At 38.6% G+C, this 52,940-nt stretch overlaps 1 protein-coding gene across 4 annotated transcripts; it reads right to left on the reverse strand.

Moving 5' to 3' along the window:
• On the reverse strand, positions 10,232-44,208 carry UAP1 (UDP-N-acetylglucosamine pyrophosphorylase 1). 4 transcript variants are annotated; one of them, XM_005663152.3, is made up of 11 exons: positions 43,957-44,146; positions 40,097-40,433; positions 29,564-29,768; positions 26,938-27,113; positions 25,245-25,417; positions 20,191-20,384; positions 18,691-18,831; positions 17,691-17,879; positions 16,533-16,580; positions 11,997-12,063; positions 10,232-10,809 (listed from the first exon to the last, which is right to left on the reverse strand). In XM_005663152.3, the coding sequence occupies exons 2-11, from the start codon at positions 40,374-40,376 to the stop codon at positions 10,717-10,719; spliced, it is 1,566 nt and encodes a 521-aa protein (XP_005663209.1). In that variant the 5' UTR covers positions 40,377-40,433; positions 43,957-44,146; the 3' UTR covers positions 10,232-10,716. The 4 variants fall into 4 exon arrangements, with proteins under 4 accessions (XP_005663209.1, XP_005663206.1, XP_001928678.3 ...); XM_005663149.3 differs by having other exon boundaries at positions 16,533-16,583; positions 43,957-44,145; XM_001928643.6 differs by lacking the exon at positions 16,533-16,580 and having other exon boundaries at positions 43,957-44,208.

Genomic DNA, 52,940 nt, shown 5'->3' on the forward strand with positions numbered 1-52,940 from the left:
TCTGTTTTCATAGTTTCACTCAGAAGTGTTTTGTGGTTTCCAATCTTTCACATATTAGATATTTCACATATATCCAGAAGTATTTCATGCACTTTGACATTACTTTAAATGATAATTGATTTTTTGTTTAAATAAACTTTTAATTTTAGAAGTGTTAGATTTATAGATTAAGAGGATATCAGAAGACAGTTCCTAGGTACCCCATGCCCAGTGTCCTCTATTATTATCTTACATTAGTATGACACATTTGTCATAATTAATGAACCAGCATTGATACATTATTATTAACTCAAGTCCATGCTTTATTCAAATTTACTCAGTTTTTTCCTAAAGGCCTTTTCCTGTTCTAGGTGTTCCCATCCAGGATACTACATTATATTTAGCTGTCCTCTCTCCTTAGGTTCCTCTTGGCTGTGACAATTTCTCAGACTTTCCTTGTTTTTGATGACCTTGACAGTTTTGAGGCTTACTAGTTAGGTATTTTGTAGACTGTCCTTCAATTGGGAATTGGCTGATATTTTTATCATGGTTAGACTGAAGTTATGAATTTTGGAGAGGAAGACTTTAGAGATACATTCCTCTCTCATCACATCCTATCAGTGTTACACACTATTAAACTAATCATATTGACATTAACCTTGATGATCTGGCTTGAAATGGTGTTTGTCAGCATCTGCCACCGTAACGTTGCTCTTTTTTTTTTTTCCTTGTCATACTGTACTCTTTGGAAGAAAGTCACTATGCACAGTCCACACTTGAGGATAAAGTTGGCTATTCTAGGCCTTTTGTCTTTTCACATGAACTTTAGAATCCGTTTGTCAATATCTACTAAATAGCTAGCTGAGATGTTGACTGGGATCACGTTGAATCTACAGATCAAGTTGGGGAAACTAACATCTTAAATTTCAATGTCTGTTGCTGGGAAACAGAAATACTATTAATTTTTATATATTGATCTTGTATCCTACAACCTTGCTAAACCAACTTATTAATTCTAATAACTTTCATATAGATCCTAAAGGATATTCTAGGTAGATGATCACCCCATCTGCAAAGAAAGGCAGGTTTACTTTTTCCTTTCCAATCTGGATGCCTTCTATATATCTCTCTTGCCTTACTACACTGGCTAAAACTTCCACACAACATTGAAGTGGCAACGATGAACATACTGCCTTGTCCCTGATTTTTAGGGAGAAAGCACACAATCTTTCACTGTTGTGATATTAAATTATAGATTCTACATAGATTTTTCATATTTACCCCTTATATCCCTAGTGCAGTAAGACATTTCATCAGGAAAGGATGTTGAATTTTGTGAAATGCATTTTAATTTGTCATTTACACTGAGTAACTTGCAAATATTAAACCAATCATGCATTCCCAGGATATACTCCATTTTGTTATAATACATTATCTGTTTTATGTATTGGATTTGATTTGCTAAAATATTGTTCAGTTTTATACCTATATTCATGGCAGCCAGGCTGTAAGATGACCCCCAATGATCTGCCTCCCTTGAGCAGTCCTCTCCTGTATTATTCCACAATAATTGACCAATATAGTGTAAGTATTGCTGTGTCACTCCTGAGAATAGCTTACAGAAGACACTGTGGCTTCCATCTTGCTTGCTCTCTCTCACTTGGATCACTCATGCTGAGGAAAGCTAGCTTCCATGTTATAAGCATTCCTATAGAGAGGTCCACACAGCAAAAGAATTGAGGCCTCTTGCCAGTGGCCATATGAGTGAGTTTAACATCAGATTCTCCAGCCCTAGTCAAGCCTTCAGATGACTTCCACCTTGGATGATAGATTGATTACAACCTGATGAGAAAACCTAAGCCAGAATCATCTAGCTAAGCCACTCTCTGAATTCCAAATCCTCAGAAACTAAGAAAATACATGTTTTGTTATGAAGCAATAAAAATAACAGACATTAAATTACATGGAACAGTTTGACCTTTTCTGGCCTTGTTTTTAAGCTTTGTTAGGCTGCAGAAGAACTCAATCTAAGCAAGACCTTTCTTAGTACTTTACTCAATACCCTGTGAATAACGAGGATTTCCATTCCAGGTACTGTTCTTTCTGTTCTTTCAGATGGTTCTTTCCTCAGCCTCAAGTGGCCTCTCTGTTCACAGGTGTACTAATGATGCTCACCTGAATACTCAAAGGAGTACCTCTGCAGATTTCGTTTTCTTTGTGCAGCTCTCTCCTACATAGTATGCTGCCCTATGAATTCCAGCTACTTTGGCTTTCCCAAACTCTCAGGTCCATATCCTCAACTTTCCTGGTTCCTCCTTCCTATGCTATGGCCTATAAATTCTCTCCAGACAGCTAGCTGGGACAGTCATTACTTCATTTGTTTCCTGTCTCCCAGGGATCACTGACCTTCACGGCCTGATGTCCAATGACGTCAGGACTATTGCTTCATTTATTTACTCTGGTGTTTCACATAGGAAGGCAAACCAGGTTAGTCTTTCTTAAGTTCCAGAAAAACAGAACAAATAGGATGTGTGTATATAAAGAAATATTATTTTAAGGAATTAGTTCATGCAATTATTGAGACTGACAAGTCCAAAATCTGTAGGGTAGACTGGAAGCCTGGAGAGCCAAAGAAGAGACAATCTTGCCCTTCAAGTTAAAAGGCCATCTGCTGGCAGACTTCCTTTTTGCTCAGGGGGGGTCAATCTTTGTTCTATTAAGGATGGTCAACCAGATGGGACTAGGCCCACCTACACAATGAAGGGCAATCTGCTTTACTCAAAGCTCAACAATTTAAAGGTTACTCTTACCCAAAAACACCCTCACAGAAACATCCAGAATAACGTTTGACCAAATATCTAGGCACCATGGCCCAAACAAGTTGACACATAAAATTAACCCTCATAGTAGTTTAAGGAAATAAATAATTACATTGAGTGTGAGGAACCTAGATAAAAAGACACAAATATAAAGTCAAAAAGTACCTGATTTTTAAAAATTGAATTTATGAGTATAACTCATGGCGTATTTTTCTTTTTCACAAAAAGCCAAAATGTATATTTTCTAACCCAGTTCCCTAAAAGGGTCTAGAACCTCTAGTAATGAATATTACATGTGCCTAGATTAAAGTATCGAAATACCATTTCTTATTAAAAGGAACCAAAGCATTTTGGAGCCATAGCTTCCTTTGGCAAGCTGGACTACTTTCTCACTACTGGGCACCCTTTTAAGGGCTTGTGATCTCATCTGAAGGTGACTTCATAGGAATTACCCAAATTTAACTGTACTGGGTGAGTCACAGCTCCTGGGAGCATGCAGAGAGGAGTATGGGTGCCACAACTCCCAGAAACTCACTCCTGGCACAGACCTTGACTCTATCATTATTTACACTCTCATCTCAGAGAGAACTGGATCTTCCTAGAATGTGGTCTAGGCCCTTTTTGGCGCAAGAGTGCAGGCTTGATTCCACAAGTGAATTTAGATTTAGATTTAGGAACCTAAATCTTCATTGCAAGAAAATCTCCCCTAAATAAAGTCAGAAAAGTGAATGTGTCAGAATAAATGTGTTAGTAAATATATTTTATGAAACAACTATACAGGTATACAAAAATAATCTGTCTAGAGTAAGGCTGGACATATTTAAGTTGGTTCTAAGACCTCTTGTGATACCAGAAAGCAAAGAAGGTATGAAAGAATACTGGAGTTAGATCAGAAGAACACAGGAGACAATTCGAAGGGGCTCAGTGGCCAACAGTAATGACAAATGACTAATGTATGAAAACACATCAAGAATAATTTTTTTAAATCCATGAATGCATACTAATACTCAGAATTAGAGAGGACTTCATGATCACCTTTGGAGTGATGCTAGAACATAACTCATTATCTGGAAACTTATAAAAAGGAAAAGAATCAAGCATTCTACTGCTTTTAACTGGATGACAGGTTTTCTTTACAAATAATTCTTGCTAATAAATACAAAATAAAAAATAAAAAAAATTCCATTTTTCAACCCCTAAGAGAAATAATGGCTCTAGGAAACAATCATCAATAGCTGCTAAGAGATAAAATGAAAGGTTCATGGGGAACTTTATAATGACTGGATCAAGTCGACAATACCTAAATTAAAAATACTGATCAACCTTAACATCCCAAAGAAACAGTTATGTGTCTTCTAATGAAATTCAATAGGGAGTATATGCAGAACTATCTATGAAGTATTTTTTATCAAAAGAAAGATCATCAATCTGATCAAACCTCATATTCAACTACAGCTTTCTGAAAATGTAAAAGTAAGAGGAAAATGTTAAAGGACATGATGAAAATGAAATCCCAAATTTACAAAATGACACTGGAGAAATAAGAAGTTGTTTTCCAACAAATAAATTAAAAAAAAAAAAAAGAGGGAGGATGACCTGGATAGAATTAAAAACATTTAAGAGACATAACAGCCAAAATGTAATAAATTAACTGAATCAGAACCTGATTTCAAATAAATAAATATTTTTAAAAAATATATGTGATACTTGGGTAAATTTGAACACTGGCTGGATATCAGATGATGTCTTAGTCTGTGTAGGCTGCTACAACAAACATGCCATAGACTGTGTGAATTATAAACAACAGAAATTCATTTTTCGCATTTTTGGAGGCTGGGAAGTCCAAGTTCAAGGCGCTGGCAGACTTGGTGTCTGGTGAGTTTCCGCTTAACTGGTTCATAGATGAATGGCTCTCTTTTCCCTGCCTCCTCACAGGATGGAATGGGCAAGGGGTCTCTTTGATAACGGCATTAATCCTATTCACAAGGAGTCAACCCACATAACCAAATCTCCTCTGAAAGGCCTTATCTCCTAATCTTATCACACTGAGGGTTAGATTTCAACATAAGAATTCTGGGAGGACACAAACAGCCAGTCTACACCAGATGATATTAGAGAATTATTAATAAGATTTCTAAGGTGTGTGGTTTTACATAAATATAAAATAGAATTTTATCTCTTAGATATAATCTGAAATATCCAACATGTAGAATTAATTTTAAAATAGTTCCCTGGAGATTTGGGAGGTGAGAATTAAATGAATCAGGATTAGCCAATGTTAATTGCTAAAAACTAAATAACAGAGGGTTATTATTCTGCTCTTCACTATTGTATATGTTTGAAAATTTAAATTACAAAATTAATTAAAAGAGGAGTTCCCATTCTGGCTCAGCAGGTTGTGAACCCAACTAGTATCCATGAGAATGTGGTTTCAATCCCTGGCCTCGCTCAGTGGGTTAAGGATCTGGCCTTGCCACAAGCTGTAGGTCTTAGACATGGCTTGGATCCTGCGTTACTATGGCTGTGGTGTAGGCTGGTAGCTGAAGCTCTGATTCAACCCCTAGCTCAGGAACTTCCATGTGCCACAAGTGTGGCCCTAAAAAGCAAAAAAGAAAAAAAAAATTTAACAGAAAGAGTGGGTCTCAGGATTCAGACTCTGGGTTCAATTTCTAGCTTTGTTCTTTACTTGATATATAATCAAACAATCAACCTCTAAGCCTCAGTTTCCTTATGGACTGAACAGTAAGAGTTCTCACCTCATAGGAAAGTAATAAGGAATAGACAGGTCAATGTACATAACGTGCTTAATGCACTGCCTGGCACATGGTTAAGCACCATAACATGCTGGGCATAGTTACTGGTACTTAACTAATGGCTTTGTTTATTCATGAGATTTAATCTACCTTCTGTCAGATTTCAGATCTTCTAGAAGTATAGAAGTTAGGAGAAATTTTAAACTTTAAAAGGATATCAAGTCTCATTTCAATCTTATTCATATCACCTATGTTATATGTTTTACGATATAAAATACAAACATTATGAGTTCTACAGATCATTTTGGCAAAAAGAAAAAAAAAAAAGCTCTGCCCACTAGAAGACAATTTGCAAAGGAACATTTCCTGAGAAGCAGAATCACTGAGATAGAAGTAAAAGAACTGATGTGGAAATAATGAGTCACGATGCTATAATGATAGACTTTTTGTTCTTACATGGTCTTAACTGTGTTCAGACTTTGAAAATACTATGTCTACATAAACATATTTGGTGTCACCACTGAGTCACTGAGATTTTGGCAAGCCTATTAGGACTCTTATCTTTTTTTTTTTTTTTTTTTTTTTTTTGTCTTTTTAGGGCCTCACTTGCAGCATATGGAGGTTTCCAGGCTAGGGGGTATAATCGGAGCTGTAGCCACCGGCTTACACCACAGCCACAGCAGCTCAGCCATAGCAGCTCTGGATCTGAACCGCATCTGCAACCTACACCACAGCTCATGCAACGCCAGATCCTTAACCCACTGAGCAAGGCCAAGGATTAAATCCACGTCCTCATGGATGCTAGATGGGTTCATTAACCACCGAGCCATGACAGGAACTCCAGGACTCTTATCTTTAAGAGAACATAAGAAACTACTGAATTCATCCATTACATCAGACAACTCACAATAAGCCTCTTGCAGAAAGGCTTTCACTCCAGGTGTACCACTTTGAATTCACACAGTATACTGTTTCATACAGCCACCTGAATGAGACATTATCATATTTCGCAAAGAAGCTCCCAGTAATGCTCAAGCTCAGAGAGAAGAGCATGTGAAGACCGTGCTCTCTCACACTATAATGGCACACTGTCAACATTCCATTACCTCAAGGTACATTTACAACACCCACCCCCAGCCCCGCAACTTTACCATGGCCAATTTTAACTCCAAGTTCTCTCAAAGCTGTACCTAACTGGTAAATGTGAATATCCATGGTTTATTTATCCTTTGAGCCTTCATAAAAGGTAAAACACCTTAAAAAATTACGAAGAATGCATTATCCAAAAATTTATGAAGTAGGAAAAAAACCTACCAATAATGCCATCATCTTAACACATCATTTTACTTTTTACTTCTCATTCAGCCTGAAACATAATGTATTTTTAATTATTCATTAACTTTCTTTTGTCCCCTACCATCCCATGTTTTAGGAAATGCTGAGTCCAAGAGGGATAAAATTTACAAAGAACCCTATTTAAGGCGCTTCATTTCTAGCAGTCTGAGGTATTTGCAAAGTGGAATCATCTCCTAAATGCTTGTTTCCTGGCCCTATCTCACCCATCCTGTTTGTGCTACTCTTCTCAGGTGAACTCTTCCTCACTCTGCCCCCCTTGTCTAATTTTTCAAAGCTAAAACACATTCAAACTTTTTCTCCTCTCACCATTGGTTGTTTATTTGTAAACTAAGTCTACATCTCCAAGGCAGATATTCTCACTTCCAGCTGACCTCTATAATCATCAAATGCTTTTTATAAATTTATTACCTAGGCCTTCCACCAGACTGAGAATCATATTCTCCAGGATTGGAGTATGTTTTTCTTAAATGTCTCCAAGTGACTCAGAGAAAATACAGGGTTTGGAAACCACTGTTCTAGCGATTGCAATTGTCCTGGTCAGGTCTTGCTAGTTCCATCTTTCAGTCTTTTACCAGTACATTCCCCTAGTGTTTTAAAGAATAAAGTTCACAAAAAAGGTTATCTATTTGGTTTCTGGTTTAACTCTTCTTGCTCTAGGAACACTGACCTCTCTGTTTCTCCCAATTCATGTTCTCCTTTCGGTAGCATCTCTGAACTTTCAATGAGCCACCCCAAATTCTCTTTCAGCAGTGCTTCTCAAATTTTAAGTGTGCATCAGAACCACCCGGAGGGCTTCTTCAACTACCCACAAATGTGCAGTGCAGCAATCTTGAGAATGTGCATTTTTAATAAGTTTCCAGGTAATACTGATCTACCTGATCAGGGGACCATACTTCAAAAATCCCTGTCACAGATGTTAACTCATAACTTAGCCATAACCCGACAACTTAATGCAGTTAAGTGACTATGACTCCTTCTTTAAATATGGTTCTTCTGAATCACAATGCACATTTGCATTTTAAGGTAGCTAAATTCTATAATTCAGAGTTAACTTATTTGAGGGCTAGTAAGGAGCAAAATAGGGATCTGATTACTAAAACTTCATAATCTTTCATAATACAAGGCTGAAGTACATTTTCTTGTTCGAACATAAATCTCTGACCCCAATTTGAGAAGGGCACAGCTCGATTTTCAAAGTGATGGAGGCTTTTGAGGATTTCTGCTACACCAAACTCCAGGTCATAATGGTGACCTTTAACTGTTACTGAACTCTTCATTCCTTACATTTTAGTACTAAATTATCTTTCCATTGGGTTAAGTTGGTTGATTCATCTCTTTGAGTAGAATGCAAGCTTTGTAAGGAGAAGAAGACCTTATGTTATACCTTTTATCCCCTAATAGTCCTGGACATGTGATAGGCACTCAACCTTTATCGGCTGACTCATACATGCATCAATTCCCAACATGCTTGTCCCAAATCAGGGCTCTAAAGAGAACCATAAATTGCAAAAGTATCCATCTCAGCTAGAGAAAAAAACAATTTCCAAGCCAACTGAATTAGCTGTGCTTTAGTCACTCTCCTGGGTTATGCGTGATTTTTCCTTGCCTCTTTTTACCTGGATAACTGAGATCTGACTGCACCATGATGAATCATCAAGAAGAAATGCTAGAGATAGTAAGTTAGGGACAGAAATGAAATCACAGATTACCAGTAACAACCAAACTTGCAGGAATAGGACGGCTAGAAATTCAAAATAGAATTATTTTTTGTTCATCTTTCTATAGATGTCACTCATAATTCTATTTACATCAAAACTGGATCAACTTTGAGAAGCAAGAGGAAAACAGAGCAACAAAAATCAAATATTCAAATAACGCACTCTATTGGGCTTATACATTCATTTGTGACTATCAGCAAAGTTATTAACACATAGCAAGGGTGATTTTGACCAAACTCAGTGATTATTAACTCTTACATAAATTCTACTAAGCTATTGCCAAGTGATTCTAGCTCATATTTTAATAAATATTTTACCCAGTTCTCTATTTGCTTAATTAGAACACTTATTTGAATAGGACTCATGGGAGTACATAATGCCATCACCTTATAATTTCATGGCTCAGAGGCTCTCAAACTCTTAGCCCTTCATATACCCAGTGTTCCCCAGCCACCACCCCTACTCAAGAAAACCACTACTACAATGCCATGCTGCCAGTCCTCCCCTTCCCTGGCATTATTCATATGATCTTAAAAATAGGGAGAGAGGAAATAGCAGACGAAAGTTCAGAAAAAAGAAATGAAGCATACCATTCAGGTGCTAAAGACTCTGAAGTTCTGTCCTCACAATCCATTGTGGAGTTTGTTCTGATGAACTCAAACCTCATATCCTTTTGAAAAATAGAATGGATAACAACAGCAAAATTGGGCTGTTATTAAATAAAACAGAAAATATTCGAGATACATGACTTAAGCTTTAGCACACACAAAAAAAATTTAGATAGGTAGAAATATCATAGTCTTTTAACAAAAAGTGATCCTGAAATGTTGTACTTCTAGAGAACAAAAACCCACTCATGACATTCTATTTTGTGACAACTTGACAGTGGAAAATAAAATTCAATACTCTTTTCTCTAGACACAATTTTTATAATTTTTCATTTACCTAGATGTCAATTTGTATGCTTTTGGTCAATATGTAAATGCTGTATAAAATGAATTTATAAAGCTCAATATTTTCATGCAAGCTACATTTTAGACAGAGAGAACCCTTACTAATGACTAATGATCTATGGCCCATATTCAAAGGACCACCCTTGTCTTTTTAATCCTCAAGCTGAAAACAACAACAAAAACTGGAATAGTGATTAACCATTAATAAATAGTGATTAATTTGCCTGGGGATATGCAGGAACTATATTCTTTTGAAATCCCAAGTATGACCAAATGTTTGTGCAAAAGAGAATAAACCAATGATATGAAAAAGGTTTTTCAACCTTGAAAGTTTGGAGGTCGACCTGTGCATTCTAGGATGAGTAGAAATATTCCTGGTCTCTATTCACTGTCAGTACCACCATACCACCCTCTCAGTTATGACAACAAAACATGTCTCTAGACATTGCCAAATGTCCCTTGGAGGAGGGCAAAACCATGATGGCCACTATTATAAAGTAATAGAAGGATAAAGTCCAAAGGTAGATATTCATTTAAAAACTGGAAGATTGCAGAGTTACAGAAGTATCGGTTTGGCTTTCTGCATTATCTCAAAGTCTCTCAAAGTTTCTTATTCTCCCAATGGAATAACTTCTTCAAGGCACAAATGACACTCCAGAGACAAGAGGAAAAGTTTATTTAACTGTCCAATTATTTTCTTAAAAAAATTTAATTTTTGATAAAATAAAACAAATTTTTAGTACCATAGAAACCTTTCAACATGTACAATGACATATTATTACTATGTACAACTTCAAAAACAAATGCTTCCGGCTTCAAGTAAAGTGATGGTGAACATCTAGCAATACTTAAGCTGTAGGAAATTTCCTAGATGGTCGATGTTTTCCTTGGGTTGGAAAAAAAAATTATACAATTGAAAAATATAAATAAGACCTTCAATCAGCTGAGAATCATGAAAACACCTTCTGAAGTTCAGTCATCTGGATCTTGGGGAATATGTAGTAGTTACAAGAGTTCAATAACCAAAATGAAAGCCTGTGGATATTCAAATGAGTATTCCAGGAGAGGTCCTGTAGGTTCACAGTTGGTCTATCAAAAATAAAAGCTATTCTTATTGTGGTGGAACTTGTTATCTGGCTCATATACCATTCTTCACCAGCTCATGGACTCCATTCTCATCAATGATTAAAGGTGCATGGAATTCTTTATCTGCCACATAACTTTCTAGTCCCTAAAAGAAGGGGTGAAGTGAAACACAGTTAGAAAATTGGTGGATGCCAGTCATGGAATGCTGGACTTGGTGGCTATAACAATGATATAAAGCACGAATGCAGTAAGTTGGGCTGAGATAGAGAATTTAAAAGTCACTAAAAAGTCTACCTAGTATACTTTTTTTTGGCCACACCTGTGGCATGCATAAGTTCCCAGGCCAGGGGTCAAACCTGCCCCACAACAATAACCAGAGCCATAGATAGCAATGACAACGCCAGATCCTTAACCCACTAGGCCATCGGTAAACTCCTATTTAGTATACTTCTTAAACTGGGCTTAATGACCTATTTATGGAAGCATAAAACAAACAACAAAAAGGGGGAAAATCATTCTGATTATAAGGTAATTTTCGAAGTTAAGATGATAGTCATTCTTCCCACGATCATCGCCCAAAAGAGATAATATTCTAAGTAAGGTGGCTGCTTCTGAGGGTAGAACTAAGCAATCTGATAAGGATCTCCAGAAAAAAATATTATGTATTAGAATAAAGGGATCCCCTGCATCCCCCGGTCTTAATAGTGAAAGTACTCAGCATCTGAACAAAAGAGACTCATTAAAAGGAAAAGCTACATGGCACTAAAAAGAGCCAGATGATTTACCTAAAAAAAACAAGGCTTATTTTTTAAAAGCCTGTGCATTTCAATGTATAGTTAAAATGGACTAAACATTAAACATTCTGCTCATGGCAACGATGAGACAGACACAAAGCCTATTCTCAAAGAAAATTCTCAAAGAGAAGGATTCTCATTCCCAGGATGAGCTCCTTGGGGGGAGGGCCATCAGAAAATGTTGTATTTCTTTTTTTTTTTTTTTAGCACTGCACTTGCAGCATATGGAAATTTCCAGGCTAGGGGTCAAATCAGAGTTGCAGCTGCTGGCCTACACCACAGCCACAGCAATGCCAGATCTGAGCCACATTTGTGACCTACACCACAGCTCACAGCAATGCTGGATCCTTAACCCACTGAGCAAGGCCAGGGATTGAACCCTCATCCTCATGGACAACAGTCGGATTTGTTTCCACTGAGCCACAACAGGAACTCCCAGAAAATGCTGTATCTTCTTTAAGGACAACTCTACTTCAACATAAAACAATATCACAATCCTGCTTTTAAAAGAATAGGGAAAAGAGCAAAGCAAACTTACTTCTCCAGCATAGGAGATAAGAGGAGAGATTTCACATTGGATTGGTACATCATTGGCATCCTTCAAGCTAAGAAAAAAATCAGACATGTTAAAGATTCTGCTTCCCATGTTACTTGCCTGAGTGACAATACAGACCATAACTTTTTTCTGAAAAGCCTGCAGATTCCAAAATTCCCCTAAACAAATACGACAGAACATATCCTCATGATCACTAAACTCCCTGAGAATTAACACAAAATCATAATGGTGCAAGAAGACACTATTTGGGGTATGTACCAGTAATTACCAGTAGCTCTTCAAGATACTTCGCCAACACTGATACACTTACCCCCGATGTACATGTAATTTTTTATCATTTGCAAAGTTTAATTTGATAAAGAAGAGACTATTCATTGAGTATATGCTATGTTCCAGGCCCACTGCTAGACACTTTGAATCCTTTGCATTTCATTTTAGTCTTTACTATAACCTTGCACACTGATAAATATGCTAAAGCTGTACTCTCCGGTACAGTGGCCACTAGCCATGTATGGTTATTTAAACTTAGATTAAAAATAAAAGTTAATTAAAATTTAAAAATTCAGAGGCTCAGTCATAATAACCACATTTCAGGTGTTCGGTAGCCACGAACGGCTAATGACTACCAAATCGGATAGCACAGATAGAGAACATTTTCTTCACTGCAGAAAATTCTACTGGACTAAAAGGTCAGTTATTTCCCAGCACATGTTCTTCGGTACAGCTCAAATCTCCTAGATTAGTCGAGCTGATTTATTCAATGCTTCAAGGTGCTTCTCTTGTTACTTGACTGAAGGAAGTCCCTTTTTTGAGAGCTAAGGCAGAAGGCACTTAAGTGAAGGCAAGGCTGAAGTCACCACGTGCTTCCTCGATGTCACGTTCTAACATTTACAGCCACTTGGCATTCTCAGTTTCTAAATTATGTAACACAAAAGTCAATAAACAGTGCTTTTGATATGTTTGAAGTCACTAGCCTCTAGGCTTTTCATCATTTCAAGCACAATTCTCCAAAGAAGACATACAGATGGCCAGAAGATACATGAAAAGATGCTCAACATCACTAATTATTAGAGAATTGCAAATCAAAACTGCTATGAGGTGCCACCCTACACCAGCGAGAATGGCCATCATCAAAAAGTCTACAAACAATAAATGCTGGAGAGGGTGTGGAGAAAAGGGAATCCTCTTACACTGTTGGTGGGAATGTAAATTGATTAAACCACTATGGAAAATAGTATGGAGGTTCCTCAAAAAACTAAAAATAGAACTACCATATGATCTAGCAATCCCATTCCCAGGCATCATCTGGAGAAAACCATAATTTGAAAAGATATATGCACCCCAATGTTCACTGCAGCCCTATTTACAATAGCAGAGACATGGAAGAAACCTAAATGTCCATCAGCAGAGGAATGGATAAAGAGATATGGTATGTATATACAATGAAATATTACTCAGCTATGAAAAAGAATGAAGTAATGTCATTTGGACCTGGATGGACCTAGAGTTTATCATATTAAGTGGAGTTAGTCAGACAGCAAGAGACAAACATCACTTACATGCAGAATCTAAGAAAAGGATACACATGAACCTATTTGCAGAACAGAAACAGACTCACAGACTTTGAAAACAAACTTATACGGTTCCCAAAAGGGACAGGTGATGGAGGAAGGGATGGCTCAGGGTTTTGGGACTGGCATATGCACAGTGAGGTTTATGGAATGACTGGCCAACAGGGACCTGCTATATATAGCACAGGGAACTCTACCCAATATTCTGTGATAACCTATATGGGAAAAGAATCTGAAAGAGAATGGATGTGTGTACATGGATAGCTGAATCACTCTGTTGCACAGTAAAAATTATCACAACATTGTAAATCAACTAAACTTCAATAAAATTTTAAAAAATAAAAAAATAAAAATTTCAAAATTTTAAGAAAAAGAATTTTACCAATAAGATACATGGCACACAGAAATCTAGTCTTTCATAGCCTCAACCTTAGCTCTCCTTTGTTTTACCAAACATGTAGTCTGAAGCTTTGGTGGAGTCAATGAAATCAGAGGGTTTCTGAGGTGACCCACACCCACTCTTTCTCTAAACAGAACCATTTAGCCAGGCTTCAAGGCACTCTATGCCATCCTCCAACTCACTGGTCCTGCTACTTCTCACTCAAACCAGGCGAGTCACACGCACTTTTGATTATTCCAAGTCATTCTCAACTACGGTCCCTTTAACTATCCAAATCACATCCAAGATTCAACTCAAGCCTCAACCTTCCTTTGATGACTGCATTTCATAGTGATTGCCTTCATTCATTTATTCGTACAAAAAAATAAATTAGACGTGTGATAAGTATAATGATTATTTACACCACACATTTAACAAACACATACTGCCTGATTACTTAACTTTTATGTACATGCATCTTGAGTCTTCTAGTAGGCTGTAAGAAATGACTCATTTCTCTTGTGTAAATTACCTCAGCATCTGGGATACTAACAGTACTTACAGGTCTGTGTGTGGGCCTACAGGTGTTTATTGGCTGAATGAATGAATAAATGAACTATAAGGGTAGATAAATGACAGACTAGTTCAGGTAAAAGACAAATTAAAAGACAGAGCACATATCTCTCCAGCCAGAGTTGTAGACTCCATCAAAAAGAGCTTAAGAGATCTGGTCCAGACCCTCTGGAGCAGCCTGGAGTCATATAAAACCAAATGGGAAAACTGAGGACACATTCCATTGGTAAGATGTCTAGAACCCAGTCCCACCTGAACCTCTAAAGGATTTGATGTGACAGGACCAGAAGATTTTTTAAACCTAAGAAAGACATAGCTGACCTGAATATAACTTCCCTCCTAATACCACAAAGATACACCCAAGAAACAGAAAGTTGGGTGCTTGAGAGGAGGAAAGACAGACGCTTCCATCAACAAATATAAAATCTCAGAAGATAGGCAAATCAGCCCAAAATGGTGCCATCCCCCAATTCTTTAGTCAAGCACCCTTTTAGTAGTTAATACTGTTGTGTAGGTATAAAGGTGAAAAATGAAAATACTGTCATTTTGTCAAAATTCAGCATCTTGGTTCCATTCTTTCAGAATAATTCCAAGCTGTTTCTTCTTTTACAATAAATATCTCCTTTTCATCTCTAATTTTGTAATAAACTTTTTTTTCTGTTCTCTAAGGTCATTCTTTAATGCTGAGAATCTCAACAGAACTTATATCTAAGTCCATGATCTCATCTGGGGCCAAACTTTGATTTCAGTTTAATTATTCTACAAATCATGGCTAAAATGAAATAAATGGGATAAGGGGAGTGTGAAATAAAAGAATCTAAACAACAACTAAATAATGTTTAAAACTTTTGTATCCTAACTGAGACAGCTGGATGTTGTTTTCAATTGTATAATTAAGAAACTATTTCATTTTTACAGGTTGAAATATGTGGTTCAATGAGAAATTCAAAGTCAAAAATATATTTTTTAAATTGTATACACAGCTTGCTTCCACATATTAAAAACAATGGATGGGACAGAAAATGATGACAGGCTCTGCATCCCAGCTGCCTGGATGAGGGGCAAAAGTCACCAGGGCTCCTATAAGAGACTGGCCAGCTCTGGGAATCGACCTCCCTGTCTCCAGGGCCACATCCCAGGAATACGGACACCACAGGAACGTATGTCCACAGTTCAAAGATGAGTGACTCAGGCAGGAAAAAACAGACAGATGAAACTGACATCACGGCTACTTCTCTTTCTGTGATAACTCCCAGCTCCAGATCCTTGGCTCTGTAAACATTTTTCCAAATTATCTTAAAAACTTAAAATTCAAGCTACATCTAACAACTCTTAAAGTGTAACAAGAATATCAAGCTGTCCCTTTAGCTATAAAGAAAATGGCGTTTTCAAACCCAAACAAGAGTGGATACACGTTACTTCTAGCTAGAAATTATCTACCACTGAGACAAAAGATTTTAGAAGCAGGATAATAACCAACTAAAATCAACAGAGACCAAAAATGGAGCTATTACTAAGAGAAAAGATCAGAAGAACAGTTTCTCCATATTCAGAGCCATCAAATATGTCAGGAGAAGGTGGCCTTTATACCGAGAGCACATATCCAGTTCAATAAGACACATCTGCAGAATTCTTTTTAGCGAGCTTATGCTTAGGCTAAAAAAGGTAAGCTGGAATCCAAATTTGCTCTCCCTGACCTGTAACCTGCTTTAGATTTTATCTTTTCCTTTTAAACTTGTCACTATGGGTTCAAATACCTATGGTCAGATTCTTTGGTCAAGCATGCTTCCCCATTTCCAGCATGCACTGAGATTCTGAGTTAGTGTCATCCAGACAGATAACTGCCACCAAGCAGCACACCCCACCAAAGCGTCAACCATCCACCCCTGCCCCCAAGACCACCAAAAGGCAGAGAGCACTAAACTACAATGGCTGTTAGTATGGAGGGAAGCACAGCCCCACCACCATGCACTGCAGGCAGGCTGGTATATTTACTTGTGATTGACATCAGCTGTGATGGTCTCTGACTTTCCATTGGTAGCACTGCTATGTAGGAATAAATAAGCATTAATGGGGATGGAAACAAACCAAACAATAAAAGTGAAGTGGAACTGCAAAATATACTTGACTACAAAGCATGGATTTATGGTAAATTATAAACTTGGCAAAGGAGACCTGTGGGGGTAAAAAACAACAACGACAACAAAAAAAAAAAAAAAAAAAAAAACCCTCAGTGGTCAAAGATGAAGCATGAGGACAATCTGACATGCCATGGAGCAAGCTTGTTGACAAGACAGAGCCTGAAGGTGGCCTTGAACTGGGAGACAGTCTACCACTCCTCCTTCTTATAAAAACACAGTTATGGACAAGTAAGTTCCAATGCCCAATATTCTAGCATTTACCAAGGCATTCTAGTGCTTTTGTGCATGCGGACAGCCATTTTATTCTTTAAGAATATAAATTATATGGGAGAATATTTTTTATGAAAGTACAGAAACATTTTATGAAAGTACAGTACAATGAATGTCTTATCATAAAGTATAAGATTGAGCTTAAAAGAGCTTTATCTCAGATTTGAATAGCTCTAAGGATCTTTTTTTTTCTTTTAATTCTAAAATCCCCCAAACATTTCCACAGTTCAAAAAATATAAGTAGCATGCACATCCATTCCTGGCAGCTCTCTCAGCAGTCTGGAAGAGCCACAGTGAACTGAAGTAAGCCTATGTCTTGTAAGCATCCTGTGGGTAGAAGGTCTTTGTTGGGGGGTGGTTAGGGCCTCGCATATAGTACTGAAGTGAGACCACAGATACACGGGCAGCAGCAGCCAATCCTGTGGTACGGTGGACACTGATGGGTTTAACCGTGTGGTACACCAAAAGAATCACCTTCTGACTTTACTCAGTAGGAGTCGGCTCATTGACACAGCGGCGAGGCATCCAAAAAAACCAAGAGCTTTAGAAGATTCCTCTTTAAGGGGAAGTAAGGCTTTTCTTTGTAAAGGGCAAAGTCTTCATTACGTCACATCAGGAACTGCCCACATCAACCTTTTGCTTTTTTAAAAGTTCTAGGAATACATCAGAGATAGAAGAGAAAGAAGTCCAAGAGGAGGAGCCCAGGAGGCAACCACACAACAGAGAAATGATAGTGACCTACCGGGGAATTGCTGGGAGGCGAGAGCCATTTTCATCTATGAAGTGGCCGCCGGCGTTGAGGACCCAGCAATGGTGGAGGGACATCAAAGCATGCCTTGCAGTAGTAGGGTTGTCTTTCCCATTCTGACTGTCTGCATTCTTCAGTGGGGAAAATTCATCTTCCCGTAATACTTCATACACCACAAACTTCCTAGAGTGGAATCATACAAACACTGTTTTATTATGAAACAAAACTGCATACATAGCTTCTGGCCTTGCTCTACACAGTTAAGCCCTTGGTCTTCAATATTAGGTTCTCTTAATCCAATTTCAAGTGAATGCTGAAAGAAATGATGTTTATTCCTGGATGAAATAAAGTGAAAGTTCTCTTCCCCATGCAAAATAAAAAATCACTTCCACCCCTAGCAATAAAATACTTCATCTTAAGTCAGAAAGATTAGAAACCCTAATGCAGAAAGATCTTATGAGTATCTACTCTGGGAGGAAAAAAAAAAAAAAAAAAAAACAGGCAAAAAGAATGATTCAGAAATGTATATGGGAAGATGAATCTTTTGCCTTTTCATATTGGCCAAATTATGAGACACAAATCTCAGCATCAGTGTGATCTTTAATAGAGGGCTACATAAGCTAAACAGTGTTCACTGAAACACTGACTCATAGGTCAGTAAGACATCCTAAACACAAATGGGCTCATTCTCCATCTCAACGGTTTTGGTCTCTCAGTCAAAATAAATGACTTTAACAATTTTTCAGGAGAGACAGATAATAAACTAATTGAAATTAAAAAAAAAAATACTCACAGGCAACTCAAACCATATTCTTGGATTGGTGGTTTCATACTAGAGAATGACAATGAATCTAGACTATATACTCACCATCGAAATGCCATACCTGACATATAAGCTGTCAACTGTTTTCTGAAAACAGTGTCCTGCCTAGGAGAGTAAAAGGCAACATTTTAAGATATATACTTAATCTTACTGATGCTATTTGAAACATACTTTGCAAACTGGAAGATGTCAAAGACAAATTTTTCCATCTTTATTCCATTTGGTTTGTCTGGCTTAATTAACTGCCCCAAGGAATCCACATATGGAATTTTCTTTTGGGCTACATGGTGCTGCAACTGAGGTTCATAAATGCTAAATAGGAAAAAAAAAAAGACATAATCACTTTCCAAATTTAAAATGAATGTCAGAGAATCTGATAATCACACTCAGAAGCAAATGTATCAACAACAAATACTAAGATTTTCAAACAGAAGAGCATTATTACATTTCAGTTCACATTTAAATATTAAATGAATAGATATTCCTATTCATTTACCTAAATTTTTAAAAAATCAAATAATAATCTCCACAATAAAAAAATGTATACACACACACAGCTCACACCGACTCTGCCATAATTTCCATGTCTTTTATAAAATGTTCCACTATTAGCCCCAACTTTCCCAACAGAGATCCCTTCAAGTGCTGGATGGAAAGATGAGTATTTATAGTTACTACGGATGAATTAATAACACAGCTACAAAAAGCATAGTGGAATGGGAAATATTTTGGAACTGGAGTTGAAATTCTGAAGTAAAGCTGATAACTTTTTAAAAAGCAGTCATCTTGAATATTTTTTACAATCAAATGAAGAATCAGATACTGAGAATATCCTTCATTTAAAAATCTGGTGAGATAAAATAGCTCTTATCTTATCCTTAGTTGGCACTACTATGCTGATTTCCATCCTTGTCTCAAGTTCTTTTTTCCTCACTATCTAATGCACTAGTTCCTAAATGCTAGTCTGAGAACCAGTTAAATTAAATTATGTGGGCAGCTTTTTAAAAACACAGATGTTGGGCATTCCCGTTGTGGCTCAGTAGAAATGAATCTGACATGTATCCATGAGGATGGGGATTCAATCCCTGGCCTCAGTGAGTTGGGGATCCAGTGTTGCCATGAGCTGTGGTGTAGGTCGCAGACATGGCTTGGATCTGGCATTGCTGTGGCCGGCAGCTGCAGCTTCAATTCAACCCCTAGCCTGGGAACCTCCATATGCTGTGGGTGTGGCCCTAAAAAGACTAAATAAATAAATAAATCAAAACACAAATGTCTGCATCTACCTCCAGAAATTCCAACTCAGTAGATGTAGGGTAGACATTTGTAATTTTTAATGTTGCCAGTTGTGGTAAAGAGGGGGTGTTTCCTTTCTCATTCTTTGCTTCCCCACAACCTAGGACAGCTGGAGGGAGGTAAGGGAGAGAAGAAAAAGGAAAACTGCTTTGGACTCTAGTTAATGCACTGGGGAGATGGGGCTGCTACAAATTTGCACCCGATGATATATCTTACTAAAAGCAACTGCAATATCAGGTAAACTTCCACTTGATAAAGGTGATCCTCAGAAAGATGAATTATGTAAGAATGGACTTGAAGTTTCTTCCTATTTCTCATGAGACTTAGCTTCTGATGAATAATAAATAAACATTTGAAAAGCCCCCATCCTGCCCATACTTGACAACGTCTCTCAGAAATGGTACGGTGAAGAAATGGTTGGCAATGTTCCCTGCGTTGAACAGCAGTCGTCCATCAGAGCTTCGTTTTTGAGCTGTTGCCAGAGAAATCTCACTGTATTCTACCACTTGATAGACTCCATCCACGCGGCAAACCACTCCAACTGGTTCTGTAGGATTCGTCTTCTCCACCACCTGACCACCAAAGAGAGACAACAGTAATGAAAGAAATTTAATCAAGTGCTCCCTTGGAGATCTGTCATTTTTCTAAGACCACATTTACAACTTTGCTTAAAGTATTAAGTCAAGAGGAACCTTTAACTTTAGATAATCATCTACCCATCTTTGTATCTGACAGACTCCTTTTCAATGGGAAAGAGGTAAATTATCTCCCTCCTATTTATCATCTAACTAAACCATAGAGATTCCATCATACACACAGGGCCCAGAAGAAAGCACACGAAACTGGGAATAACTAAATGAGGAGTCTACCTCCCCCCAAATATATTTTATTTTTTAATTTATCCTTAACCACACTCAATTACTTTGAGAATAAATGAAATGAAATTTCCCTGAGATTCACAAGACAAAAGGAGTCTTTCTGCCTCCATTTTATATTGCCCAAGTCATTACTTCATTTGAAAATGATGTTTCTTTCATTTTCATTCATGAATACAACAAATTCCTTGTTTTTCAGGGACTTGGCTAGGAGGTAGGGAGCTTAGAATAGGCAAGTCATGGGATTCTCACTCCTACTTCAAGCAGAGAAGCCCACACATATTTATCTGTTTTGCAAACTAGATTTTGTTTGAAAAAATCTGAAAACCAGTGATTGGATGATATATCAGTGACTCCAGGCTGTTCAGGGAGCTGAGAGAAGAGCATGTAATCAAAATCAGAAGGAAAACAGAAGAGCATGTAATTTTTTTAAAAAACCTCACAGGTGATTTTGACACCCCTCCCCCACCCTAATCATATACCACCAACCTAAACTAAGTGTTTAGAATAAAATAATGAAAGAACTGTATGCAATGCACTCATAAAAATCAAGCCTCAGATGATATGAATATCCAGCAGAAGAATCAATTAAAAGATTCACAGATGTTTTTGCTGTGTTTGATTAATAATTTAGCGTGCCTCAGAGTATTTTGAAAAATCTGTCCCCATTTTGAAGTCTATCCAAAGTATACATAGAATTATATCAATAAAGTTGAAACTTTTCTGCAGCAATTGATTCCTTAAAATAAATACAGCAGGAGCAGTCCCTTCCAAACAACTAAAGCCACTGTTGAGCACTACGTTTACACAGCAATTAGAGATATAGGTACTGTGTGTAGCTCAGTGAGGCTGGGCTACTGGATACGCAGGCCTGCTGTGTAGTTTCACTGTTTGCCACCCTGAAAGGAGTACAGTATTCAGTGAAAAGAAACTTTTCTACCACGGAAATGGATTAAACTGGGGGGAAGCATACAGCAAAATTGATTTAAACCAATCATGAGCCTATTTGCAATTCTAGTCTATCGAGCCATCACCACCTCTCACTTTGTATACTCCACAGTGGGTATCTTAGTAGACAGGGAAGCTGGAATAGAGATGTATTTTCCATTCACTTCTATATACCCCTATTCCTGACTAGCCATGGAAAATGAAAAGAAGCAAATACACATTTTACTTCCCAAGTGTTAATCTGCCAGTGAAAGGTTTACTTTTATAACAACCATGAACCTCCAAATACTATAAAAGTCTAGATTACAAAAGAAAGCATTTGGAAAGTGCATAAAGTTGAAGGTCAGTTTATATTATACAGAAAAGATATTCAGTTTAAAATTATGAAGCTTCTTAATTTCCTACAACTTAAATCTTGAAAAGCTGAGTTGAAAATAACAGTCCAGGCCCAAAGTTGCTGCAGCTACTTTACAAAATGATCTTTAACAACCACTCCTACTTTTCCAGCTGTGTACTTTTGTAAGCCACTCCACTAAGTCTTTTCTCAAGGCACTCCATAAAACATACTTAATTCGCCAAAACAGAAGCCTACTAAAAAAGTACTGCAAAGAATTCTACTACCACACTAAGAATAACTCCTTGATTTAAGTGATTTAAAAAATATATATTTAATATCTTGATTTTTAAATTACAAGGGTGGGAGGGCAGATTACATAAATGGTTTCTAACATTTATAAAAGTTTTTAACATATACCAGTCTTGTCATATTTTGGTTCCATCTGAACATTTATTTATTCACTGAGTAAACTACTACATTATACGCCAGACACAATACTAAACAGGATTTGTCTTAGAGGAAATCCTGAGACAGAATTTGTCCTAGAGAAGCCAGGGGTCGTGGAGAAGAGAGGATGGTTACATTTACAGCCCTGTATGATTTTTAGCATGCTCATAAAAGTTAGCACACCAATTCAAAGTTTTCTTGAGCTGCCAAGCAAAAACACAATTGAAGAGTTTGGTTTTATAATGTGATATAATACTAGAACTAAGAATTGGTTCTTAATTAATCCTAGAACTAACACTTAGTTAATACTAGAACTAAGAATAGGTTCTTAGTTAATTGGTTCTTAGTTAGTCCTCTGCTAATGTGATAAAGGACCTGGAGCCTGGAACTTAATGAGTCCTGGAACTCAGGGTGCTCATTCCTGAGATCAAAGAGGTTGACCAGGTAATCTCTGAGGCCCCTTCCAGGTTCAACATTCTCTAATCATTTAGAATTTAAACTGATTCTTAAACTCAGCAGTAAAATTTAAGTTTCTGTTTTAGAAAGAAGAGTGACACCAAGTGGAACAAAGCAGAAATACACAGTTTTGATTTGTTTTTTAAAGCTCAATAGTTACATAATTACAATCCAATGCACTTGTATCTATTACAATTTAGCAGGTATTTATTTACAATACAGCACAGACACTCCCAGTACTGAAGCAGGTGGAGGTATTCAATCAATGAACTAAACCAACCACTTACTTTCAGAGCCAGGAGGAGTCTTATTAGGTTTGCCAGCCTGATCTCTCAAAACTTGTGCTTGTAAATTTAAGACTTCGGCTTCGATGACTTTGCATTAGATTTGTAGATTAATTTTGGGAGAAATGACATCTTTATAATAGAAAGTCGCCAATCAGGAATATGATATGTCTCTTACAGCAGCTCTTCTCCTTAAATTCATATATTTAAAACTTATATGTAGTTTAATTTGTTTTTGTCAGAAGTCTATATGGTTTTGACTTTTGGCAGAAAGTGTCAATATTACACAATTATTGTTTCTTCTAACATCTTTATGGTTTTTACTTTGTAATCCATTTGAAATTGATTCTGGTATAAGCTCTGAAGAAGACATCTTACTTTATTTTAGCCAGTTATCCCATTCATTTTCCCCCAATGATTTGAAATGCCATTTAAAAAATGTACATTTTAAAAAAGTACATTCTTACATACATATGGTTTTGTTTCTTTCTTTTCTTTTCTTTTTTTTTTTTTTTTTAGCGATGCAACTACAACATACGGAAGTTCCTGGGTGAGGGGTCGAATCAGAGTTGTAGCTGCCAGCCTTCGCCACAGCCACAGCAACGCAGGATCCAAGCAACGTCTGCAACCTAGACAAAAACTCACAGCAATGCTGGATCCCAAACTTACTGAGCGAGGCCAGGGATGGAACCCACAGCCTAATAATTCCTAGTCAACCTCATAATTACTAGTCGGATTCATTTCCACTGAGCCACAAGGGGAGCTACTGTGTGGCTTTGTTTCTGACTGATTTGCTTCATTAATCTGTCATTACATTCTGGTTTCAGCACTACACTCCTAGCTACTTTTTATCTATCATCTATTTTAATACCTGATAGACTGCTTCCTTCTTTATCATCATCTTTTTTCAACATTTTCCTGGCCATCTTTACATGTTTATTCTAAACTTTATAATCATTTTGTTAAATGTGCCCAAAACAGTTTCATTGGGACTTTGTGATCAGGACTGTGTTATACTTCAATTCAGTGCGAACTGATACTTTTAAAGATTTCTAGAAAAATAATATTTATATTAATATTTATAAATCTTCCCAGGTGTTATTAAGGCCTATCATGTCATAAAAGCAAGTCTCTTACATTATCATATATGCAACTAAAAAAAAATGTTAAAAAGATCTATACCAAGGACACCCTCGTTACACTCATTATGTGGCATGACAAACCTCCTTCTGTCTCAATATCAGCATGTTTATGGTCATTTAAGAAGTTATTTTATTTCCTTAATTGCCCTTACCCTCAATCTGCAAATTTCTACCTTATTCACAAGACTATCGTGAGTTACCTTGTCAAAGGCCTTGTTGAAGTCCAAATCTGCTATTTCTATCACATATGCTTTATCTACTACTCCAAAAACTTAGGAAGAAACTGGGTTACTCTTATCAAATACAACTTGATATGAGTAAATCCAACACCTTGATATTAATAAATCCATCCCAGGCCTAGTGCCGACCATTTACTTTCCCAGGTACCTACAAATCATCTTCACATATTTTAAACTCTTACCTGTGATGGATTAATCAGAAAGAATCAAATGTCGCCAATTTAAGAAAAAAACTGGATGTGGGATAGTTTAGCTACCTTATTTTTTTTTTTCTCATTTTACTGGAGTATAGTTACTTTAGAAAATGAATGGTTCTGGGGAATTCCCGTTGTGGTGCAGCAGAAAGGAATCCAACTGGTATCCATGAGGATGCATGTCTGATCCCTGGTCCTGCTCATGGTGCTCATGGGTCAGGGATCCAGCGTTGCTGTGAGCTGTGGTGTAAGCTGCAGACATGGCTCAGATCCCTCATTGCTGTGGCTATGGCATGGGCTGGTAGCTGTAGCTCCAATTCAACCTCTAGCCTGGGAACTTCCATATGCTGAGGGTGCAGCCCTGAAAAAGCAAAAAAAGAAAAAGAATATGAATGGTTCTAAAATATGGAAATCACCCTAATGACCTAATGAATCTAGTTGACTCCTGGAATGTATATACTGACAGAAAAAAACCATTTAAAGCCTTACTATAGTTGAGAAAGGCCTTACCTTTGCTCCACAGTCTGCTCCTTTCTGAATGCAAAACCCAATGAACCGTGGGTCTGCCACTTTTACTAATATGTTGTCAACACAATAGACATGAATGCTCCAAATGCCTCTCTGCTCCATATCCTCCACAATATTCTGGGCTGCAAGAGCCCGATAAAGACCACCATTCCCATCTGGGAAATAAAATAGCCTGTTAGTAGCACCAAAACTCAGTATGCAGGTAACCCAAAGACAGTTTAAATTTCTAAACTGGATGAAGATCTTTGAAAACCAGTTTTACATGACAGGTCCAAGAAAACTGAATATGCATAAGGAAGGATTCAGGTGTCAAAAAGTTATACTTCATGACTTTGCAGGTAATTTAGCATAAGTATCCAGAGAATAACATTATTAACGTAGGACTAGGCAACTCCAAAGAACATACTTTTCTTTTTAACTCAGCCCTTTTAACAATTTGACCTATAATATATTGTGAAGCATAAAATTTCTTTATCAGGCAATGATTATTTCATAACATTTCAAGTTTTAACATTTGTATGATTCAAGTTAGCTCTGTATTTACAGCCCCAACACTGACAATTTCACCCATCTCAAAACTAAAAATACGTGAGCATTTATGCCAAATAATTTGTTAAGAAATCAGATTAATATGAAAGTCTATGATGATTTGAACTAACTTTCCTCATCTATTTTGAGTGCTTAGATAATATGAGACTTGCCTTTATTTTATTTATCTGTTTTTTTGTTTGTTTATTTTGCTTTTTAGGGCCGCATCCACGGCACTTCAAGGTTCCCAGGCTAGGGACTGAATTGGAGCTAGAGCTGCCAGCCTACGCCACAGTAATGCAGGATCCGAGCCATGTCTGCAACTTACACTATAGCTCACAGCAACACCGGATCCTTAACCCATGGAATTAAGTTGGAGGAAAAATGATTTGGATGAAATAAACACCTACATCTACAGAGCACTACTGTAAACTATTTTTTATTTCCCTTCAGCATTTCCTCCAAGTAGAGATTCACATAAATACGACTTTGTCAACATATTTACTTTTATAGATGGGCTCATACTAAGGGTCACTGCATGTGTCTACACAAGCAATATAGTACCCAATCTTAGGGGTGCCATTAACAAACCACAATGTGCATGCAGTAATTGTGTAAAGTAGTGGCCCTAATCATCGTGTGCACACAGTTCTGTATTTCTCATTCTCTTACTTAACCTACTGAGATTATTTCTCTTTGTCATTTAATATCTCCAGTTATTTTAATACTGTTCAAGAATTAATGCTACAGATAAACTAAAATCTAGACTCTTATTTACTAAACAGTAGATGGTTTCCAATATTTCACTCCAATAAATAATGTAGCATGAATACTGTATATAAAATACTAGGTAAAGAGAATAAATATTCAGAATGCTGCTCAAATGGCTCTCAAGGGCAGACATCCACGAAAAGTATAAAAGCATATCTATTTCACCCATGGGCATCTCCATTTTTTAATATCACTGCCAAATTGAAGAGAAATTAAAATATTAATTTTTAACATCCAAACCACCATTTCCACTAAAACAGAAACTCAAAATGTAATGAGTTACATATTGTAAATTGACCATACTTCAAAAAAAAAAAATTTAATGAGTTATGTTACTACCATTTCAAATCACCATTAAATAAACACGGTTACAAACCTGGAGCCATAGAAACCTTGTTCTTCTCTTCCAAAATAATTTTCCCATCAAAACTCATAGCAGGCAGCATTCCCTGCTGAAAAAAGATGACATTCTCTTTTTTTAAACCAAAGTACTTGTGCTTTGTGAAGAATTCCTTTGTAGAGTCCATTGTTCTGCCACTGGTCATTATATACCTTGCAAGAGAAAAGTAGATATTCTAAGTAATAGTGCTATGTGAATTAGGGCAAAATAAAGTCTTGCCTATTTCCTAAGCTAAAGAAAATCTGAGAGGAGTTTCCGTTGTGGCACAGCAGAAACAAATCCAACTAGGAACCATGAGATTGCGGGTCCGATCCCTGGCCTTGCTCAGTGGGTTAAGGATCCGGCATTGCCATGAGCTGTGGTGTAGGTCACAGATGCAGCTCAGATCTGGCTTCGCTATAGCTGTGGCATAGGCCAGTGGCTACAGCTCCGATTAGACCCCCTAGCCTGGGAACTTCCATATGCTATGGGTGCAGCCCTAAAAAGACAAAAAAGAAAGAAAGAAAGAAAATCTGAGAGCATTGTTTCTTATTAACTCCCTTCATCCAATTCCTGGATAAGGTAACATTAGCTGCTATCCAAGGGGGATTTCTGCCAGTAACTTCATCAATCCTTATGTATAAAATAAATCTGTAGCAATATTAAAATATATCTCCTGCAACAGAGAGCCTGTAATTGTTCAATAAAACATTTTAGAACTCTGTGAAAAGCGTATTCTAATTTAAAAGCTCCTATTCTACTAAACAGAAGGAAAGGGTAAATGCAATACAGTCTAATTATCTCATGGTTCTTTATACTAAAATTTTGAAATGAAACCTGGGCTCTGTTCACTCTTTATTTAGAATCATAAAAGTAGAATTATACTCTGTGGTCACAAAAATTCAACCCATAACAGTGTAGTAAAAGAGAAAAAAAAATTTATCTAAAACCACAATTAGTGACTGCAATAGCTTTTGCCCTTACTAAAATGTAAACTACATATAAGGAGGGATTTTTGACTGTTTCAGTTAGCGATATAGTCCCAGTATCTAAAAGTAGGCATTCAATATCTGTCAAATGAGGAAATGAAGAAAATTACATAATTTTCCAGCATAGTCAACATCTGCCCAATTAACAAATTATCCTGGGTATTATGAACTCTGGCACAAAAACTTTGGGTATTGTGATTTAGATAACAAAAGTAGTGGCTAAATTGTTCCACATAAGAAAAGCACATAAATTCTGAGTTGTGAGAAGAAAGAGAGAGAAGAAAATCCAACATAATGGTGGGGGGCCAGGGCTGAAAGTAAAATGTTGGCCACTTAGAACACAGATGTCTTCAAAAATCCCCAAGGGAATCAAGATGAGAGGGGGAAATAGTTCACAGCTGGCCAATATCCTGGTTAAGAGCTAGAAACACGGAGGAAATCACAAAAAGCCTATGTTTTAAATGCATCAGAGAGCTACAAAGGCAACAGGGACTAAAACTAAAATTCAAGACTGGGTGAGTCTTTCAAAGGAGAGCTAAGAATATGCAGCTGGTCTTTCCCTGTAGGTATCTGCTGATCTGGGGTAAAGGCTAGAGCTAGGGAATTTGAGCTTGGACCAGGCAGAAGGACAGAGAAACCAGCAGAACTTTTGTTGGTCACCTGGGGCTAAAATAACAAGACTAGGGACTTGAGGGAATCCAGCACACAGCTGGTTTCCCTCTCAAAACAACTTCCCAAGCTGCTCTGAGAAAGAGATTAAAGGACTAAATCAAAACCTTCTAAAAAACAGACCAGAACTTCCCGTAATCTCTTGGCATTTAGCAAACAAACGCTGGCCAAGATGAGCCCTGAGGACTCGGCACACTAGCAGAGACCAAGCTTAGTCCAGAGCAGAGAAATCAGTGGGGCGGGAGAAGGCAGTTTCAGGAGGACCAGATAACCCGATACTTGAGGATATGAGTTTCTAGAGTAAAAGAACCCACTGAGTGCCCAGAGTAATAACTGAAAATAGATCCATACTGGAGTTCCCTTGTGGTGCAGCAGGTTAAGGCTCTGGCATTGTCATTGCAGCAGCTCAGGTCGCTGCTGTGGCGCAGGTTCAATCCCTGGCCCAGAAACTTCCCCAGGCAGCAGGTGTAGCCAAAAAAGAAAAAAGAAAATAGATCCATACCACGTCAACATGAAACTTGATGCTAAAGCTAAGAGGCCCCAAATGCTTTCAGAGCAAGAGTTGAAAAGAAAAAAAAAAAAAAAGATTGGGAATCCCAATGGCAGTGGACTTCTCAAAAGCAATGCTGAAACAATAAAGCAATGCCTTCAAATTTCAGAAAAAACTGATTTTCAATCAGAAATTCTATACATAGATAAACTTCCAAACAGCATGAAGTTTCTAGACTGAGTTCTCAAAGGTTCTCAGGTAGGGAATGAGAGTTGGAGGTGAGTATATATGGCTCACTAAGGCTATAGTGATCATCATCTAGCTATAATACATATTACTTTAACATGGATAGTAAATTATAGCTCCCAAGAAAATCAGTAGTAACAGGAAATTCTGCCTATGAATAAAGTAAATACACATTTGAATACTATAAACCAATAGTTCAGACCCTCTCCCATAAAGGGATCTATCTTACCATGGAATGATACATTTGTTGCCATGATATTTTTCAGCTAACTGCTGAAGCTTCAGGATACGCTCTGCTTGAATCTGAAAAAGCGTCTTATGGGATGGCAAACCAACATCATACATCCCCTTGGGATAGGCAACACCAAGTCTTGTCCCCTGCCCACCGGCGAGAAGAAGAACTGCCACTTTGTTCTGCGAAATCTGGAAAAGTCCTAAAAAAGAAAACACCTGTATCATAAAACCTTTGTAATTCAACCCTTTAGGACTACAAATACGAACATAGCTGCAAAGAGTTACCCTATGTACAAAAGGCATAAAGAACAAGGATACATGGATGAGTATCTTGCTAATAAAAACATTTTGTTAAAAGTTAAATTTATAAAACTCAACCAAACCATAAATAATATAAATAATATACTTTAATGAATTAATAATTTTTATTCTGATAAGGTTGGAAGGCAAAGACCAGGAAATGTTACAAATGTTTTACCAATACTTGACAATTTACTTGACAACTTAGATAGGGCAAGTCAAGAAAAAGAGGATGAAAGAAGATCCCTAGGCTTCAGGATGAATGATGCCACCATTATATTACCTCCAGCCTATAAATCAATTGATACAATTAATCAATGAACATGCAAACATACTAGACAAGCTACCTACCATCCAGTAAACGTAAAGAAAAGAAACCCTGAGTTGGGAAAGTAGTGCAGGACAATGGTTACATAAGCCAGGCTCTTAAATCAAGACACCTGGGTTTGAAACACAACTGAATGAGTTCAGGGGATTTGCCTGCAAAAGGGTATTAGGAGACTTTGTGGTATGATGGAAATATTTTATATCTTGATGGGGTGACAGTTACATGAGTGTATAAATTATTAGAAACTCAAAACTAGTACATTTTAAAAAATCTTTTGGCTGCACCCACAGCATACAGAAGTTCTGGGGCCAGGGATCGAACCCACACCACAGTAGCAACCTGAGCCACAGCAGTGACAACGCCAGATCCTTAACCCGCTGTGCCACCTGGGACTTCCAAAGCTAGTACATTTATTGTATGTACTATAAATGTATAGTACATACTAGTATATATTGTATGTAATTATACTTCAATAAAACTGATCATGATGCCTTCTTTTTTAAACAGGCCATCTGGAGTTCCTGTCGTGGCGTGGTGGTTAACGAATCCGACTAGGAACCATGAGGTTGCGGGTTCGGTCCCTGCCCTTGCTCAGTGGGTTACCAATCCAGCGTTGCCGTGAGCTGTGGTGTAGGTCTCAGACGTGGCTCGGATCCTGTGTTGCTGTGGCTCTGGCGTAGGCCAGTGGCTACAGCTCCGATTTGACCCCTAGCCTGGGAACCTCCATATGCTGCGTGAGCGGCCCAAGAAATAGCAAAAGGACAAATAAATAAATAAATAAATAGGCCATCTACTGCAGCTCATAAGGACGTGAAACTTAATGGGTTTTTTTGAAACTATAAATGAAACTATAAATGTTATTAAAAGACAGACGTTCTCAGTTTGGATGAAAAAAAGAGCAAAAGCAAAATTTTGCCATATACCATTTCTAAGAGCTACTTCTTCACTCTAAGGTGGACAGTTTCAACACCAGAAGGCAGAGAAGCTTCTGGGGAGAGGCATCACAGGGACTGGGTCTCTGGGAAGCTAGAAAAGCTGTAAGAGGTCAGATGAGATAAAGCAACAGTTGGTGGATCTTGTCCTATTTTCCAAATTTCATACTTTCATTAAAATTCTCAGAATTTCTATGAACAAGGCAGGCCACTATCCACAATTGTAGGCCAAGCCAGAGGAGACAGTGGTGGCCAGTATCAATTATTATCTTTGTTGCTGTTTTTTATATCTTTAGGTATGTGGTGTTTGCCTAATTTACCAACTGTGTGCTTTATGTGTTTTTGATATAATAGGCTTTCCCTAAAGCTAATACGCTCATATGTCATGAACTTAGAGAAATATTCTTGGAGTTCCCCTGGGACACAATAGGATTGGTGGCATCTCTGAAATGCCAGGATGCAGGTTTGATCCCTGGCCCAGCACAATGGGTTAAAGGATCTGGCATTGCCACAGCTGCAGCATAGATTGCAACTGCAGCTCAGAGCTGATCCCTAGCCTGGGAATGCCATATGCCATGGTGCAGCCAAAAAAGAAAAAAAACACATGTATATTCTTATTTATTTTGGCTGCACCCATAGCATGTGGAAGTTACCAGGCCAAGGATCAGACTCATGCCACAGCAGCAACCCAAGCTGCTGCAGTGACAACACCAGGTCCTTAACCTGCTGAGCCACAAGGAAACTCCAAGAAATATTCTTAAGACTATTAAGAACTGTCTCAGTCCCGAATCTACAATCTATCTTCATTACAGTAAATAAGTGTAGCCAAGGACATTATGCAGGAACTTTTTAACTTTTTCAATCAAAATAATTTAAGAGAGTTCCCACTGTGGCTCAGGGATAATGAACCCAACTAGTATCCATGAGGACATGGGTTTGATCCCTGGCCTTGCACAGTGGGTTAAAGGATTCCACATTGCCATGAACTAAGGTGTAGGTCACAGATGCAGCACGGAACCCGTGTTGCTGTGGCTAGTGTAGGCCAGCAGCTGTAGCTCCAATGTGACCCCTAGCCAAGGAACTTCCATATGCTGTAGTCTGGCCCTAAAAAGCAATAATAACAATAATAATAATAATAATTTAAAAGCATGTTACATATTTCCATAATTTTCATTTTTGATAGGAAGCTGAGACTTAGCTACCTGACCATTCATTTCCTTTCTTCCTTGCCTATAGCTAGATGGTCCTTGTTATTTTCTCTGCTGCATTTCACTGTACCTCAACAGAGTTTGAAAATATGATATCAGGGGTAATGGTAGACCCCAAAACAGTAACTATAATCCAAGAGATAGGTTTGATTTCCTCCACCGTAGAGCTAACAGGCTCAGAGGAGTTAAGGGTCTTGCCCAAGCTCACAGGGCTAATAAATGCGAATCAGGATGAGACCCTGACTCCAGGGCCTCTTCACCAGCACTACTCTGCCTCCAGCAGTCTCTTATCACACCCAAACATTTAGCAGATAACTCATGCAGCACTATAATTTTTAGGGGTGTAAACTTTGTTCCTATTTCCTTCTTGCCCTTCTTTCTCTTTTCCACTGAATTCATGAGAGGCTGTGCTGCCTTTCCCTTATCTATCTTACCCATCACCCTACATGGAAAAGCTGCTGAGCTGGGAAGAGCCCACATTCCCCAAAACTTGCCAAACACTGAATTTCTAAGAACATTCAAGCTCTGTGCTGCCCTGAAACAAGCCCCGCAACCACCATGTGATAGAGACTGGCTCAGATGAAGCAAACTGAAGGGAAGAGGGAACAACATAAAGCATTTTCGAAACTGTTTTACATTCAGTGTTTCCTTGAGTTATCTAAGAAACTACAGTTTCTAGGAAATAAATTTAATTCTGCTACCACTAACCCAAAAAGCATTATTTTAGAATACAGATTCATAATCCCTTATCTAAGCCCATGGGTCAGATAAGTTTCAAAATACAGAACTCTTCGAAATTTAGAAAAGGAATATAATACATATACAACATAGTTTACTCCAGCAGATCCGAGACAGTATCTTACAATCACAGTAAATGAGATTTAAAAAAAAAAAAAAAAAAAAAAAAGTTTAACCAATAGTCTCATGTCTGTTCAGGTCAGGTTTTATACCATTTTAGAATGGCAGATACATAACTCCAGTCTCTTTCCCAAAAGTCCCAGGTAAATACTCTGGACAGAGAGATCTTTGTTCTTTTCTTCACAGACCACACATGTTTTAAGTAGTTTTACCATTTATGTGGCTCTGGTCATCCTTATTACTTTTACCTTTGGTCCAAAGGTAAGCGATTTCTCTCAGCTCTCGTACCTGTACAAGGTTAGGAGCCACACTCCCAGGGCTCCTGCTCATCTGGTGGCCTCCCAACACCAATCAGCACCTGCCCCCGGTGTTAACTCATTCTCAAAACATCACTGTACAACCTCTTGTCTTCCTTGGATCTGTTCCCCAAACTACAGCTTCGTTCCAGATTTCCCAATGTTTCCATTTTAAAGTTTTGCTAACCAGCAGCTCACGATGGCATTATTCTTTATTCAAATAAATGGCATGTGTTTGTTTCCTAAGTCCCTGGCTGACATATTTTCTCCAAGTCTTCTTTCCATCTATGGCCCTTGTAACCCATCCAATCACTATTTCTTAAAAGCAGCGTTAAGACCATGCTTGCCAGGTGTGCATTTCCAGATGGATCTACATTTACACCTCATCTCCAACTAGCCACAACTATAGTAATGAATTATAACACAATCTATAAATATTTGTGATAAAAAGGTGTCAGCATTAACTTCTTCCTGCTTATACATATGAGCAGACAGAGAACAACAAAAGAAAGCAGTCCCTAGAGTATCAAAACCAGCTGCAATTCAAGAACTAAATGCAGGAGTTCCTGTCGTGGCTCAGTGGTTAACGAATCCGACTAGGAACCAGGAGGTTGCGGGTTCGATCCCTGGCCTTGCTCAGTGGGTTAAGGATCTGGCGTTGCCGTGAGCTATGGTGTAGGTTGCAGACGTGGCTCAGATCCCGAGTTGCTGTGGCTCTGGTGTAGGCCAGCAGCTACAGCTCCGATTAGACCCCCCCTAGCCTGGAAATCTCCATATGCTGTGGAAGCAGCCCTAGAAAAGGAAAAAAGACAAAAAAAAAAAAAAAAAAAAAAAAAAAAAAAGAACTAAATGCAGTTGTTGTTAAGAATATCAAGTCATGTGTATGCCAGGTGAAGTATTCACCCACTTCCTCTGTGTCATTACAGTAAAACTGCAATGTTTATCAAAAGTGTGTAACACACAAATTAGTATCTGTCTTACAATGACAGATAAATCTCAAATTGTTATGTGTCATACATTTTATACAGGCAGCACTGCATCTATTTGAAAACTGTTAACTGATTATAAATGTACTTAACCTGAGTGACATTTAAGAAATAATGAACTTCCATCCTAAAACTTCTGCAGAAATATGCAAAACAAACAAACAAACAAACAAAAAAACAAAACCTGAGAAGTACATCACTACATCATCCTTTCCCTCTTTTCAATAGAGGACACAAGAATTAGTAGCATATCCACAGAGGTCAGAACCTGACACACACCAAACAATTTAAAAAATCGGCCAGATTGTGGTGTTTTCGTTTTCAGTTGTCTTTAGGTATTTTTTTTATTTCCTCTTTGATTACTTCAGTGATCCACTGGTTGTTTAGTAACATATTGTTTAGTCTCCAACAGTGTGTGATTGTTGCAGTTTTTTTCTTGTAATTGATTTCTAGTTTTACAGCCTTGTGGTCAGAAAAGATTCTTGATAGGATTTCAATTTTCTCTAAATTTACAGCCATAAAAAAGAATGAAATAATGTCATTTGCAGCAACATGGATGGACTTAGAGATTATCACACTAAAAAAGTCAAAGACAAACATGATTATCATTTATATGTGGAATCTAAAAAAGGGATATAAATGAACTCATTTGCAGAACATAAACACTCACAGACTTTGAAAACAAATTTATGGTTACCGATGGGGACAGGTTGGGGGGAGGGATAGATTGGGGGTTTGGGATTAGCATATGCACACTATGGTATATAGAATGATTGGCCAATGGGGACCTGCTGTATAGCACAGAGAACTCTACCCAATATTCTGTGATAACCTATAAGGGAAAAGAATGGATGTGTGTATACGTATAACTGAATCACTTTTTTGTACAGCAGAAATTATCACAATATTGTAAATAAACTATACCTCAATAAAACTTGATTTTTTTTCCCTAAAAATCAGCCAGAACAAGCTGTTTCCAGGACTGGGGTACATTTCTCTCCTTGGAGAGTAAGCATGTGGACCCAAAAGAGTCAGAGCACTTTTCCTGATAACATTTACAACAGAAAAAAGAGTTTACAGTGGCCTCTCATGGGTCAGCTGCTTCCTGGATAACATCCTGCTTGGACCAGTTCCTCTCATACATACACTTTGATTTGGGCATGTGCCTAAAACAAGGGGGATGGCATAGGTATTTGTAGAATATTGCCAAAACTTCCTATCAAATTGTCAGTACTCCTGGGCAAGAAGTGGAGTAAAAAAGCTATTCAACTGGTGGAAATAAAGGAAGACTCTCAGAAAGTTAGAGATAAAATTTTAAGTCCTTAATTTTGAATTTTATTTAACAGGTGAAAACTATTATTTTATAGATTAACTATTTCCCCAAAATGTTAAACACAAAAAGTAGACTAATGGGAAATCTCTGTTTGGAGTGGTTTTAGACACTGGGGGACTATTGCGAATTTCATTAGGTTTAGTTAACGGCAGTGTGATTAAGAAGAAAATGCTTACTGCTCTTTACGAAGACAAAAAAAAAAAAATCACATGATGTTGAGATTTGTCTTAAAATACCACAGCAGAGAAAAATAAAATGGACAGATGAAGCAAAATAACCAAAATCCTGATAATTATTGAATTAAGGTAATGCATATGTGGGAATTCATTACAGTTTTTTGTCTCCAAATATTTGTTTCCAAATATGCTTGAATTTTTCATAATAAAAAATTCTTAAGATTATAAAAGTATACATAAATTATAATCCCAATGTACATGTGTATGTATACGTAAGAAAATACTGTAAAATATTACTTGTGAGTATTTATCCCTGGATTGTGGGACAGCAGGGATTTTGTTTCCTTTTTAATTTTTTGCATTTCCTAATTTCTCCAAAATAAGCATGTGTTACTTTTAGAAAAATCACTGTACTAGATTTCATAAAATGTAGGAGTTAATGTTACGAATACACCTTTTCTAAACAATCCATGTACTTTTCTATAAATACTATACAGTAGAACAGAACCATTAAGAGTAATTTTTAAATTGTCTTACAGGCAAAAAAAAAAGGCTAATACTGAATACTAATTTATTATTGTAACATAAAATTAGAAGATTGTTTTGTGTTCTATTTAATCATGCGTATCTTTTAATAAAGAATGGGATTTCTTTAAGCAAGTATCTTTCCCCCTAGTGAATATCTTTACTAAAATGATATTCTCATCAAAGCTTCTAAATTACTCTTTTCAAGATCTCAGTTTTAGGAGTTCCCACTGGGGCTCAACAGGTTAAGAATCCTACTAGTATCCATAAAGATGTAGGTTCGATCCCTGGCCTCACTCAGTGGGTCAAGGATCCAGCATTGCCGAAAGCTGTGGTGTAGGTAGCAGATATGGCTCAGATCTGGCGTTGATGTGGCTGTGGCGTAGGTTGGCAGGGGTAGCTCCAATTCGACTCCTGGCCTGGGAACATCCATAGGCATGAGTGCAGCTATAAAAGAAAAAAAAAAATCTCAGTTTCGTAAGATAGAGATTTTTTCAGTTGCTCCTCTGCATTCTATTTTCTATAACTAGCCAGAAAACCTTAAGAATTAAATTAAAACAAGCTCTCTCTTCAACAAGGAGCACAGTGGTTCCTTATGCATTTATCCTTCAGCAAAAATTTTCCAGCCTAAGTGTTAAAATGTCTAATGTCAATAGCCACCAGACACTTAGAAATTACCATACAGTATTTTATTTCCCCTGTCCTGGGGCAGTGGGACTGGGGCAGGAGGGGAGTGGTGGTATTGCCTTTGATGCAATTATTAGGATCTTCCTGCTATCTGAAGTAGAGCATCATAATCTTTGCAATGACAATCTTTCCTTTGATAACTTACTGCAGAAACTTCACTCTGTTATGAGTTTGCACAAATATGGCAGTTTCTGTTGAAGTCAAAAGGACTGACAGTTACAAAGTCTGCTTCTCCACCCCTACTGTTTAAGGCAACAAATAAATACTGTTCCCTTGACAGCAAGCCAAAAGGAAGTTTGCTTTGCACCTTCTTATACTAGGCTTGCTTATAATAGTTCCGGGTTTTAATTTAAATAGAAAGCCATAAATGTAGAGTCGTTTCACAGATCCCAACAAAAAGCTCATCAAAGAGACAAAAACTATACAAAGTCTTGATTGTTGCTCACGGTCCCCATTACACAGGTCAGAGTTTTCGCTTTCCATGAGAGTTGATTCTAAGACTTTATCCTCATAAAATCACAAGAAGAAATACAGGCAGCTGGGATACCAGAGGGTAAGAAATGGCCCTGTGTAGCTTTTGGTCTGGAGCAGCAGCCTTTTTAAAACCCAGGAAGGGAAGGAAGGATTAATGAATTCAAAGTTAGTGGGGCCACAGTATCACTATAGTTCTCCAGCAGGATCCATTTGGAAGTCACTACTCACATCTTAGTGGCAGATCCCTACTCTAAGTAAGCAGCTAGCTTAGCCACTATCAAGCATTTTAAATCTGAAAGGGCCCTCTATGAAGATCATCCAATTATTTTCAGTGTTTTTAATCTCCAATCCTTTTTAAACAAAACCTCATGTAAAGAGGTTTATTTCTATATGTATCAAATACATACAACAGGTCAAAGGAGAAATGCTCCTGAAGTGGGGAGATGAAGGGGCTGGAGACCTACCTGTTTAATATCTCTTCCGACCTCCCTACATGAGACAGTCTCACCTTCAGGTGAAACCCTAGAGGTCTTTGGAACATAGTTTGAAGAACAGTAAATCTGTAAGCCCAGAGAAAGATGCAGAGATAACAGCAGAGAAGAAAGTTGATAATGGCAGCTATGTTTCTTTTTTGGGGGGGGTGGTGCAGAGAGTGCCAAACAGCAAAATACAAAATAAAAATAGCCATGGTGTGGTACAAATATCGCCTATGAATTACATCTATAAAAGTAAGTAGGTATAGGAGTTCCCACTGTGGTGTGACAGGATCAGCAGAGTCTCAGTAGCACTAGGGTGCAGGTTTGATCTCCGGCCTGGCACAGTGGGTTAAAGGAGGCATAGGTCACAAGTGCAGCTAGGATCTGACCCCTGGCCTGGGGAACTCTACATGCCGAGGGGCAGCCAAAAAAGAAAAAAAGAAAAAAGTGTGTGTATAATAAAGTACTAGGTAGTAATGTGGGCAAATAAAAACACAGAAACAAATCTGACTAGTATCCGTGATGCAGGTTCAATCCCTGGCTTCACTTAGTGGGTTAAGGTCCAGTGCTGCCGTGAGCTGTGGTGTAGGTCGCAGACATGGCTGGGATCTGGCGTTGCTGTGGATGTGGTGTAGGCCAGTGGCTACAGTTCCAATTCAACCCCTATCCTGGGAATCTCCATATGCCATGGGTGAAGGCCTAAAAGGACCAAAACAAAACAAAACAAAACAAAAACAAAAAACAAACAAACAAAAAAACACATACACATAGATTTGATGATGTTTGGGGCAACTTATCTATAGCACTTCTGTCATTTTGAAATCATTTCTGTAATAAAGTAATGTTTAAAAAAAAAGGAAAGAAAATTACTAGTACAACTTATTCATTCTACAGCTGAGGAACTGAGGTCTAGATTTGACAGGAGCATGTACAAAGACACTCAAGGGCCTGGGCTGCAATATTCAGTCACCTGTACTTACAGAGGAATAGAAGATTATAAAAATCACAACTCTCAACACCACCATAAAAACTAAATTTAGCTTTTTTTGACATATTCAAAAGTACTCATTAGTACTAGTTGTGGGGACAGATTTTATGATACACTTTAGAGGAAAAAGCACTGGGGAAATTCAACAAACATTCATCAACCAACATCTAACTGCAGAACCCCATTCTAAATGCTATGTGACACATACAGACAACTAGGACATGATCTGCTCTTTACGAGTTTACAATGTAATGATGAAGACAGACTTAAACAACCCGTATTATAGGGAAGAATGAACGAATCACTGCAAGTTGGGGCACTGAAGGAAAGGTGATGGATCAAATAGCATATGTGGTGATCCATGGAGAATGAGTGTAAGTTCCCCACGTAGCAGAGCCACGGCACTGCACAGCCCCAGGAGATGGACGGCTTCCCAAGGTCATCCAGCTACACAGAGAAGGGGCAGGGCCAGACTCAAGGAAGCATGAGCAAAGGCAGGAAAGGCATAACCTGATGCTCAGAGAAAGGGGAATCATTGGGTCCAGCTAAAAGGTTGCGGGGGGAGCAGCAGGAGTGGAGAGAAATCTAAGAGACAAAATTGGAGGGAGAGGCTAGGGCCAGGTCAGGGAAGGTTTCAGGAGAAAGGAAGCATAAACTACATTCAGCTTGTGCTCCAGAAAGGAAAATCTAAGACAAGCATGGACATTGAGAAAGGACAGAGACTAGAGGCAAATTACGACTTGAAATGACTGAATAAATGGTGACTGAATCAGGCACCAGAAATGAGAAGGGAATGGGAGGGATTGGCCATAAGAGCCATGGCAGAGTCTTGGCCTCACAATCTGTTACTCTCAGATCAATCACCTGGTTTAAAGTCTGATGGGAGTCAAACTATCAGTGATGTGATCAGTTACTTTAAGGGTTTCAATGTATCTCATAATACACTTGAGATGCTCAGTACCTTCACTCTCCCAGGCCTGCAGCTGGTCTTGATCCCTGGTAGCACTGCCCAACACCTCTCGAGGGACAGGCTCCATCCGCGCGTCCACTTTCTCTTGCTGAGAAGAATGGTTAAAGTCTTCAATGGCCTTTTGGAAAAAGAAGTTCAGCTCCTCAAAGTTCATGGCCTGGAGTTCTGCATACAGTTCTACCTGTTGGGCTTCTTCCAGCTCATTCCAGAAGTGTAGCAGGTGTTCTTGCCCAGCTTTGGACAACCTGAGTTTGAGGTCATTAACATTCATAATGCTCTAATAGTCAAGTTCTGTGAAAACACGGGTGTAATTTCTAGACCTGTAAACCTAAAAGAGAAAAGCAATGAACAGCAACCAGGTCAAAGTCCAATCTTGAAACCTGAAGAGATTTTTCCTGCTAAAAATAAGTACATTAAAAAAAAAAAACTTGATGTTAAAGAAATTCTGTCTTTCTATCATGATCACACTCACAAAAGATGAAATTTGTGGAGTTCCCATGTGGCTAAGCAGGTTAAGGATCCAGCATTGTCATTGCTGTGGCTTGGGCTGCTTCTGTGGCACAGGTCTGATCCCTGGCCCAGGAACTTCCACATGCCACAGGCACCACCAAAAAAAAAAAAAAAAAAAAGAGAGAGAGAGAGAGAAAGGCAGAGAGCCTGACAGAAAGGGATCAAGATCAAACTTGTAAGACAATGCTAATTAGCATTATATACCAGGCACTGGACCAGTTCAGTTACTTTACCTATGGTGTCTCATTTACTTTTCAACAACTCTATGACATAAGTACTATCATTATCATCACTTTACTGTTGAGGCAACTGAGGCACGGTGAGGCAAAGCAACCTGGCCAACTGGTGAAGCTGGATGTGAATACAGGCAGTCTGATTCCAGAGCTCACACTCCAACTACCATACTGAGTTGCTTCTGTACTACTCCTCTGAACACTAAGCTACTACTGCCAGAACACCCAACTGCTTAATACTTCAACCCTTCTCCTTTAATCTCTAAGAACAGAAATACAGAATTCGGAATACAACACTATCAAGACAGGATCATCCATAATCATAAAAAATGCATTTATTTCAATAACGACTTCTCCAAACAAGCAATAACATACGTCCGTTGTCCTTACTAAGAATTGAACCCAACAGGACAAGCAATACACAGATTAACAATCAATGGATAAAATGCTTTTAAAGAGCAGTCCATGATAATATAGCAAATAGCATAGCAATAAAAAATAAGAGAAAAGGAGATATTTAATCCACTCATTTAATATAGATAAATGCAAAGGAAGACAGGAGTTCCCCAGAAAGAGTTCACAAAGGAAGTATGGTCTAGCTGTGCCTCAAGAGTTGAGCAGATTATACAGATAAGATTAGGAAATGAGCATAGCCTGGTGGCCATGAGAAGTAATTCTGTGTAGGGTGGAGAGCAGTAAAAGAATGGTGGGAAACGAGGTAGGGTAGAGCTAGGCCAAAAAGATCCTTGAAAACTCAGCAAAGGAATTTAGACCAACAAGGATTATCAAACAGGGCAGTGCCACCATGCTTTGGAGAGATGAGAGAAAGGAGCAATGGCACAAAACAGACTGCAAAAAGGGACAACTGGAAGCAGGAAAATAAGTTAAAAGACAATTTCAGGTATGAAAAACCCAAGGTCTAAACCGGATTTGTTGCAGAGGAAAGAAGAATCAAAGGGATAAATTTGAAGCACACTATAAAGAATCAACACTGCATTATACCTGCTTAGCTTAGAGACAAAGGACAGAAGAAAAGTAGGTACCAAAGAAACAGCCAACTACCTTCTGTAAGAATAGTGAAAGATACACATGAGGTAGTTCTGAACAAATTTATGGAGTTTCCTGTGCCTCCATTTCCTCACCTGTAAAGTGAGATTAATTATACTATCTACCTCATCAGGACTATTAAACATCAAACACCATTTACACACTCAGGTTAAGAGAACCTACATCTGTGGGTCCCCTGAGGGGGCAATAACAATGAACACTAACATATATATGGCAACACAATTCTAATTGCTTTATAGATAGCTGTTCATTTAATCCTCAAAACAAATCTAAAGTACCGTTATTGAGATTACTTTATAGAGGAAGAAACTGAGCCACAGAGATAATCTGCCCAAGGTCCAAAACCAGTTAAGAGACAGAGCTAGGATTCAGACTCTGACAACCTGACTCTTAAGTAATTGCTCTTAACCATCATGCTACACTGCCTCTCAGGAGAAAGACTACTTTCTCTCTCTTCTCTCTCTCTCTCTCTCTCTCTCTCTCTCTCTCTCTCTCTCTCTCTGTGTATGTGTATGTGTGTGCATGTGTAAAAGAGAGGAGTGGCAAGAGAAAGAAACACATAATTTATATTTTTATTCAGAAATATAGACACATTGATGTCACTTTGCAAACAATTCATAAGCCAGTAGAAATGGAGAAAGGAAGGAAACGTACAGGACAAGTAGGAGAGGAAACTTTACAGGATGAAACAGATGTAATCACTTCCATGCCGTGAAAATAGTACCATTTTCCCCATTAATTCTGACAAGAAATGTGTGCATGTGTATAATGATAAGAATAGTGAATCGGAGAATTAGGCTAGGATTTTTAACAACCAACGTCTGAAAAAGCTGAAGATCTAGAAATTATGACAGAACTTGCTATATGCCCATAGCCTAATGCATCTGCATAAAAAATCAATGGCATATTTGTTAATAGTCCCCCATTATCAAATATACTGTTATTAGAATTTAAATTCCAGTATAAAAGAAATTCAGTATTTCCCCCCTCCTTTTCTGGTCTCCTACCCTCATCTCTGTTGAAATATTATGTTCCTCCCCCCACAACTGATATGTAAACCTCTTAGAGCTTTTGAAAAGTAGTCTTGGGGAGGAGCATTTACAATGAAGTCTTTTTCAGCCCCAGCTAAATAAGCCAACTCAGTAATAGTGAAAGAATATAAACTACCTCCAGTTTCCTGCGAACACAGCCCACACCTAGTGCATTTCACCTGAAAGGACTTAAAGGAAAGGCACTACATAATCATATATAACTATTATCATAATCATTATTACTTGATTTCAGATTTCATACTCCATGTACAAATAAATATAGCATAGCGTCAGGCCAAACTTAATAAAATCCTCAGGAAGCCATATGTTCAGAACATGTTGCTCTCAACCCTTCAAGCCCATTCTTCTGCTTGGTCACGGCAAGGGAAAACCAGATATTTCAACCCTCTCCCCTTACCAAATCAAAACAAAAGTGGCAAACAGGTTTTGTCCCACTCTCACGTCCCCCACAGGTTATCACCAATCCTTACTGCAAACGCTTTCGGATTATTTTCCTCATGTATTCAAGACACCCCAACTCGCTTCCACCGGACAGTTCCAACGACCGGTCCCCACTGTGGCACCCCACCCCCAAGCTGGGCATAACTGTCCACAAGGCCCTAGCATGAGAGCCTCAAGGCCCCTATCCCAGTCCAGGTGAGGCCCCACTCCCAACCGCTTGGCAAACCCCTAATCCAGACACTGCCCCAAACCCCCTCCCCAAAGCCCCCAGGCCATCCGGGCGCCCGCATCCCAGCACTCCCAGCGGATTGCCAAGGTTGAGAAACGCAGATGGGCATGCGGGGAGTGGTGTGGGTGGGCAGGCGGGCTCCTTGGCGTGTGCCAGGCTGTTGGCTCAGAGCACGTAGGCGCGCCGCGTGTCCACGTCTGTGCGCGTGGCCGTGGAAGCGTGTGCGTGGCTGCACCAAGCCCCCACCCGACCCGGTCCAGCCGTCTCCTCCAGGGTGGCGGGGAGAAAGAGATAGCCACTGGGCTGGGAGCCCCTCACCTCCCTCGGCGCGACCGACCGCTGCTCCGCCCGGCTCTGGCTCCTTCGGCGCGGCCACTCATCGGCCTCCCGCGCCCGCTCCGAATATATACCCTCATCCGGGGGGCCGGGGCGGCGGGGCGGGCCGGGAGCAGGGGCCAGGGGGAGCGCCGGCCCCGGCCACCCCGCCCCTCTGTCGCCGCGACGAGTGGCTGCCCGCACGGGGAGGAGCCGAAGTCACCCGCCCCGACACGTCAGCGCCCAGAACGCAAGCACTAGGCCCGCGCCGAGAGGGGCGCCGGGGCGGGGCGAGGAGAGGCGGGACCTCTCGCGTCACTCATTCTCCGGTCCAATAGGGATAGCTCAGGGGTCCAGTCTGCAGGCCGCCCCGTTCCCGCCCTCCCCTCCCTACCCCGCGAGCTCCCTCCTGGTCCCGGAGGGGTGTCTTTTGCGTCGGCTGGGAGGGGCGACGCCGGAGCCCCACTTAGGTATCGTGAGCGGGTCCTAAGAGCCCTGACGTCACGGTGTGGTACCGCGAGGTGACGTCCCTCGGCCTCTTGGCACCGCGGCTCAGGACGTCCCACCTTTCCAGAAACGGACCGCGAAGTGGGGTGGAGAGCTGTGTCATCGGGTGGCGGATTTCCGATCGCCCACACCGAAAGTTGCGAAAGAGGGGCGGCGGACATCCCAGCGCAGAACCCGGAGGGTGGACCGGGCCTGCCCTCTGACCTTGGGCTAGCTATTGACTTGGCCAGATAGGCGGGGCCCCATCGTCTTTCTGTTTTATGGTGTTTCAGGTCTTAAGCACGTGAGGCACAAAATAAACAACAGAGGAAATGCAAGCAAATGTATTAGGTAACCTGATGAAATGAAAACCGAGTCTGTGAGACTGAAGCCAGGTGTAAGCTTTGCAGGACTGTGAACTTAACCTCCTTGGGCATCAGCATTTGATACGAAAATGGTGGTTGGACTGCTTGACCTCCAAGGCCATTGCAGTGCCACTGTTTATAATTGCCTGTATACATATTACCTTGTGTGGAAGTGCGCATGCAGATTATGTGCTCGGCCCTGTACCTTTAAAAGCTGTGTTTATGTTAAAAGTTACATAGCACTTGGCACAGTTTTTGCAATATGTCCAATATGTTGAAATACCAAAAACATCTAGATTTAACAAAATACCTAAAAAGAATTTCAGGCATTTTAGGTGCCTGTCTTCTTTCTTCTTTAGCGCAAGGGCCTTTTAATTTTTTTCAGCAATTTCAAAATCATGCACTGCACTAAGTTAACAGAAAAATTTACACTGGCTAAGTAATGATTGTAGATACACATTCGGAAGGTTGAATACTCTATCTTACATGATCTCAGAATGTCATCTATTTGTTTGAAAAATTTATAGTATAGTGGTTATAAGCATGGGATCTTAAGACAGAACTGCAGCTTCTTTATTGCTTGGTATCTTTGGTAAGTTAACTCTTAGGCATCAGTTTTCTTATCTGTAAAACACAGATAGTAATAAAAATGGTCCCTTTGGGTTGTTATGAGGATTAAACCAATGAATATAAGAAAAGAATGTAGAACAGAGTAAATACTAAATAAATTTTAATTATTTTATGTGAGTTCTTATGCTGTGTCAGGCACTGTTCTAGGTTCTGGATACTTTGATATACTTATCATCATCTGGAAAACCTTTTGTTGTTTGGATCCTTGGTAACATAAAGAACATTTCTCTCAAATCATGTATGATAACTGGGAACAAAATTCCTCCCATTAATGTTGCCAACATCCCATTTAAAGAGACCTAGAAGTGTGCCCACCATAATGTAACTGAATGTATCTTTGTGACCTTTAAGAAAAGAGTTTAAGACAATTGCTTTCTAGAAATATACTGATTCTTACTCTTCCACACTTCTACTCCCTGAGAAAGAAATATATGAAGATTTTAGCATTCCCTTTGTGGCATGGCAGGAATGAATCAGACTAGGAACCGTGAGGTTGCGAGTTCGATCCCTGGCCTCGCTCAGTGGGTTAAAGATCTGGCTTGCCATGTTCTGTGGTGTAGGTCGAAGATGTGGCTCAGATTCTGTGTTGCTGTAGCTGTGGTGTAGGCTGGCAGGTGTAGCTCCAACTCAACGCCTAGCCTGGGAACCTCCATATGCTGTGGGCATGGCTCTAAAAAGCAAAAAAAAAGGAAATAGATGAATATTTAGAAAAATTCAAGCTAGGAGATGAGATTCAAAATCACATTCAACCCTGATGTCTTTCTTCATAAAATAAGGATAATACCTGCCTCACATGGGCATAGCAAAAACTAAAAGATAAAGGAGTTCCAACTGTGGGCATAGTGGGTTAATGATCTGGCTTGTCTCTGTGACATTGCCAGTTCAATTCCCAGCCTCGTAGCAGGTTAAGGATTCAGTGTTACTGCAGCTGTAGCATAGGTCACAGATGCATCTCGGATTTGATCCTTGGTCTGGGAAATTCCATATGCTGAAAGTGTGGCCGAAAAAAGGAGAAAAAAATTAAAAGATAAAGACTCTGTAATACTTTCTAGAGTATTATATGCATTCTATAAATCTTAGATGAATGAATGAATAAAAAACAAAATCACCATTAAAGAGTTCATTAAAGAAAAAAGTTAGAACCGGGCCCAACACAAGTATTTTCAATGAATTATTATAAAATCAAAATTTTACTTTTACCCTTTGTGCTAAAAAATTTTTTCTAGTTACTAGGTATAAGAAAGGCCTTAATCAGGAGTTCCCGTCGTGGCGCAGTGGTTAATGAATCCTACTAGGAACCATGAGGTTGAGGGTTCGGTCCCTGGCCTGGGTTAACGATCCGGCGTTGCCTTGAGCTATGGTGTAGGTTGCAGACGCGGCTCGGATCCCGCGTTGATGTGGCTCTGGCGTAGGCTGGTGGCTACAGCTGGGCTGGTGGCTACAGCTCCGATTCAACCCCAAGCCTGGGAACCTCCATATGCCACGGGAGCAGCCCAAGAAATAGCTAAAAAAAAAAAAAAGACGGAAAAAAAAAAGAAAGGCCTTAATCCCATCTTATCAGATGACTATCCAGAAACTTCTTTTACTAAAGAGTTATTTCTGTTCTTTAAAATATTTTTATATTCATAGTCTTTTAAAAGTGAATGGCAGAGAAGGCAAAGATGCTCATTATCCACAACTATTTAACATTACCCTAAAGATATCTGCTAATGCATTTACACAAGAGAAATTGTTAGAAGCTTAAGAATTAGAAAAGAATAAATAGAACTGCTTTGAAATTCAAATGGCATGAGGGTACCTAGAAAACTCTAGAAAATCAATAAGACTAATCGAGGAAATAATTGACTTATTATATAAATGGGACAACTGAGTAGCCACTTGGAAAAAGATGAAACTAGACATATACTTCACACCATTCATAAGAATAAACTCCAAATACATCAGAGATCAAAGAGTAAAGTATGAAATCATACAGGTACTGGAAGAAAACATGGAATACTACAGAGCTGCCAAAAAAAGAAAGACTGATAGGAACTGAAAAGGAGTGACTTTCAAGACACATGGAAAAAAAAATCAAAGTGCAGACAAGTAACATAAATGAAAGAAGGGGAAATAAGAAGCATGTACACATATCTGCTTATTTTTGTAAACAAAACAAAACAGGAAGGACAAACCAAAACCTAATAGATTGCTTACCTTCAGTGAGTAGGTAGGAATCAACCCGAAGGGATGTTTCACTTTTCTAAATATAACTTTCTGTATAGTTTTGACTTTTGGAACCATGTTAATGCTTTACATATTCAAAATATGAAATAAAAATAACAGAGATTGAATCCTGAAACAGAAAGTAAACAGAAACAAGTCAACCTAACTGTATCTTAAATAGCAAAATTGCCTAAAAAGTTTCCTTGAGGGAACTAACCCAAGTCACTTTTGAAGACAGTATTTTTCACAACTTTGATTGATTTTTAAATCAATTATTTTAATAAACTACAGATATTTAAAGTGGACAATTTGTTGACATACGAATATACTTGTAATCACAGTATTTTAAATTTTTACCCTCAAACTAAAGACAAAATGAACTGTAACCAAATATTAAACCCTAGTTAGTAATTTGGCTTTTCTCAGTGATCTGGTTAGCAATTCTGAAGCCATTTTGTGTGTGTGTATTGTGGAGAATGTGACTATATTGAAGATAATGAAAGAGAGAGTATTTACTTCTGGAGAAGAAAATTACAAATATGGAAATGGAGCAAGACTAGAATTACCTCTTTAGTGGCAGATTGGAAGTGAAGTTAGTATGAACTCATGATTATTAATCCAAATACAAAAATTGGCATAGATACATGTGTATATGTGATAGAAATGTATATGGGGGGGATGCTAGCAATTAGTGAATTTGGGTAATGGGTATATGAACTTATTTATACTGCTTAACAATTTCCTGTCATGTTGAAATTATATAAAAAATTTAAGGGAGTTCCCTTCATGGTTCAGCAGGTTACAAACCCAACTAGTATCCATGAGGATGTGTGTTTGATTCCCTGGCCTTGCTCAGTGGGTTAAGGATCTGGCACTGCTGCGAGCTGTGGTGTAGGTCAGGGATGCTTCTTGGATCTGGTGTTGCGTAGGCTGGCAGCTGCAGCTCCAATTTGACCGCTAGCCTGGGAACTTCCATTTGCCATAGATGCAGCCCTAAAAAGCAAAAAATAAAAAATAAAAATTAAAGTACAAAAAATTAAATCACAACTAATGGAGGAGTTCTTCACTATCAGTCCAAACACAAAAGAAAATTTCTAACCCATGGAGCACCCAGCTCTGGAGGAAAGGACTAAGGGTGTGAGAATCATCAAAATAGTTTGCCTGTCCCATGTCACATGCCCTCCAGGACTGGGTAGGAAACCCACATCACCTGGGAAGCTGTGAATGTCACAGAGTGCTCTTTATGGTAGCAGCTGTGCTCCCTTGGCAGAGGAATAATGCAAGGAAAGTTTTTCTCCGATTCTCAACCTTCCAGTGGAAGACAGTGAGACTAAGATGAGGAATAAGGAAACTTGATGTGCAGAATGGGGACTGCCTGGAATCCCTGGATGTTTATACAGAGGTCCCTGGGGTTGAACAGTTCTCTTAAGAACAAACTGGCGTGTTTTCAGTGTTCAATCAAGAACAAATAGATGTTTGTTCAAAATACATTTACTGAGTTAATCTGTGCCAATCCTTGTGATAGGTGCCATGGGGAATCAATCTGGGTCCCCAAGGAATATATACTGCCAAAATAAAAAAGGGAACATATTCCTTTTTCAAACTAGGGGGCCATAAACACCCTGGTGAATGCACAAATGAAAGATTTCAGAGCTCAGAGGTGAGAGAGAACAAAGAAATGAAGAAATTTCTTAAAAGGATAAACTGGTTTGAGAAAGAGCCAGTGGGTGAGAGAAGCCTCGCTTTTTAAGGAAACTACCCCTCAACATTCAGCCTTGATAATGAGGCTTCTAGGAGCCAGTTTTTTGTTTTCACACTGGCAACATCTGCTGCCTCTTAGGCAAAAGAAACCAAGGAATTTGTATTCAGGTAGAGAACATAGAAAGTAAGAGATCTGGAGTTCCTGTTGTGGTGCAGTGGAAACAAATCTGACCAGGAACCGTGAGGTTGCAGGTTCGATCCTTGGCCTTGCTCAGTGGGTTAAGGGTCCAGTGTTGCTGTGAGCTGTGGTGTAGGTCGCAGATGCAGCTCAGATCTGGTGTTGCTGTGGCTGTGGTGAAGGCCGGCCGATTTGACCCCTAGCCTGGGAACCTCCATGTGCTGTGAGTGCAGCCCTAAAAAGACAAAAAAGACAAAAAAAAAAAGAAGAAGAAAAATAATAACAAAAAGAAAGTAAGAGATCTACCTAGGGGTTGGTACTATACCAACTGTAAAGTCAGAGTCGTTGAAAGGGGAATATTTATCAAAGAGGAAGTTTTTTGTTTTTTTTGTTTGTTTGTTTTAGTATATATGATCCCAGATTGGCTTTAAAAAAAAAAAAAGGTAATACTTTCATTAATTAGATAGGTAGATAACGGGGGGAAATCCAGCAACTCTGCTCCTCCAGCATCTACCCAGAGAAAACCATAATCTGAAAAGATGCATGCACCCCAATGTTCACAGCAGCACTACTTGCAATAGCCAAGACATGGAAGCAGCCTAAATATCTATGGACAGATGACTAGATTAAGAAGATATGGTACATATACACAGTGGAATACTACTCAGCCAGTCAAATTACTTAAGTCAAATTAAATAGATAACATGCCAGCTAGACAGAAGCTATCAGATTAGGAAAAATCACCCTAATTCACTGAACTTCAATTTGCTCACCTACAAAATTGAGATAAGAATACATAGAATATATTTTACAGCATTGGAAAGAGAATTAAAAGGGTAAAGATCTGGCACACAGAAGTTAGTTATTCAATAAGCATTAGATCAGTAAATTAGAGAAGGAAAAAAAATAAAGAAAATAAGGAATTAAAATAGTCCTCTATTAAAAATACAGAATCATGTTCTGATTCCAGGACAGGTGTTTTAAATGGGCCATTACTAACCACAAATTCAAAAATTCATAAGTATATCCCAAAGAAGTTCTTTTAGGGACAATGGGATTATGGTGATTTGGGGGTGGCTTTTCCTAAATTTATTAATGTGGAGAGTATTTGACAATTAGGAGAGAATATATTTTTTAATTTTAGAAAAGCAAGTATGCTACTTAACAACTAAAAATCCTGCCTGCTCATTTGTTTTTCCCAGCAGTTGTGTCAGATATACACCAGCCTGTCCACACTTTCTTTTGTAGTATAACCAATGAGGAGCCACACAGATTTTTCAAACATTGGGCTGGTGTTAGCAAACATACACCAGAGTCCTCCCTTCGCTGTCCTGAATGTGAAGGCTTCAGCTAGGCCACTGAACTCCTAAAAGGACCCAGGCTGTTTCCCAGAAGTACATCAGGTCACCACAAGATTCTGGCTCAGCTCAAGTCTCGGTTCAAAGCCACGCCTGAGCATTTCATGAGATCACTGTTTCCAAGAGACAAACAAATGGGTGGTGGAGGAATTAGGGATTTGACTTTCTTGTTGATGTTTTCCTAAGACTTGAGTACTTCATTCTCCCCAGGAATCATCCTGACTTAACAGCCCCACCACTGCCCCCACACTCTAAATTTTCTGTAGCTCGAGGGTATGTTTTGAAATACTGTGAAATAATGAATACACCCTGTTAAATGATATATTTTTTACTCAAAGTACAGCTCCCCTAAACTGACTATAATCTAGGAATTACATAAATAACAAAGAAATGAACCAGGAAAAGTGTAGATGAGAGCGTTCGTGTAAAATAATTACAGAGATACACAGACTCTGGACTCCAAACTGAGTGAGCTGTTATGGTTTGGGGGAGTGAAGTTTAAATTCCATTCCAGTGCTGTCGGCCTGAGATTGTCTGGTCCATCTCCCTTAATTCATAGACAAGGAAACAACCACCCCCCCGCTGCTCCCTGCAAAAAAAAAAAAAAAGTTAAGTGGTTTACCTAAGGATAGAATAATTAAAAGCTTTTGCAGAGAAAAGAAAACCATAAGCAAAACAAATAGACAACCTACAGGATGGGAGAAAATACTTGCATACAATACAATCAAGGGATTAATCTCTCAAATATACGAATAACTCATGTAACTCAATATCAAAAAACAACCCAATCAAAAAAAAAATGAGCAGAAGATCAAATTCCTGAAGACATTTCTCAAAAAGACATATAGATGGCCAAAAGCATATGAAAAGATGTTCAACATTGCTAATTATTAGAGGAATGCAAATCAAAACTATAATGAGGTACCACCTCATACTAGTCAGCATGGCCGTCATCAAAAAGTCTACAAATAATAAATGCTAGAGAGGGTGTGAAGAAAAGGAAAACCTCCTATGCTGTTGATAGGAAAGGAAATTGGAGAACAGTATGGAGGTTCCTTGAAAAACTAAAAATAGAGCTACCATGTGATCCAGTAATCCCACTTCGGGGCATATGTGGAGAAAATCACAATTCAAAAAAGATACATACACTCCAATGTTCATTGTAGCACTGTTTACAATAGCCAAGCATGGGAGCAACCTTAATGTCCAGTGGAATGAATTAAGAAAATGTAGTATATGTATACAATGAAATATTAGCCATAAAAAAGAACAAAATAATGACATTTGCAAGAGCTCGGATGGACCTAGAGATTATCATACTAAGTGAGGTAAGTCAGAAAGAGAAAGGCAAATAGCATATGATATCACTTATATCTGGACTCCGATGAAATTATACAAATGAACTTATTTATAAACTGAAACAGGAGTTCCCATCGTGGCTCAGTGGTAATGAACCCGACTAATATCCATGAGGGTGCGGGTTCGATTCCTGGCCTTGATCTGTAGGTTAAAGGATCCGCGCTGCTGTGAGCTATGGTGTAGGCCTCAGATGTGGCTTGGACCCCATGTTGCTGTGGCTGTGGTGTAGGCCGCCAGGTATAGCTCCAGTTCAGTCCTTAGCCTGGGAACTTACATATGCTATGGGTGCAGCCCTAAAAAGATAAAAAAATGAATGAATGAATAAAACAGAAATAGACTCACAAACAGAAAACAAACAAGGTTACCAAAGGGGAAAGGTGGAGGAGGGGGTGATGAATTGGGAATTTGGGTGTAACATATATACGCTGCTATATATAAAACAGATTATACAACAAGGACCTACTGTATAGCGCAGGGAAATATATTCAATAATTTGTAATAAATACATGGGAAAATAGTCTAAAAAAGTAGATAGATTATAGATACATAGATAGATGATAGATAACTGAATCACTTCATTGTACACTTGAAACTAACACAACATTGTAAATCACCTATACTTCAATAAAAATATTAAAAAATAAAAATTTTAAAAAATTTAAAAATAAAAGCAAGATTAGAAATCTATTGCTATATGGATTTAAT

This window comes from Sus scrofa, chromosome 4 (genome assembly GCF_000003025.6).
Source record: "Sus scrofa isolate TJ Tabasco breed Duroc chromosome 4, Sscrofa11.1, whole genome shotgun sequence".
Lineage (NCBI taxonomy): Eukaryota > Metazoa > Chordata > Mammalia > Artiodactyla > Suidae > Sus > Sus scrofa.

What these genes read in the sequence shown, in the direction of transcription:
- UAP1 (XM_005663149.3), bottom strand. Translation starts at nt 40,376, where the DNA reads ATGAATGTTAATGACCTCAAACTCAGGTTGTCCAAAGCTGGGCAAGAA. An exon ending in GACATCTTCCAGTTTGCAAA is followed by an intron (nt 17,880 to 18,690) that starts GTATGTTTCAAA and finishes ATTCCACTCTAG; the next exon opens with GAAGTTTGTGGTGTATGAAG. An exon ending in TTATCTCCTATGCTGGAGAA is followed by an intron (nt 10,810 to 11,996) that starts GTAAGTTTGCTT and finishes CCCTTCTTTTAG; the next exon opens with GGACTAGAAAGTTATGTGGC.